The 70,583-nt window shown below is 52.7% G+C and overlaps 1 protein-coding gene across 2 annotated transcripts; it reads left to right on the top strand.

Moving 5' to 3' along the window:
• Positions 35,746 to 68,489, top strand: WISP1 (WNT1 inducible signaling pathway protein 1). 2 transcript variants are annotated; one of them, XM_005662842.3, is made up of 6 exons: positions 35,749 to 35,975; positions 36,054 to 36,136; positions 51,540 to 51,819; positions 59,204 to 59,464; positions 62,916 to 63,109; positions 65,341 to 68,489. In XM_005662842.3, exons 2-6 carry the CDS (start codon positions 36,056 to 36,058, stop codon positions 65,638 to 65,640), a joined length of 1,116 nt encoding a protein of 371 aa, XP_005662899.2. In that variant the 5' UTR covers positions 35,749 to 35,975; positions 36,054 to 36,055; the 3' UTR covers positions 65,641 to 68,489. The 2 variants fall into 2 exon arrangements, with proteins under 2 accessions (XP_020944535.1, XP_005662899.2); XM_021088876.1 differs by having other exon boundaries at positions 35,746 to 36,136; positions 62,919 to 63,109.

The raw sequence follows: 70,583 nt of genomic DNA, 5'->3' as shown, positions 1-70,583 counted from the left end.
ATCCTCCCCCCCTTTTACTGATGAGAGAGTAAGTTGGGGTTTTTTTTTTTTTTTGGTATTTTCCTATTAAAGCATAGTTGATTTACATTGTGCCAATTTCTGCTGTACAGCAAAGTGAAGCTGGGAGGATTTATGTAAGGTTCGAAAGTGTCCAGAAATGTCCAGGAGAAGCCACTGTGAGACACGAAGGCAAGATCGCCATGCGTGGCCGCAAACTGTAACCCTGACCACGGCCGAGCTCTCCTGGGGTTGCCCCGGGCCGCTCCCTAAAGTTCCTCGTTTCCTTCTCCTGTGAAGCGAGCAGTGAAAAATGCATTTCACCCAAATCCAGAGAAGTCTCAAGAAATCTGGCCCAAGGCCACGCCCTGCCAGGGATTTGGACCTGGAAGTCTGGCCTGAGGTTTTGAGCTGTGAATGTCCCTGCAAGGCTGCCTCTGTTGGATGGGAGAGGCGGGGCCTTTGCGGCTGGCTCTCTGAAGGATGGGCTGAAATTAAGCAGGCGGGGGAAGCAGGGCCTCGCTGGGCAGAGGCCCTTTCAGGAGGCAAAGTTCAGGGTGTGCCTGCGGGGATACCGGAGAGTCATCTAAGGTGACCTTGAAAATCTAAACTGACCTGGAAATCCTCTTGCCAAGTCCGGTCGACACAGCTATGACATGGGCCCTCTCAACGGTGGCAGGTGGGCTGGGAGGACTGGGGGGCTGGGTGTGGTCTGGGCATTCCAGCCCCCACAAGAGGCCAAAACGACTTCTCCAGAGCTCCGCTTCTGCAGCCCTGGAGACTGTCCAGAGGAGACGACAACCCCTGCTGGGGACAGAGAGGCCTCCAGGGGCTCCCCCTCTCCAGTGACTTCACTGGCTACAGAGCCACCCAGCCAGACAGCAGGTGACATCATAACCACAGCTGTGGGCCAGCTCGCCAGGTGACATCATAGGGCCCAAATTGCTCCTGAATAAGTTAGCAGTGGGGAGAGAGGGAGCAGGGTCACCGGGGCCTCTGCTGCCAGCTCCTGTTGGTTCTTCTGGAACCTTCTGGGGGTCTTAACCCGCTGCTGCTTAGATCCGTTGGTGCCTAACAACTCTGATTGCAGAGGTAAGGGTCATCACTAAAAGCAAACTAGCTGAAGGAGAGAAATTAACTCACCCCAAACCCCGTACCCAGAGACGGTCACGCCCATTGCTCAGAGCATTATAATCTTTCTGCTGTGTATTTACAAACATGTTCCTATGGCGTATCATCAGGTACACACTTAAACAGAAAGGGAAGCATATACAACATACGGTTTTGGAACCTACTTTAAAAAAATTATTTTATTTTTTTGCTTTTTAGGGCCACACTCGCGGCATATGGAGATTCCCAGGCTAGGGGTCGAATCAGAGTTCCAGCTTCTGGCCTACACCACAGCCACAGCTATGCCAGATCTGAGCTGCATCTGTGACCTATACCACAGCTCACAACAACACCGGATCCTTCACCCACTGAGCGGGGCCAGGGATTGAACCCACATCCTCATGGATACTAGTCAGATTCGTTTCTGCTGTGCCAAAAAGGGAATTCCAAAAAAAAAAAAAAAAAAAAGACCTTTTAAATCAAACATGGACACTTACTGTGACACTAATTATTCTTCTGAGTAATTGGTAACCATGGCATCTCACGCTAGTACTGAGTCTTGCAGTGTTGGAGGAGGTGGGGCTTGGCTACCTTGAGTAAAAATCATAGAGAGCCAGTACTGACCTTGAAAATCTCTTAAAAGTGTCCACTAGGTACAGTTATGGTATAAAGTAAGCCCTTTCATTTTATTTTTATTTATTTATTTTTAATGGCTGCGCCTGTGGCATATGGAAGTTCTTAGGCCCGGGGTCAAATCGGAGCTGCAACTGCCAGCCTAGGCCAGAGATGGCTTGCATTTATGGGCATCTGGTTCCAAAAGTTTCCATATTTTCATCGTGTTATTACTAATGACTTCGTGCCTAGAGTTGAATATTCACGAGTTACAGCAAAGGCGATGCAGTTTCAGCCTGCTCTGCAGGGCTGGGCCTCCCTCAGCCGCATCTTACCCTCTCACCAAGGACCAAGGAGAGCTGAGTGTCCCAACAGCCCCGCCACAGAGACCACATCCTAGAGCTCTGTCGCCCCAGAGACTCCCACGCCCGGCCTCTTCCATAAACTCAGCTCTCTTGGGAGGGTCCGCTGTCTAGGATGTTTATAATGCGTCTGACTCCACACCAACTCAGGCAAACAGATTGCGGAGAGAGCAGTTATCACCTGCAATTCACAGATGGGAAACTCAGGCTCAGAAAGGGCGAGTGACTTCACCACCCTCACGGAGCTGGTCCCTGGGGTCTCCTGCGGGGTGTTCCTCTGACACCAGCCCCAGAGCAGCTTTCCATCACAACGCTCCTTCTGTCACCCACTGTCACGCCGTGTTTTAGCACATGGTGGGGAAATAAGCCGCTTCTCCGGAGGGAGAGTTGGGGCAGTACCTTCAAGGAGCCGTGGCAGGATCAGGACTCAGGACTCCTACCCCAGGCCAGGGTTCGTGTGACCCTGCTCGTCCCTGGAGAGGCCCCTGTAGGCTCATAGCCTGGTGACAGACAAGAGGTGGGTTTCAGCCACTGCCCTGTGCCTGGCAGGGACTAAGTAGCCTGGTGGGGACTCAGCCGAGGCTGCTGTGCAGGATGGGGCTTCCCCTGCCAGATACAGCAAGTGTGTCTGCATCGCTCAACCAAGGTCTCTGCTGCTGACCACGGCTCTTCTTCGTCCTGGCTGGACACATATTTGTAATGTCATAAGTCAAAATTTGTCATATTTTTCCTTTTCAATTCTTTGTTCAAGGGTTTGTTTTTTTTGTTTTTTTTTTTGTCTTTTTACCTTTTTAGGGCTGCACATGTGGCATATGGACGTTCCCAGGATAGGGGTCGAATCAGAGCTGCAGCTGCCAGCCTACACCACAGCCACAGCAACATGGGATCCGAGCCGCGTCTGTGACCTACACCGCAGCTCATAGCAACACCGGATCCTTAACCCATGGAGCGAGGCCAGGGGTCTTCACCCACATCCTCATGGAGCCGGTCTGATTCGTTACCACTGAGTCACAACAGGAACTCCCTTTGTTCAGGTTTTTAAAGGGGCAGAATTTCTTCCTGCCAGGCCAGCCCCTCTCCAACTCTGCTGGGGAAATGGGCTGCTGAACACCCAAAGCTCCAAGTTTCTGGCTGAGAGGCTGGTCTTTTCTGTTGTAGAGACCAGCTCAGGGGCGAGGGAAGAAAGAACTGAATTGCAGAACCGCCCCTGCTGAGGTCCTGGAGCGGGAGGGTCAGGCGGTGTGACATCCCCCTTCGTCGTTTTCTCTGCCTTTTCCCCCCTTCTCCCTCCTCCTTCCTGTGAAGCCTCCCCGCCCCCTTGGGCACCAGGAACTCTCTGCTCCGCCCCCCAGAGAATTTCCCTCACTGCCCCGTTACCATTTAGAATGCTGGCGTGTAATCAGTAACTTGCCTCTTTGCATCTCTGGACAGTCAGCACTTCAAGGGCTGGAAATGGGTTTTACTGGTTTCTGCAGTTTAAAAGCATATGTAAATGACCTCATGTCCCAAACTCTCCAACCTTTGCTGTAGTTACTCTTTCTTTCTTTCTTTCTTTCCTTCTTTCCTTCTCTCTTTCTCTCTTTCTTTCTTGTCTTTTTGTCTTTTTAGGGCCCCCGCGGCATATGGAGGTTCCCGGGTTAGGGGTCTAATCGGAGCTGTAGCTGCTGGCCTACACCACAGCCACAGCAATGCGGGATCTGAGCCATGTCTGCAACCTATACCACAGCTCATGGCAAGGCTGGATCCTTAACCCACTAAGTGAGGCCGGGGATCGAACCCGCGTCCTCATGAATGCTAGTCAGGTTCCCTACCCGCTGAGCCACGACGGGAACTCCTGTGGTTACTTTTTCTGCTAAGGAGAACAAGTGGCCCTGACTCCCATCCCTCATTGCCCTCCTCTTGAAAAATGAGGTGGCCTAGGGACTGAATCCGAGTGGCCTGCACAGTAAGCCACTGAGGACGGGGACCCCTCCTCCTGGCCAAGAGGGCCGCACTCGAGCTGAGCTTCCCTCTAGCCCCGGTCTTGCGGCCACAGCAGCAAATGTCTGGGACATCAGCCTCCGGCGGTCCTCCAGCCCTCCCAAGTGCTGGGCAGCTGGTTTCCTAGAAAACAGCTGTAAACAGCTGGCACCAGAAAGCAGACCTCCTGGCCCCTGGGAACCTGTGCAAATCCCCACCAGCGAGGCTGACTTCTCACTAAGAGAGCCGGCTACGCTCCCCATGGGGCAGAGCCAAGCTGGCCCATTCTGCTCTGTGGGTGATGAAAGGACAGGGTTGTTGTGACACCTCCTCTTGCCATCCAGCCTTGAAGGTTTCCCTTTGGCCGGGGAAACCAGTCCTGTGTCAGTGAACTCGTGGCATTCATTCCCCACCTAGATGGCTGGCCACCTGGGATGCCCTGGCAATGGGCCAGTGTGTACAACAAGGACGCGCTCCCCCCCACACACACACGTGCTCACACTTGCTCTCCCTCCCCAGGCTGAACCCAGGGCCCCTCGCTCACCCTCTGCCCCCTGCACCTGGTGCCTGCTCCCTGAAATGCCCCCGCCCCCGCCCTGTCCCTGGGGTCTACCCACACTCTTCATTCCATGACCTTATGGCATGTGGGGCGGACTCGTATTAAAGGTCAGGGTCATGACCTCTGCACAAGATGGGGAAACAAGTCCACCTGTGACTTCTTGGCCATCACACCACTGGGCCAATCTCTTTCTCCATCCTCTCCCCAGGCCCAGGCTCCCACTTGCTCAGCCGTGGGATGCTCCCTATATTTTCCTCTTCGCTTCCGTCCACATCCTGGCCTCTCTCTGCCTGCCCATCAGAAAAGATCTGGAGGAGTTCCCTCCGTGGCTCAGCAGTTAACAAACCTGACGAGTATCCCTGAGGATGCAGGTTTGATCCCTGGCCTTGCTCAGTGGGTTAAGGGTCTGGCGTTGCTGTGAGCTATGGTGTAGGTTGCAGATGTGGCTCGGATCCCAAGTCGCTGTGGCTGCGGTGTAGACCAGCGACTGGCGTCTGCAGCTCTGATTCGACCCCTCGCCTGGGAACGTCCATGTGGCTTCATGTACAGCCAGTTGGGGTCCGTGTCCTGCAGAGAGCAGGGGAGAGATTGGCGTGTCCTAACCCCAAAGACCCTCGGATTTGGAGTCACCCACCACCCTCAGCTCCACCATCCTTTGCATCGTCGCTGCGTCTAGCTCCAGCAGGACAGTTCAGAGGTTTGCAGTTACAGGGGATGCTCAGCGTGCCCTTTTGGGGGCTCACACCCCGCCCCTGCCCAACTAGGCTGCTCAGGCAAGGCCCCAGGTCCAGTGGTGTCACTCACTGGTCATGGGTAGTGTGACTTCTTCCTTTCACGGGAGCCCAGACCGAATGAGTGGGCGAGTGTATGCATATTGCGGGTCAGAGGTCGTGTGAGCCTGGGTGCGTGCATGCGTGCACGTGTGACAGGGCTGAAGAGTGCACACGTGCACGTCCTCCCTGCTGCTGCTCCCCGAGGCGGTGTGTGTGCCCACGTGCCCACCCACACACTGGCTGGAGATGCTGCGTGGCACTTAACATGTGCCGGAGCTGGAGGTCGGGGGGCCGGGGGGCAGGGAGACATTTGTATATGATCTGAGATTTCCCAGGCCGCCTCCTGCCAAGTGGTTTCCTCTGAAGCTCAGAAGCAGCCCATATGGCCTGGGATGGAAAATACTGGTGTCAGCAGCCCGTCCCTGACTCATTCCGAAAGACTGCGGGCCCCGCTGCTGACAACCAGCCTGGAGCCTCTCTCTCAGGCCCACTGCCCGCACCCCCCCAGCCTCCAGGGGGTGGCTCTCAGGACCCCGGTTCCTTCCCCGCAGCTTGAAGGGCCGTGGAAACCCGTCACCACCTCTGTCACCTGACTCCCGCCCTCTGATGAGTTCTCTTCCCCAGAATGCAGCCGAGTCTGCCATTTGCACGAACAGCTCCCCAGCCGAAAACTTCCCAACTCGCCCCACGCGGTCCTGGGGGTCACCAAAGCCCCACAGGTCCTGGTGCCACGACTGCCCTGCTGTACCTTTCTTTCTCCACTACCAGCATGCCCTGGGGGGGGGACCTGTCCCCCCAGGGCCATGTAGACGTGACTCAGCATCACTTCTGCTGAATCAGGGCTATCGAGCCCGTATCCAACAGAGGGACCACGAAATGTCCACCCTGTCAGACCACAGCAGGCGCACCCAGGCGTCTCACCCTGTCCAAGACCCCCTCCCCTGCTCCTGACCCCGCCCCCCATCCTGTGGTAGGTTCCAGGGGCGGGGGTGGGGAGGGAGTGGGGCACATCAGTTGGCAGATGGGTAAAGCAGTGGGTACGAGGTCACAGACAGTAAGTTGTAGAAATAAGATTGATGTATATGATCCCTAAAGCCAGGCTCATAACCACCCTCCCCATTCATTCACTCACTCACTCACTCACTCACCCACTCACTCACTCACTCACTCATTCACTCATTCACACACTCACTCACTCACTCACTCATTCACTCATTCATTCACTCACTCACGCACTCACTCACTCACGCACTCACTCACACACTCACTCATTCACTCATTCACTCACTCACTCACTCACTCACTCATTCACTCACTCACACACTCACTCACTCACTCACTCATGCACTCACTCATTCACTCATTCACTCACTCACTCATTCACTCACTCACTCACTCATTCATTCACTCATTCACTCACTCACTCACTCACTCACTCATTCACTCATTCATTCACTCACTCACGCACTCACTCACTCACTCACTCATGCACTCACTCATTCACTCATTCACTCACTCACTCATTCACTCACTCACTCATTCATTCACTCATTCACTCACTCACTCACTCACTCACTCATTCACTCATTCACTCATTCACTCACTCACACACTCACTTACTCACTCACTCACGCACTCACTCATTCACTCGTTCACTCACTCACTCATTCACTCACTCACTCACCCACTCATTCACTCACTCACTCACTCACGCACTCACGTACTCACTCACTCACTCACTCACTCACTCATTCACTCACTCACTCACTCACTCACTCACTCATTCACTCACTCTGCAAGTGACGGAGTATTTCTACTCTCAGGCACTGCTCTGAAATACAATGATCAGAACAGGCAAAAGGAAATGCCCTCATAGGGTTACTACCTTTTTTGGGGGGGACAGGTGTCAGCGGGTTAAAATAGACAATAAATAAATACAAACATGATACAATATAATAAATGGCAGGAGTACTATGAAGAATAACGGAGTTCCTCTTGTGGCGCAGCGGAAGTGCAATCCGACTCGCATCCATCAGGGTGCAGGTTCGATCCCAGGCCTCACTCAGCGGGTGAAGGATCCAGCATTGCCGTGAGCTGTGGTTTGGTTTGTAGATGCAGCTTAGATCTAGTGTCGCTGTGGCGGTGGTGTAGGCCGGCAGCTGCAGCTCTGATTCGACCCCTAGCCCGGAAACTTCTGTATGCCGTGGGTGCAGCCGTAAAAAGAAAAAAAAAGGAGACTCATTTGTATCTTAGACAAAGAATGCCACCTGTCATTTTAGTAAATGAAGAATATTGCGGCCATAGAGCCATCAGCCATGGCATCTGCCCGCCCTTGAGGGGATTCAGGATGGAGAAAACCAGTAGGCTGGCCCTAGAGAGTCAAGGTGCATAGCAAAGGAATAATTTCATTACGCCTGGACGCTTTCATTTTCCCATACATGGAAAAGCCCTTAACTCTTTGAGACATCTGTTGTTTTTATTTTTTTCTTTAATTAGATTACTACCTTTTGATGTTTGACTTCTTGAATTTTTTGGCAAAATCTCCTATAAATCCTGGCTCCTCCCTCACCTTTTTGGAACAGTCCTGAAGAACTATCTGGGAGGTTTTAGCCCAGGCTTAAGTCCTCAGTAAGTTGAATAAAACATAATTCTCCATATTTAGGCTGTGCATTTTTATTCAATGGACAGTATAAAGAAAGAGACACGTGGCCTAAGGAGGAGAAGAGATGGGTCCTAGTGGCCCTTCTACGTCCATGGGCGGGGGCAGGGGAGTCCATGCATATCCAGCCCGCGTGTGTGAGACACGTGGATCTGGGCACACGTCCTGTGTGTGGGAGGGTGGGCATCCAGCTGAGAAGCTAAAAATAGGAAAGGAAAATGCAAGCAGCTCCTTATGTAAATACTGGGCAAGTGGATGGTTTTCTTGTGCCTCAAGTCATTTCGGCTTCTGAAACTTTGCTGCTCCTGCCCGTGGATGGAGGGCAGGAGTGGCGGTGGGGGGAAAATAAGGTTATTTTTGTCCTGGGGATTTCAGGGTCCCTCCCTATAGTGCCTGTCTCCCCCCTCTCCCACCCGCCCAAGCCCCTGAAGGGAAGAGCTACTGAAGAGCAGAGGTTCTTGTAAGCTTGGCAAAGCAGGTGGCACTCTGTGCCTCAGGGACAAAGACACAGGCTCATCAGAAGGCTCCCCCTGGCCATCGTGCCCCTGTGCTCCCAGCTCCAGAGAAAAGGGGTGGGCTGGCGCCGGAGATGAAACTGTTCTAGATTTGATGACAGAAACCATAGGTTGGCGATCCCCCCCCATGTGTGACCATTTTAGTTGTTCAAGTTTTCTGAGTCTAAGAAAGAGGATGAGAAAGCCAGCTGCCGAGTCCCACAGGGTGGCTCTGAGCCTCGTTTGTGCTCAGAAGGAGCTCTCATTGTGGTTCAGTGGGTTAAGGTCTGACAGTGTCTCTGCGAGGGTAGGGGTTCAGTCTTTGGCTTCAATAAGCGGGCTAAGGATCCGATGTTGCCATAAGCTGCAGCATAGGTCACAGATGCAGCTCGGATCTGGCATTGCTGCGGCTGTAACTTCCATATGCCAAAGGTGTGTCTGTGAAAAGGAAAAAAAAAGTGCTCAGGAGCCAGCGGAGAGCATCTGAAAGAACAGGTTTTAGGACCAGACAGGCATGTATGTGTTCAAATCTTGACTCTGCCGCTCCTATGACCTTGGAAAGTAAGTTAATCTTTCTGACTCTGTTTTCACCTGTGTGAACATACTATTAAATAAATGTTTAAATATGGTTGACCCTTGAACAACATGGATCTGAACTGCCTAGGTCCATTTACACACAGATTATTTCTCCCCCCAGTAAATACATTGGACATTGTTTGGAGATTTGTGACAATTAAAAAAAAAAAAAAAAATGGAGTTCCTGTCGTGGCGCAGTGGTTAACGAATCCGACTAGGAACCATGAGGTTGCGGGTTCGGTCCCTGCCCTTGCTCAGTGGGTTGACGATCTGGCGTTGCCTGAGCTGTGGTGTAGGTTGAAGACGCGGCTCGGATCCCGTGTTGCTGTGGCTCTGGCATAGGCCAGAGAATACAGCTCCAATTTGACCCCTAGCCTGGGAACCTCCATGAGCCGCTGGAGCGGCCCAAGAAATAGCAAAAAAAAAAAAAAAAAAAAAAAAAAAAAAAAAAATACTGACAAACCATGTGGCCTAGAAATAGCAAAAAAAAAAAAAAATTAGAAAAAATTAGGAATGTCATAAATACCAAAAATACATGTAGGTACCCGTCTGATCTCACATAGGCAGAAGGTAAGGGGTATAACGTTAACAACATGTCAGTTTTCTTACTGTGTTACAACTTTGCTTTCAAAGAATTACATTATTTATTGTACAGTATGCCTGTCTGATAATTGCAGAAACAGCGTTGTCAGCCTAGCATCCACCAGTGCTTTTTTGTTTTGTTTTGTTTTGTTTTGTTTTAGGGTAGCAGTGCTTCTAATACTGTCCTATGACTATGACTATAGTTCCGTATATGCCATAACATTTTATAACAATGTGTTCATTAGTGCATAGGCTGGGCTGCCGTGAAGCAATCCTATCGATGACCACAGGGGACCATAAAGCCATCACATGGCTGGCTCGTTGTTATCAATGAGTGAATCATCACACCTATAAATAAACAGGAATCTCTTTGGGGAGTCCCCACTGTGGCACAGTGGGCTGAGGACCTCACTGCGGCAGTTGGTATAGATGTATAACTGGGTCACTTTGCTGTACAGCAGAAATGACATGTTGTAAATCAACCATAATAAACACTAAAAAATATCTAAAAAATAAAAGTCAATAAAAGCATTGGAATATATGAGGTCTCAGGTGAAACAGTGAGTGAGAGACCCTTAAAAAAGTTCAAAACCCAAGCCAGTTATTTCCAAACAAAATACCCAGATCCTTGAGGATTTTTCAAATAAAGGATTTGGAAGGGTTTCCCTGGAGAAGCTTGGTTTCACAAGTCATCTTTGGCTGAGGAGTGATGTTGCGGCCCCAGTCCTTGGCTGGCCCACGCAGCGCAAAGCCAGCTTGGAAAGCACATCACCTGCAGTGAGCGCCATGCCAGGCCCTGTGACCCCACTTCCTCCCGCTCCCTTGTCTTCCACCCCACCTCTGCCCCGAGACAATGGAACTTTGGCCTTAGGCTTCTGGAAGGGGTCTAAGGATTTGACAAGCTCTTGCCTTCTGGGTTTTTTTTTGGGGGGGGGGTTGTCCCTTTTTTTTTTTTTTTTTTTTTTTTTTAGGGCTGCACTGGCAGCATATGGGCTAGGGGCCCAATCGGAGCTACAGCTGCCAGCCTACACCACAGCCACAGCAACACCAGATCTGAGCCGCATCTGTGACCTACACCACAGCTCATGGCAACACTGGATCATTTAACCCACTGAATGAGGCCAGGGATCAAACCCGCAACCTCATGGTTCCTAGTCGGGTTTGCTACCCACTGAGCCCCGACAGGAACTCCGACAAGCTCTTGACTTCTTTGTCATATACTACAACTTCAGTAAATCTTGGTCGCTCATGTCTAGAGAGGAAATGAGAAAGCTAGGTGTGGGGGTTTGGGAAAGCCTGGGATCTAGAATGAACGGGGGCCAGAGGGGGTTGGGCAGGGCAGACACAAGAAGGGAAGGCTCTGGTGTCGGGCAGGTGGAGGTCACTGCAGAGGGAGGAAGGTATCCTGAGCATCTTTTCTCAGGTAGCTCGTGGCTGCTGATGTCACTGCAGCACCTCCCCCCTCCACCTTGCCCAGTCTGCCCTCTGCACGGCATCCTGGGTCTTCCTGCTCAAGAGCGAGATGATCATGCCACCCCCATCCAGTGGGTCCTTATGGTACCTACGACTCTGCCCACGCTCTACGGCCAGCATGTGATAGGGCCCCTGCCCAACTCCCCATCCTCGTGCCCCCGTGCTCCCGCCGTTCACCGTGCTCCTCCTCGCCCACCTCCCTTTGTCTTCAGCCATCCCCTCCTCCGCCTGCTTCAGGATTTTCCATCCTCTGCTCCCTCTGCCTGGACCGCTTCTCCCCCAGATCATCACAGTCCTGCCTCTTTCTAGTCGTTCAGGTCACAACTCAAGTGTCACCAGCTTTCTGGTCTTCCCTGAACGTGGCTAAGGGATTCAGTGCCTCTGAGTCATTCTCTATCAATATTGCCTTCATTTTTTTTCTCCATCACAGCCACTTACCTGCCATTTTCTTATTTTTCTAAGTAGATTTTTTTTCTTTGTTTTTTTTAGGGCCACACCTGCAGCAAATTGAGAATCCCAGGCTAGGGGTGGAAATAGAGCTGTAGCTGCCAGCCTACAGCACAGCCACAGCAATGCGGGATCCAAGCTGTGTGTGCGAACTACACCACAGCTCACAGCAATGCCGGATCCCTAACCCACTGAGCAAGGCCAGGGATTGAAGCTGCATCCTCGTGGTTCTGAGTCGAGTTCGTTACCACTGAGCCACCATGGGACGAACCCATGTTGATAGTTATCATCTGACTTCCCTCTCAGAAGGTAGGGACTCCTTTGTCTCTGTGTCACAAGGAGTGGCTGGCTCATGTTTGGCACTTAACAAATTCTTTGTGGATTGGCCGCTCATGGTAACGATGAAAACTAACATTTAATAGCTACTCACCTTCTCCTGGGAAAGATGACATCTTTCCATGAATACACGTCCAGTTTTAGCGCATATAAACTAGGTGGATTGCCCAGCCTACTTAACCTGCTGGAGTCAACCTGTTAACAGCTGTCCTTCTGTCCAGGAGGCGAGGATGCAAGGTCGCCAGAGTTGAAAAGGTCACCTGTTTTTGAACTCTCATTTCACCTGTTCTCTCATTTCATCTTCCCAGTGGCTGCCCTGGAGTGAGTGTTTTTGTCCCACTTGACAGATGAGAAGACTGGCCCTTAGAGCGGGTCACTGGAAGTCACCCACTGGAAGCGGCAGAGCAGGATGGTGACACTCAGGCCTCCTTCACGTCACCCCGAGTTTACATTTGCGCTTTGCAAGTGGGCACCTAAGCCAGCTTTCCTCCTCGGTTTGATGTTAGCCTCTCTTGGCCTCTGTCTTCCCGTCTGGAAATAGGTGGATGGCCTAGATCCCGCCCCCCACCCCCCGCTCTCAGCTTCAGCCTGGGACCCACAGCTGAGCAGGACTCACAGGGCTGAGGCCAGTTCTCACTCCATTCCTGGAGCATCCGGTTGTTCTTCCAGGGTGACTCATGATCCAAACCCGCAGCTCAAGAACATGAGGTTCAGCGGATTGAAGTCTGAGGTTGCCTCTCATCAACCACAGATCTGCCCTGAGCCCACGGCAGGCTGGCCTTACCCAACGCTGATGGCAACTTGCATGGCTCCTGAGTGAGCTCATGGTGGGCGAGCCGTGGGGGACCACGGGGTCAGCTCAGATTACTCCGTCCAGCACGTGGTCCAGCCATGAGAGAGAACCCCTTCCAGGTCCATGGAATGGCCTGAGACCACGGGTTTGCAAAAGCCTGGAAACTGTCAGCTCTGAAGCAAGCAGCCAAACCTCAGCTCTGGCCATGGTTACGCCGAGAACTGGGAAGGAAAGAGGAGAGAAGGGGAAGGGGACGTCAGGGTGGAGGTGGAGCGGTGGTGGGAGAGGGGCTACCATGGGGGGCCGCAGCCTTCCCTCCCCCTCCCCTGAGTTCTCATCCACACCTCATCTTGCTTATCCCAACGGCTCTTTCAGACCTAGTCTGTGGACATCCGGTCTCTAACTCTAATTAGGCTGCAGACCACTCATTACGTAGCAGAATGAATGTTTCTAAAAGTATTGATAGGAGTTCCCGTCGCGGCTCAGTGGTTAATGAATCCGACTAGGAACCATGAGGTTGCGGGTTCGATCCCTGGCCTTGCTCAGTGGGTTGAGGATCTGGTGTTGCCGTGAGCTGTGGTGTAGGTCTCAGATGCGGCTCGGATCTGGCGTTGCTGTAGCTGTGATGTAGGCCAGTGGCTACAGCTCCGATTGGACCCCTAGCTGGGGAACCTCCATATGCCGCGGGAGTGGCCCAAGAAATGGTAAGAAGACAAAAAAATAAATAAAGGTATTGATAGCAGGCACCAGAGTCCCTTCAATTCATTCATTTATTTGTCCTTGCAAAAAAACTTCTGTCGAGGCCCTGAGCTGTGCCTCTTTTGGACTTTATGGCACTTTGCTGTACACCTGAAACTCATGCAACATTGTAAGTCAACTCTACTCCAATAAAATTAAATTTAAAAAACAATAAAATGACAGCACTTTGATGTTTAAAAAAACTGGTAAAGATAACGAAGTCTCTGCTCTCAAGTTTCCATTCCGACGGGGAGAGAGACTACAATAAACATGGAAACCACTCACCACTCCGTCGTTGCCGGTATATGCATGAGCGAGCCTCGGGGGACCGCAGGGCAGTGGGATTACTCTGTCCAGCACGTGGTCCAGCCCTGAGAGGGTACCAGCCCCCTCGACAAATACCGACATCTGCTGATCTCCCGTTCCTTGTACAAAAGGGCTCAGCCCTTCTTATCCATCCATCTGCATCCATGGATTCAATCAACTATCTGTGGTGACACAAAGGGCTTAAAATAAAGCTGGGGAGAGGGGTAGGGAGGAGGGTTGGTTGTTTGTGATGTGATGATCTGCGAAGTCTCCCTTGGTGACACCTCAGCGTGGATGTTTCTTTAGAAAGCGCCTTTGACCAGCAGTTGGACATTCGCATTAGAGCTCAAGGACAAAAATTGTAAGAGACAAGGACTCAAGGAGTGTTAAGAATGAAGGTGGATTCGGGCTCAAAGGATGAGGAGAAGAGAGAAGAGAGAGGCCAGACTACGGCAGAGAGGCTGGAGACCCCGTTAGGGGAGAAATGAGCATAATTTATCTTATTCGTTAGTGTGAATAAGTTTCCTTCCATGTCCTGAAAGCTTTATGGTAAGCTCTGCTATGTATGGAGGCTGTGTGTGTGTGTGTGTCTGTGTGAAGTAGAGGGCTAAGCCCCAAGTTTGCATCCGTCCCAAGACAAGCTGCAGAATAGAGAACAAAACTGCAGAGGATGTCACAAGGAGGTGACAGTGGGAGGTGTCTGTCTGGTAGCACAGCAGTCTTTCTGCACCCCTGATTTTTCCTCCCAGGCTGAGGGGGTTCAGTGAGGTACCACCCCCATGCTCTCTGCTCCTTCTCACATCTGGGCCACAGCGGGGAACAATTGGGCTGCTCAAGGCAGCTCCTGCCCTGACCTCTGGGGAGAAACTGCCTGCTGGGATCAGGCATCCTACTCTGCTCATCTAAGACCAAGTCTCCAGGCGGATCCCACAGATAATTCCGCCTCAGGAATCAAGTTGAAAGATCCACTTCTCCAAATGTTAGGGATTGTTATCGTCAGTGCTGTGGCAAGATACGGAGCAGACTCAAGCCACAAATCCAAGTCTTGAAAAATCCAGGAAGCTTCCAAAGGAGGCCCTTCAGGTATCGACTGCCACACAACAAACCACCCCAAACTCAGTGTCTTCAAATAACAGCTTTATTTGGCTCACAATTGTATGCCTTGGCCACACGGGAAAGGCTCAGCAAGCTGGTTCATCATGGGTGCAGATGGGATCAGTTGGGGCAGCTGGGGCTGGAGCCCCCACTTCCAGGATTGTTGCTTCATCCTGGCACCTTGGCAAGGGATGGCTGGAAAGCGGGGCTTGGCTGGGTACCACCTCGGCCTCTCCCTGTGGACTCAGGGCCAGGCTGGTAGACTGCAAGAGACCAAGGAAGAGGCTGCACATCCTTCTAAAAGGAAGGCTCCAAACAGTGATTTCTGCCACCTTCTGTTGGTCAAAATAGTGATGGGGCCAGTACAGAGTTAAGAGGAGTAGAGCTAGCCTCTACCTTCTGCTAGGAGATTATCAAAGAATGTCCACCTGTCTGTAATCTTCCAAAAGAAGGGATGCCTGAGCTCAAGGTCAACACTTATGTTGTGAGCCACACGGGAAGCCCTCAAGGTCAACACTTATGGGACACTGACTGTGTATCAGGCGCTGTTCTGTGCACTTCATGTGGAATAGCCCTTTAATTGTCCTCAGCCCTCTGAGATAGGTACCGTTATTAGCCCCATTTTAATCGGTGAGATGCGAAGCTCAGAGAGGTTGAGGAACTTGCCAAATACCACAAAGATTTAAAGTGGCAGGACCAATATTAAAACCCAGACTGCCTGACCCAGAGGCAGGCTCAGCCTGTCCAACGCTACTCTTAGGAGCTTGTGATAAAAGGTAAGATTGGGGGTGCATCTTCCCAGTCAAGAACACAGAATGACCAAGGTCTAAAGGGAGAGGAAATGAAGAGTCTGGAAGACTCTAGGGGTCTCGGGGTCCCCTCTTCTGAGAGGTCGGGAGAGGATACATCCCAGAGGGCTTTGGGTCCTGGCTTTAGGAGTTGATCTTACCTTGAGGACCAAAAGAAGACTTTTGTGGATTTTAAGGAAGGGAAGGTGACGGTCAGGTTTCTCTTGTAGGCCAGTCTCCATGGTAACTGGGAGGGGAGGGATTAGTGGAGGAGGCTGCACCTGTCAGGGAAGCATCTACTGCAAAGTGAGAGGCTGGATGCTCTGAGACTCTCTGCAGGAAAGCATCCACATGCAGCAGGAAGAAGGGGCTTCATCCAGGACCCATCACTATTTAGTCCTCGCATGCTTCCCAGCCCCTAGCAGTGTTTTCTTAAGTGTGGAGTAAATAGAATCAGAAACACATGGTATTGGGTTTCCCGTACTTAGGAAAAACAAAAACAGATTTACAAGAAAAATTTCTGGACTTGTACTTTGAAGTTCTGGGCCAAGCCCTGAAGGACAAACAAGAAAAAGACTTCAGCAAATACCATGCTTTTTACCCATGTTTATGTCACATCTCCCTTCACTCCACTTTTCCCTATAAATCCCTTAATTGCCTCCCCTCCCACCACACAGACCATGTGGGCAGGGGATGGGTGCAGGATCTAAAAAGGAGGCATCTGTGGCTCCTAAGTGAGATGTTGATGGTGACCAGGCTACCGGGTTTCTGGAGGGAGGCCAGGGAGGAGCAGTGGGGAGTATAAATTGGGCAGAGATGAAGTCTGAGCAACTCAGAGAGATTGGTAGGTACTGAAGCCTTAGCCCATAGGAAGGCCTTGTGGGTACTGCAATGATCCTGGGCTTTGGTCTCAGACAGACCTGGGTTCACCCCCTGAGATACACAGCCAGAGTAGTAGGAGGCTGGAAACAAGCTGGGTGTCCAACTACAGGGGATTATTCTCATAAATCACAGGGGATCCATATACACGATATACAGCTAATTCACACCAGGCTTTCCCAGGCAAGGATAAAATATTTCGCTGAAAATATCAAGTAAAATGTAAATAAATAAAAGTAGCAAGGGCATTCCCGTTATGGCACAGTGGAAACGAATCTGATTAGTATTCATGAGGATGAAGGTTCGATCCCTGGCCTTGCTAAGTGGGTTAAGGATCCAGCGTTGCCATGAACTGTAGTGTAGGTTGCAGACGCGGCTCAGATCTGGTGTTGCTGTGGCTGTGGCATAGGCTGGTGGCTACAGCTCTGATTCGACCCCTAGCCTGGGAACCTCCACATGCTGCAGGTGCAGCCCTAAAAAAACAAACAAAAAACTAGCAAGACTTCAGTTTCTAAATAAGATGTAATATATATGCATATGTACAGAAATATTACCGAGTGTCACTCAAAAAGGTAACAGTGCTTATCTTTGGGAGTGAATCTTTTGATTTCCTTCTTTAAAAAGCCTCTCTGATAAGCAAATATTATTTTTTAAATGATATAAATTATATGTAGATAAATATGTGTGTACACAGACACACATACAAATTGGTATTTAAAATATCCAGCACTGGGAGTGCCCTTGTAGCACAGTGGGTTAAGGAACCAGCAATGTCACTGCAGAGGCTGGAGTCACTCCTGTGACACGGGTTCAATCCCTGGCCTGGGAACTTCCAACTTCTGCATGCCACGGGCACAGCCAAAAGGAAAAAAAAAAAAAAAAAAGCCAGCATTGGGAGTTCCCTGGTGACCAGAAGTTAAGGACTCAACATTGTCACTGCTGTGGCTCAGGGTCAATCCCCTGGTCCTGGACACAGACCAAAAGAAAAAAAAAAAAATACCCAGCATTTCTCCATGTATCAGACACTTGACCAGACACTTTATAAAAGTTCTATTTTAATTTTCACAAAAGCCCTTTCTGGTCAATTATTTGTAATTCTCATTTATAGATGAAGCTGGAAGCTTAAGTATCTTGTTAAAGATACTCAGCAAGGGAGCAGCAAAATTAGATTTCACACCAGCTGCATCTCCCTGCAGGCCCAGGTCCCAGCCCTGAGCCCCAGGGCCTTCCCAGCACCCCAGGAGCCTGGACATTGGGGGGAGTTGTTTTTGAAAGTAGTCTGGGCTGATTTTTCTTGGAGGATCACCCTGAACTCAGTTTGTTGACAAATGCCAGGTTCCCACTGACCTGGCAGCTTTCTCCAGGGCAGAATTTGCTGAATCTCATAGAAAACAGGGGAAACGAAGAAAGTAGACAGATTATCTAACCCACATCTTGAAGAAGGAAGTCAGGCCGCACTGTGACCGGGAGAGGCGTGCAGGCTGCGGATAATGGGACCAGGTGCCCCCGGGGGCAAGGCTGCCCACGCAGAGCCAAAGATGCCCCTGGAGTCTGCAAGGCAAGTGGATCGGGTGCCATCTCAGCTGGGGCTGCAGCCATCTGGGCAAGGGCTGTCCCGATCCCCTATCCTGGGGAAGGAGCTGAGGTTTGCCAGGCAACCCAGGGAGAGGCAGAGGCGAAGTTTCGCTCAGATGGTCGTCCAACCCCTCACCTTACAGAACAGGAAACTCACACAGAGAAAAGGATCAGTGCCCTAATGCCTGAGAGCCGGCAGAAGCCCACACCCACGCCCCAGACTCAAAGGGAAGGCGCGCTCACTGCACCAGGCTGGGGTATCCATGTGATAAGCACTGTATCCGCAGTTAACAGAAAGAGAAACTGAGAGTTAGGAGATTAAGCAACTTGCTCCCAGCCCACCTAAGCAGGGGTCGCTGAGGTCGTCTCTACCGTCTTTGTACACACACAGATTCATGAGTAGTAATAGCCCTGAATTCAGAGCCGGGAGTCAGGTCTTTAGACCCAGTTCCTCCAAAGACCAGCCAAGTGGCCCTGACATTCTCGGACCACCAGACCGTAGCCCGTAGGGCTAGACCTGCCAGAGCAACGGTTTGCACATCTGTAAAAGTGATCTCCGGTTCTCCCACGTTTCCGTTCCTTTGTTCATGTATTTATCCATTTAATCACTCTATCCATCATGTCTATTCATCCATCCATCCATCCCTCTATCCACCCACCCATCCACCCATATATTCATTTTTCCCAATTCAGTCCTCTTTTTACATGTTATTTTTGCTCTCTATGCTTCTTTTGCTTTTCTTCTTTTTTCCTCTGCCCCCTCCCTTCCTCTTTCTACTCCTCTCTTCCTTCCTATAAACACACACCTGAACATGGTCAGACGCTATGAGCCTGGGGTCTAAGAGCTAAATGAAGCCATGCCTCTGACCCCAAATAGCTCACAATCTGTTGAGAGAGCTGGATGTACAGTCGAATAATTATAACACACATAGGACACATGTGTTTTTCATGTGTAACATCTGTAACTGTCATTTGAAGGGAACAGGGCAAAGCAAATGCTGTAGGAATGAGACGTGAAAGAGACCTCTGGCTGAGACCTGCAGGGACAAGAAACAACGGATGTGGGAGATGGAAAACGTTCAGAGCAGCGGGGATGGTGGAGAAAGGGTTGTCCTCTGGTCTGCAACCCTGCTGGTGACTCAATATTGAACCTCTGGGAGTTCCCGTGGTGGCGCAGTGGTTAACGAATCCGACTAGGAACCATGAGGCTGCAGGTTTGATCCCTGCCCTTGCTCAGTGGGTTAAAGATCCGGCGTTGCCGTGAGCTGTGGTGTAGGTCGCAGACGCGGCTCGGATCCCGAGTTGCTGTGGCTCTGGCGTAGGCTGGTGGCTACGGCTCCGATTAGACCCCTAGCCTGGGAACCTCCATATGCCGCAGGAGCGGCCCAAGAAATGGCAAAAAGACAAAAAAAAAAAAAAAAAATATTGAACCTCTGCCTCCATCTTTCCTCCAAGTACCATGCACTCTGTGGGCACATGGGCTGAAGTCAGCTCTCCCCAGCCATGCTTTCCTTTCCACCTCAAGCCTCTGCCTCTAGAGCATTCTCATGTTGCCTGAGCCCCAGTGATCCCTGGCACCTTGCCCTTCCAGCTTCTAGCTGGATATCCTACTTCCAACCTTCTTCACCCCCCGCCTCCGCCATGCCTTTTCCTGGTGACAGCCTCAGGGAACATTCTAGAAGATCTGACCACATCACCATAAAGTTGACATGTTTCCAGTGGCTCCCACAGCCCTCAGAGGGACACCACACTTTTTAGCAGGACCACAAGGGTTTTCAAGATCTGGCCCCTTTCAGCTTTCCCAACCATGTGCCTGGCAGGCTGGACTCCCCCGGGGCCCACAGATAGGCAGGGCCCTTTCTCCCGTGGCCCTGGGACATCTGGTCTTCTCTCTGCCTGGAAAGTGTGTTCCCCTGGTCTGCCTTACTACGTTCTCCACTCCCTCCACCCGCAAACCCCCACCCACGTCTGGCCCCACATCCCACACCTCCTCCGAGCTGAGGGTATCCCCATAATTCCTTGAGTTTGCCTCACCTGCAACCCTATTGCATCGTACTGGACTGGACTATTTCTTTGCACATTAATGCCTTGGAGGGCGGAGCTGTAACTGGCCGCCCTAACATCCCGCCTTCCAGCTCCTTCCAGTGTCTGGCACACAGTAGGTGCTCAGAGAACAGGTTACAGCAAATGGAAGCACTGCCATCAGGCCTGTAGAGAGCTAGACTGGAAGTGTGTTAAGGAGACGGACTTGGAGCCAAGCCTTGTGGGTTCGAATCCCATCTCTACCACTTACGAGCCATGAAATTTGGAGCATGTGGTTTAATTTATCTGCAAATATAAAATGGAGATAAAAGGACAGCTGTGTTTTGTTATGCGGTGAAGATTATTGAGTGAATAGATTTACAAGGAGATCCTGCTGAATAGCATTGAAAACTTTGTCTAGATACTCATGTTGCAACAGAAGAAAGGGTGGGGGAAAAATGTAATTGTAATGCATACATGTAAGGATAACCTGACCCCCTTGCTGTACAGTGGGAAAATAAAAAAAAAAAAATATTAAAACTGAAAAAAAAAAAAGATTATTGAGTGAACATGTGTAAAGTGCTTTAAAGACGCCTGGTACAAAGAGCTCAGTAAAGGCAAAGTTACAGTGTGAATCTCTGCACTCTTTCTTCCACCTGGAATTCGACTCTCCATCCCCTACCTAGTGACCCAACTCTTATTCATCCTTACGTGCCCTTTGTGTCCTGCCCATGGCCTTCTCAGGTTTGCTGTCCTTGATCCATGCACAGATGACCCCCATCTGCCATGCGGGGAACCTGCTTGTGGACCCGCTATGATCCCCCAGGTGCCTGTAGTGACCAGGACCTCAGCTTGTGCCCCTGTTCATCTTGGGGGGGGGGTCACCTCTGCGAGTGTGGGCCTGGCTCACAGTTAGGTCTGCAGACACTGCTGAGTTAAATTGACTCACCTTATCCAAAGCTAGTGGGAGAATGTCTGAGTTAGTACAGAGCAAAGGGCGAGGGTTAGAAGGCTGTCGTGTTGTTCCCCATAGCGACATCTAAGCCTCCATCTGTGTCACAGAAGCTGGACGCAGAACTGGGCGGGGGTGGGCAGGGGCGGGGCGACGAGGTTTGAGACCATCTGCCCATGATGCCCAGGGAGTACATCACTCATCAGAAGCACCGGGAAGAAATCCCAGCTGTCTCCAAAAGTCCCAGACGGGCTTGGCAGGAAAAGACTCCAGACCGGGGATGCGGTCTGACTTCTACAACCTCCCACGCATTCGGAGCTCGAGGGACTCGAGTGGGTCTCTCGCCCACTGGCCCTGGTGTTGAAGCAAACTGAGGGCCATGTCCAGGGGAGAGAGACCTTCCAGAACTGCTGCAAACTGGCTGTTCATCCCCTGGAACAAGCTCTGCAGAGGGAGCGCAAACCCAAAACCTCAGCCCACACTCTGCTAGGCTGAGTCGAGGGCAGCTGGCCTCGGCCTGGCCGCTCACGGCGCCCACTTGCCTGTGCCTGGAGAACTGGCCCTGCTGATTGACTCAAGGGAATTTGGCACAGACACAGGCGGAGAGCCAGGGCCCACCCGCTCACTCAGACGCTGTCAAAACAGGCTCAGGAGGGTGTCAGAGTGAGCAGAGCAGCAGGCTGTGTGTGCTTTAGGCCCAGGTCATCTGTGGGTGGGGAAAGGGCGGGACCACCCCAAAGGCTGGGTTCAAGTTCATTTCTGTTGCTGAGCAGCCCTGTGTTAGGGGCTGAGTGGTAGCCCTCCCTAAAATTGAGGTGCCAAGTCCTCACCCCCAGACCTGAGAATGTGACTGTATTCACAACGGGGTCTTCAGAGGTGTGGTCAAGTTCAAAAGAGATGGCTGGGGGGCGGGGCCTGGCCCAGCATGACTGGTGTCACTCTAAGAGGACATTGGGGAGCAGACCCCGCAGGGGGAACACCGCGTGACCACACAGGGAGGGGATGTGACCCACAAGCCAAGGCCAGAGGCCTCAAAGAAACCAACCCTGCTGGCACCTGGATCTTGGACTTCCAGCTTCCAGAAATGGGAGAAAATTAATTTCTGTGATTTAAGCCATGCAGGCCCTGGCAGACCGAGGAGACAACACACTGTGTGATCTCCAGAGCCTCCGTTTCCTTGGCTGGAAAATGGGCAGCACAATACCTGGTGTGATAGGTTTGGGTAAAAATAGGATGCGTCGTGAACTGAAAAGTGCCTGGAACATGGGACATTCCCCCCAAATTCGATTTCTCCTTTTCCTCTCTGTGACCAATTTCTTTTTTTAAAATCATTATTTATTTTTGATTAAAGTATAGTTGATTTACAATGTCGTGCCAATTTCTTCTGTACAGCAAAGTGATCCACTCATAACATATATATATATATATATATATATATATACATTCTTTTTTAAATAGTATCTTCCATCATGATCTATCCCAGGAGATTTGATGTAGTTTCCTGTGTTGTACAGTAGGCCCTCATTGCTTATCCATTCTCAACATAGGCGTTTGCATCTTCTAGCCCCAAATTCCCTGTCCAGCCCACTCCCTCCCTGCTTCCCCTTGGCAACCACAAGTCTGTTCTCCGCGTCTGTGAGTCCGTTTCTGTTTTGTGGACAGGTTCCTTTGTGCCACATCTTAGATTCCACATAGAAGTGATATCATATGGTCTTTGTCTTTCTCTTTCTGACTGACTTCACTTAGGATGAGACGCTCTAGTTGCATCTGTGTTACTGCAAATGTCATTGTGTCATTCTTCTCGGGGGCTGAGTAGTAAGGATTCCATTTACAGATGTACCCTCGCGTCTTAATTCATTCTTCTGTTGATGGACATTTAAGTGCTTTCTCCATCTCAACTATTGTGAATAGGGTTGCTATGAATGTAGGGGGGCATGTGTGTTTTTGAATTATAGTTTTGTCCAGATGTGTGCCCAGGAGTGGGGTCGCTGGGTCATAGGGTAGCTCCATATTGAGTTTTCAGAGGAACCTCCACACCGTTTTCCATAGTGGTTGCACCAGTTTACATTCCCACCGATAGTGCAGGAGGGTTCCCTTTTCTCCACACCCTCTCCGGCATCTGTTCTTTGCAGTGACCAATGTCTAATGTGTTCTTTTTTACTGCTGAATAGCATTCCATGACTGCAGTTAAACCTTCGCTCGTGGAAGGGCGTTCTGGTTGTTTCCGGCGTGGGTGACTCACAAAGGACGCAGCCAGGAGCCGTCGGCGCAGCGTTCTGGGCCATCGTACCCACTTTCTTTTCCTCCCCGTCCCCACCTCCTCCTCTTCTCTATCTCCCTCTCCCACCCGCCTGCTCCTTTTCCCCGTCTTCCTCTTCGATATAGTTCTCTTCCTCCGTCTTTTTTTTCTCTCTCTCTTACATGTGGTTGCTGGCGCTGCAGTGCAGACAGGAAGGTTAACTCTTTTCCAGTCTGGGCTCCCCCTCAGCAATGCTTTCAAAACTCTTCCATTGGTTGGTTGGATTCCTCTTCTTCCTCGTCTCCTCTCCTCCCGAGGCACAGGCAGGGTTTCTACGTGTGTCCCTGAATTTATACAGGTCCTCGCAGAGCGTGGGGTTGTGTGGATCTGAGTTGAGGTCGCATCAGCGATGCTGGCCGGAGGCCTCCCTCCTTTCCCATTTAAGTCTCTCATTCGCCTCTGGGTTGGACGCTCTCTCCTGCTGCTCTGGGCACATGTGTATGTTGCTCCTCCGTGGTTTGCCTGGTCCACTATTTACTTGCCCGTCCTCCCAGGAGGACGCCAGGCTGCCCCCAGCTCCTCATCTCCACAAGCAAAACCTGGACAGACATCTTCCCAAGTAACGCTTTATAGTCTTTGGGAAACGGCACAGGGGCCTTTACCCAGGAGGGAGCTGCTGGGTCACAGGCCGCATGCCTGCTTTCTTTTACCAATTTTATTAAACAATATACCAAATTGCTCTGCAGAGCGGCTGCCCCAACCCACGCTGGGAGCCGGCCTGGCCATGCAAACTTCATCTTTAGCAGATCATCGCCAGGAAGCATGCAGGGGGGGCAAGGGGGGGAGTGGGTGGATGTGGCCTTAAGGGGGCAATGACTCCCAGCCCTTGGTCCCAAGCATCCAGCAGTTGACAGAGGGGACCACCCAAGTAGAAACTCACAGTCCTCATCCAGAGCTTGGGAGAACTGAGGATCTGGCAGAATGTCATGCATCTAGAATGTTTTTCTCCCTCGAACAAGGATGGAAACCAGTAGGAAGGTGCATGCGTGTGTGTGTGTGTGTGTGCACTCTTGCAGTGGTCCTGAAATCCTTGTCTTTTGTAGCCACAAGGAGGAGATTTCTGAGAGCCAAATCTGACACCAAATCCTGGGGTGGCTGGATTCTAGTGCAAATTCAATTGTCAGCCTTGCAGGGATGCGTGGACTGGGACTCTGGGTATCAGAATGACAGCACATGGGAAGATTCCAAGGAATCTAAGGACCGTGGACTCCCTAATCCTATAAGCCTCCTTTCCAAGTAGAAACAACCCTTCTTCCCATCTGCAAGGACCATCTTCCCTGTGTCTAGAACCTAGGAAGAAAGGGCTGGGGCGGCGGCGCCTGCAGGGGAGCGCCAGTCCTCCGAGGTCCATGTCCACCACCTCACGGGGCTCCTAGATTTAAAGCCAGAGGCATTTTTCAACAGCACTAGTGGATATACTCTATCACCCGTGAAATGTTGCTAATTTATATCAACAGGCACTTGGGTCATATCATAAGTGGTTCATAAGGATGTCGGATCAGGGTGAAAGGAGCATGATGTTGGAGCTCTTTTAGTTTTCTTTCTGGCCACGCCCACAGCATGCGGAAGTTCCAGGGCAAGGGATCGAACCTGTCCCACAGCAGTGACAACGCTCTCTCCTTAACCCGCTGCATCACCCGGGAACTCCCAGCAGGTTCTATTTGTGGCCATGAACTCACTAACTAGAGACTCTGGATGCAGTCTGCCAGCTTAAGCAGCTCTGAGCAGTTCTTAGAGTTTATTGGGCAAATTCACTGAAACCTGGACCTATACATGGCCAAGATGGAATGAAGTTGAAATACCAGAATTTCCTTGGTCGTCCATGATGGACTCAGGGAGATTGGCTTACTGGAATGTTTTTTTCTTCTTTTTTTGGCCACGCCTGCAGCATATAGAAATCCCCTTGCCAGGGATGGAATCTGAGCCTCAGCAGTGACAACACCAGATCCTTAACCTGCTGAGTCACAAAGGAAATCCTGGAATTTTTTTATTTAATACAATCTTCTCACCCAGTTATTTTCCCTGGGTGGGTCCATAGGACACTATCCTCCAAGCCTGTGGGATACACCGCGGTATGGCAGCTCCAGCGCGCTTGAACGCCTCTGATGGGACATTCTGTGCAGGGCGGTGCTGACCATGGGAGATGCTCCCATCCACTGGGCACCCTGAGTTCATCAGGGATACCGAGTCCCAGAGTGGACCCACTGGGCATTGGTGTCAAATGGGCAGCAAGGTCAAGGTCAAAGTCTGGTGGACCGATTAGGGACTATTCTCTGACTGCCCTCTCCCCATTCCTCCCAAATCATCACTGGTCCAGCTCCATGCTCCCTTGTGTAAGTGCTAACGCCAAAATTCCCGTATGGAATAAAGTCTATGAGTAAATTCCCACGTGCAACACACAGGATCTGTTATTCCCATCAGGCTTGTAGCAATTCATTTTGTTTTATTGAATCGCGAGTGATACAGAAGCTTGCTGGGGGACATAAAGCCTGAGCAGAACCTTGAAGGATGAGTAAGGGTTTGCAGCAAGAAGGCTGCTGAATGGATTAAGAAGACATGGTACATATACACATTGGACTATTACTCAGCCATAAAAAAGAAAGACATAATGGCATTTGTAACAACATGGATGCAACTAGAGATTCTCATACGAAATGAGGTAGGTCAGAAAGAGAAAGGCAAATACCATATTCTATGTGGAATCTAAAATATGGCACAAATGATTCTATCTACAAAACAGAAATAGACTCACAGACACAGACAAGAGATTTATGGTTGCCAAGGGGGAGGAGGGAGAGTGGGATGGACTGGATTTGGGCTTAGTAGATGCAAGTATCTATCATATTTAGAATGGATAAGCAATGAGCTCCTACTGTACAGCACAGGGGACTATATCCAGTCTCTTGGGATAGAAGGTAATAGAAGATAGTATGAGAAAGATGTGTTATATATGTATATATGACTGGTTTGCCGTGCTGTACAGCAGTAAACAGACTATACCTTAATTAAAAAAAAAAAAATTTTAGGTGTTCCTGTCATGGCGCAGTGGCAATGAATCTGACCAGGAACCATGTAGGTCGCAGACGTGGCTCAGATCCTGTGTTGCTGTGGCTGTGGTGTAGATTGATTTAACCCCTAGCCTGTAAAATTCCATATGCCGCAGGTACAGCCCTAAAAAGCAAAAAAAAAAAAAAAAAAGAAAAGAAAAAAGTTTTAAAGAGCTGCTGAGAGGCTGTGTGAGAGGAACAGGGTCCAGGGTGTGGCCTGGCCCTGCGGGAGCTCCAGCCCAGCCTGAGCTCCAGGGAGGGCAGGTGTGCAGTGAGAGATGAAGCTGGGGGTCGTCGGGGGCACGGGTGGGCATAAGCTTAAGGAAACTGGTGTCTTGTGTCCAAAAAACCCCACTTTCTACCAGATCCCTTGCTAATCTTCCTCTGAACCAATGGTGCCTGCGCAGTGGAGAGAAGTCACTCAAACAAAGAGTCCTGGGGAGCTCCCGCTGTGGCTCAGCAGCTTATGAACCCGACTAGTATGCGTGAGGATGTGGGTTTGATCCCTGGCCTCGCTCAGGGGGTTAAGGATCTGGCATTGCTGTGGCTGTGGTGTAGGCTGGCAGCTGCAGCTCTGATTCAACCCTTAGGCTGGGAGCTTCCATGTGCCATGGGTCCGACAAACATAGAGTCCCAGGCTGCAGAGGAAAGCCCTCCTCTTCATCACAGGGATGGGAAGCTGAGGCCCAGACTGGGGCACTGATCTGCTCAACACCCCTCAGGGAATATTGGGTAGCTGGGCTGTTTCTTGATGCCTCGGCTCCCCAGGGAGGGCCAGCCAGGTCCACCCCCGTGTCTGGTGAGGCCCCAATTTCCACCATGGCCATTGCCTGCACCTGCGGGTCCAGCCTCACCTGCGTACCCAGCCATCAGAGTCGCCCCCGGCTTGTCTCCAGACAGCCACTCTCCTGAGCCTGACGTTGTCCCTGGTGAGCCCAGGTCACGGGACTTGCCTGGTGGCAGTGGGGTTGGTAAGAAATGGCCAGATCGTACATTAATTTTTTTCTTTTTTTCTTTTTTTTTTCATTTTTTAATGTTTCATTGAAGTATAGTTGATTTACAATGTTGTGCTAATTTCCGCTGTACAACCACGTGAGTCAGTGACACATACACACACCCCTTCCTCTTCAAAAGAATCCTCCAGATTCTTTTCCCACGTAGGTTATCACAGAATATTGGGTGGCGTTCCCTATGCTGTGCAGCAGGTCCCCATTGGCCAGTCATTCCATATACCACAGTTGTACATTCAGTTTGAGGGTGGAAAGAACAGGATTTACCAGCAGAGAAGCAAGAAAGGGTGCGAGTAGGAGAATACTATTTATTGACCCCCTCTGCGGCCCCGAGCAGTGTACACAGAGTGTTCACGTGTAGCAGCTTGAATGCTAACTGCCAAAAAAGATATGCCCACGTCCTAACCTTCAGAACCCGTGAAGGTGACCTCATTTTGGAAAAGGCTGTTTATACATGTAGCCAAGCATCTCAAGATGACATCATCCTGGATGACTTGGGCGGACCCCAGATCTCATGACAAGTGTCCTTATAAGAGACACACAGAGGACAGACGCACAAAGAGGAGAGGCCACGTGAGGACCAGCGGGGACTGGAGTGATACGGCCACAAGCCCAGGAGCACCGGGGGCCTCCAGGAGCTGGAAAAGCCCGGGATAGTGTCTCCCCTTGAATCTTGGGAGAAAGTAGAGCCTGCAAACCCCTCGCATACTGATTTCTTTCTTTCTTTCTTTCTTTTTTTTTTTTTTTTTTTTGTCTTTTTGTCTTTTGTTGTTGTAGTTGCTATTTCTTGGGCTGCTCCCGCAGCATATGGAGGTTCCCAGGCTAGGGGTTGAATCAGAGCTGTAGCCACCGGCCTACACCATAGCCACAGCAACGCGGGATCCGAGCCGCGTCTGCAACCTACCCCACAGCTCACGGCAACGCCGGATCTTTAACCCACTGAGCAAGGGCAGGGACCGAACCCGCAACCTCATGGTTCCTAGTCGGATTCGTTAACCACTGCACCACGACGGGAACTCCCATACTGATTTCTGACCCGCAGAACTACGAGAGAATATATTACTGTTGCTTTATGTACCAAGTTTATGGCAAGCTGTTACAGCCAAACTGGAAAATGACACCTGAATTGCTTCGCCTCATGCTCAGAACCCCAGGGGAACCTTTCTTAACTCCCCGTTTTACAGATGCGTAATCAGAGGCTCTGAGAATGTCAACAGCGCTTCCAGGACGAAACACTGGCAGGACCTGGGACCGGGTCCAGGACGGCTTGCATCACAGCACAGGCCTGTTTACTCTGTCCTGTTTTTCAAAGCAGGCTCCAAGGAAGCATTTCTTCAGACTCACCAGGAAGCGGTTGTTTAAAAGCAGAATTACAGACCGTCCCAGACACACTGACTCACAACTTGTGAGTTGCAGTCCTGGGAATCTGTACCTTTTTAAAGCTTCCAGGTGAATCCCATGCACAGTTACTTTCGAGAAGGTCCATCAACACCACGCTGCATCTGAGGCTGGTCAGGCGCCCAGAGGCTCAAGAATGAGGAGCCACGGGCTCCCCCAGCGTGGCTCCGCTGCTCGGGTGTCTCCTGGCACCGGTGGGCGTGGGACCTGCTTCTCTGACTTTCCTTCCACGAGTGCTTTGGAGAGCCTCGGTGCCAAGGACAAGTGTAACTTGATGCTTCTTTCCACAGCAGGGCAGCTCACGGCTTCCCAGCCTGGAAGCCGGCTTCCTGCCTGCTGCCAACCCAAACCCAGCACAGCTTCTACAACCCAGCGTGCACACAGCTTTTCCACCAAAGCTGCCCGGGACTGCACACCAGGCTCTTCCTCCTCTGAGCACACGAGAGCCCTGGGGCCCCAAGTGCGCCTCCTCCCTCAGGCTCTGAGCTTCTGGGGTCCACACCCCAGCCCCACCCCTCATGTGACTTTCGCTCATAACTTCTGTGAACCCAAGGTCCTGCCTCAGTCAAAAGGGGATAAATACTATATGCCCAGCACAGGGCCGGCTCTCAGGGGGCAGAGAGGTGACAAGGGTGTCCGGGACCCTGCCACCACCCATGGCAGCGTGGCCAGGAATCCTTGTGTGTGGAGCCCAGGTCCTGGGCACTGGGAGTGAAAGCTGGATGCAGTGTCCCAGCTGGGTCCCCCACGGCAGAGGCAGAGGAAAGGGCAGGTCTCAAAGCTGGGGTCTGGGGCCTCGCCACCCCAAAACAGGAAAGCGGGAACTCACAGAACTCCACAGCCCTGCAGACCTGACAGCCCCCGTGCCAGTCGGTGACTGCAGTGACTTCCACAGACAGAGCTGAGCCCAGGGAACGGCAGGCAGAGAGTCGGACAAGGACGCTTCCACGTGTGGAGCCCCAGAAAGACAAGTGAGTCAACAGAGACAGAGGGACCGCTGTGACTTCTGGACGAGTGTCTGGGTGCTCGCCAGAAGGTGCTGGGCCAGGAGGCAGCCTTCCTACCTTGTTCTGGGCGAGGGGGGCCCGGTGTGCTGCAAACTCATTGCAAAACTGACTCATCGGCACGCTTCAGATTTGTGGGGGTTCCTCTAACTTCTACTTTAATAAATAGCTTTTCAAGGAAGAAGGAGGGCGTGAAGATACTTTTCTGAAAGCGGTGGATGATTATAATAAAGCAGATGGGAGAGAAAGTACTTCTGAGGGAAAAGAAGATCTAAAAAATAGGGAGTTCCCATTGCGGCTCAGCGGTTAATGAACCTGACTGGCATCCGTGAGGACACATGTTCGGTCCCTAGTCTTGCTCAGTGGGTTAAGGATCCGTCGTTGCCATGAACTGTGGTGTAGGTCGCAGATGCTGCTCGGATCCCGCGTGGCTGTGGCTGTGGTGTAGGCCAGTGAGCACAGCTCTGATTAGACCTCCACATACCATGGGTGCAGCCCTAAAAAGATAAATAGACAAAAATATATATTTTAAAAATAAAAAATGAAAAGAAGGAGCATAACCAGCTGTCTCTCTCAGGGACGGCCCGTGGGGCAGGCAGAGGCCTGGTCTGAAGCCGGGAGATGCTCAGATGCTCCAAAGCCAAGAGCCCACAGAGACCCTGCAGGTTCTTTTTTTAGTTTGTTTGTTCTTTATTGTTTGTTTGTTTTTAGGGCCACATGTTTGGCATATGGACACTTCTGGGCTAGGGGTCAAATCGAAGCTGCCAGCCTGTACCACAGCCAGAGCAATGCCAGACCTGAGCCCCATCTACAACCTACACCGCAGCTCACGGCCACACCGGACCCTTAACCCACTGAGCGCAGCCAGGGATCAAACCCACATCCTTATGGATACTAGTCAGCTTCTTAGCCTGCTGAGCCACAATGGGAACTCTCTCATTTGCATTTGGTTCTGAGGGTCTTCAGTGAGCAGACCCCACCTCCCTTGAGGGCAGGAGCCCCAGGATGCTGTGGGGCCTGCGGGGAGCCAGCCCAACCAGGGTTGCGAGGCTGCCTCTGTCTCACGGTTTCCTTTCTGTTTCCTCATATGCACACCCCCCATCAGTTTCATCAAAGAGACCTGACGGCTGGGGAGACTGGGAGATTTTACTAGAGGAGAGGGGACAGAGAAGAACAAGGGACACTGGGTCTCAACTTCAGCCCTGCCGAGGAGGGGAGGCCTGTAGCAGGAGGGGAGGAATCAAGGTGACCGGGCAGGAATCGTGGGCAGTGTCTGTGATGCCCAGCAGAGAGGAATGTTTGCAATGACCACTTGTTCACCTGTCACAGTGGCGCACTGACTCTGTCTCCATCACAACCCTAGGAGGTGGCTATTCACAGCACCCCCATTTTACAGGTAGGAAAACTGAGGCTCAAAGAGACAAAGTGGCTTCCCCCAACCACCCCCCCATAGCTTGTATGTAACAAATCAAGAGTTTGTGACCCCGCCTGACCCCAAAGCCCTTGCTCTTCTCTTCCCACCTTCCCAGGTGAGAAGCAGGGAGCCCTGGGGGCCCCCACCTGCAGCCCAGGCTGGCGCTAAAGGTGGGCCTCTGCCCAAGTCAGTCACAGCTCAAGAAATGAGCCAGCCAGGGGCTGCCCAGTGACTCTCCCAGAGCCGACCGAGCTCTTTAGGCTGGGGCGTGATGGACGGTTACCTTGACCTGCCGACCTCTAGGCAGACCTGGAACTCAGGGTCACCCAACATCGGTGTCTCCTTTCTTGCTTTGGCCCCAGAAACATAGGCAGAGCCGCACCTGCAGCACGGAGTCAGCACAACAGGAGGCCGGAGACAGAAAGGACCAGCCCCACCTCCTCCGCTTTCTGAAGCAGCCGGCTTGGTTTCGAAGTGGCTCTGCCATCCCGGCCGGGGTGTGTGATGTGCCTCCGAGCAGCCCTGGGAACTGGCATCCTGCCGCCAGACTGTGTGGGCTCCGTGCACATTTGTGGGACACAGATCAGGGACAATCAAATAGGCTGTGAGCAGATCCGGGGCCCCTGGCTGTCTGGTTCAGAGTCTCTGGAATCCTCTGAGTATCTGGCTCCAGTCAGGAAGGCCTCACTGTTTGGTGTAGGAATGTCTCTGCTGGCTGCTGTTCTTGAACCCCCTCCACCAGCCCCTCTTTGGAATTTAGTTACAGCTGCTCTGGGAGGTCTGTCGGAGAAACTGCTTAGAGGCTGTGCAGGGAGAATTGCAAACCACTGGATCGGGGTCCCCCGGGCCGGGAGGGGGGATGTGGGAGACCCACGGCCTCACGCTGCCCCCACTGCAGCCTCCCGCTCCTTCCCCACACACGTCCGAGCTGCCTGCTGTGTGCCAGGTCGGGATGCAGGGCCTGGAAATGCCCTGCCCTTGAAACCTCCTGGCACAGAGTCCAAGTAAGAATATTCTTCAGGGGAGTTCCCACAGGGGCTCAGCAGAAATGAATTTGACTAGTATCCATGAAGACATGGGTTTGATCCCTGGCATTGCTCAGTGGGTCAGGGATCCAGTGTTGCTGTGAGCTGTGGTGCAGGTCTCGGAGGCGACTCAGATCTGATGTTGCTGTGGCTGCAGCATAGGCCAGCAGCTGCAGCTCCAATTGGACCCCGGGCCTGGGAACCTCCATATGCCAGTTAATAAAAAACATTAAAAAATAAAGGAACATTCATCAGAGCAAGGGGGTTTATTGAGCATTTACTCTGAGCTCAGATTGTCTAATACGTCCCTCCCCGCATGTCCCTGTGCCAGGGGCAGTTCAAAGTGAGCAGGGTCTCTGTCATCCCTCTTTTAGGGACATGAGCCCCTTCCTGGGAGGTTTTCAGAGCGGAGCTCAGCACAACGTAAGTGCTTTATGTGCAGTTATTAAATTGACAACTGCTCCATATTCTATAGGGATACGTACCTATGCCTGCTCAAAGGATGCGCAGGAATAAGTGGGAGTGAGCAGGTAAATGCTAGGCCCAGAGGGGCTCTGTGCGCCCTTGGCAGTGAGCCCTCTGCCTGCAGCTAGAAATGGACCACAGACAATGGAGATAAGAAATCCTTTGCAGGGGCCCCAGGTCCCATGCCTGGGAGATGCAGTCAGCCATCCAGGCCCACCCACACATTCTTGCTGTCAGCCAGACCCGCCCGACACAGCTCAGCCCCGTCTTTCCTTTACTCCCGAGCTTCCTCTTCCCACAAATGGATCCCAAAGCCCTACTATGGGCTAAGCCTTCTTCCAGGGACTTGGAGGAGCGGAGTTTGGCCTGAGAGTTGTATGGATCGTCTCCTCCAGGCCTGCCTGCCTGCCTGCTTTCCCTCCCTCCATTCCTCCATCCTTCCCGCCCCCACCTCATCCGTGTCTGCCTCCTTCCTTCACCGCCCTTCACCTGAAGTCTGTCTCCAACCCGTGCTGTACCCGGCTTCTCCACTCACCAGCGCAGGGCTGCACCTAACTGTCTCCCCCAGGCCTCCTGGCGACCCCACAGGGTAGACGCTAATCTGATCCCATTTCTTCAAGCAAAGAAAACTGAGACACAGAGCGACAGTTGGTTGTCCCAGGCCCACTGATGAATGGCAGAGCCACAGTGGCACTCCAGCTATTTGTCCTCCTAAACCCACTGCCCAGCACGGTCACCAGGTCACCTCACTCCAGAGTTCCTCAGTCATGCAGAATGGCAGCTGCCAGTGGAGACAGGGGAGCCAGCTAAGGCTTCACCAGCAGGCACAAGGACCAGCAACTCCATCACGATTTGGGGTATTTGTTCCAAATGCTCATCGCAGTCAGATTTCCTAAAAGCAGCCCTGGCATCCTCTGGGTTCAGCTTGCTCTCATCATAGAACTTTGAAGGACTTTCGCAGGTCAAGCCGGCTTGGATGGGTTCAGGCTTTGAACAAAAGTTCAAAGACTTTGGTTCCAGCCCCAGCCTGCCACCAATCTAGTGCACATCTTAACATCACCTGGCATCTCTAGGTTCCTGTGCCCCTCCCCCAGGAGGTGTGGAATAATACCATCGACCCTGTGGTCACTGCGACATCTGACACAGCAACACCAGGTCCTTAACCCACTGTGCCACAGAGGAAACTCTGTCCTTGGGTGATTCCTAAAGGACACTTTTCTGCAGGGCTTATCTTATGGGATCCGTTTTAAGAGCATCAAGTAAGTGCTCTTAAATGAGGACTGCTTTTTATGAGGCAGTTTCTATGTAACAAATATTTCTGTGGCCGCTTTACGCAAGCTCCAGAAATTCCTTATATTCATTAGGAGGCACTTGGCTCCAAGGAACAAATTACTCTTAACCCACAGTTTAGGCATAAATCATTGAATTAGTTCATGCAACGGGAAGTATGTGTGTGTGTGTCTTTTTGCCTTTTCTAGGGCCGCTCCCACGGCATATGGAGGTTCCCAGACTAGGGGTCGAATCGGAACTGTAGCCGCCGGCCTACGCCACAGCCACAGCAATGCAGGATCCAAGCTGCGTCTGCGACCTACACCACAGCCACAGCAACACCAGATCCTCAACCAATTGGGCAAGACCAGCGATCGAACCCACAACCTCATGGTTCCTAGTGGGATTCGTTAACCACTGAGCCATGGCGGAAACTCCATGCATGTCTGAAGGCCCAGGTTCAATTGGAGTAACACTTTAGGGTCCAAGGACCCAGGCTCTTGCCCTTCTTCTGCACTACCATCTCATCATGCTGGCTTTTCATTCTCCAGTTTGTGCCTTAAATGCTCAAAATGACTGCTGCTGCTCCAGCCATCAAGGCAAAAAGAGAATGGGTAGAGAAGTCTTTTTTTTTTTTTTTTCTCCTCCCAAGGAATGGAATTCTTTCCAGGCGCTTCCAGCAGATTTCTCATTCTGTCTCATTGTCTGGAATTGGGTGAGAGGCTCATCCCTATGTCAAAGAATGGAAAGGTCATCAAAGTCACCTCTCGTGGGGTCACTCTTACAATCATACGCCCCCTCCAAGCAGCCGTGCAGGCTTCAGCATCCCCTTGTCCATGTTACAGGAAAAGGGAAGAGAAGGAGTAACTGTTATAAAAACCACAGGGGAGTGAGTTCCCGCTTAGGTCCAGAGATGGCAAGTTGCTGGGGTGTAAGGGAAACAGCAAGGAGGCCGCTGAGGCCAAGGCTGGTGCAGGAGAAGACTGGTGGAAAGAGAAGAGGCAGCTGGCCTCGGAGGCCATGCCAGGACTGGGGATTCCGGGCAACGTCAAAGTGTGGGCTTTGGGAGGCTGGAGCCAGGAGAGGGCCACGATCTTAGCTCCATTTGCCAAGGATGGGGCCCTGGTGGCTCTGAGACGTGTGCACAGTAAGGGCAGGAGGCTGTGGCTGAGGGTCCCGTGGGCATGGGGAGGCTGGATGAGGGCAGACCAGACCCCAGAGGAGACCCTTTCATCAGAGGGGCAAACGTCCATCAGGGGGTGAAGGCCAGGCACCCCAAACCTGGCAGTGATAAGAAACGCACCCAGATTCAGGAAGACAGGTCCAGGACCAAAGGGCATCAGGCTAAAAAGCAGGGGAGGGAACTCTTGCAAATCGGAAACCAGAACAATAATTTGTCCAGGAGGTGATGATGGCAACCGGAGCCCCAGCCCTGAGCTCATGTGTGAATTTCTGCCATTTCGAGATCAGAGGACTAAAAGCCGTCCTCATCCTTGTTTGCTGGCAGTCTGGGAGAAATGGCAACTGCAAACCAGAAGTAGGAGAAACCCCCGGGGGACAGGGAGGGAGTTGATTTTCTCTGCTGGGAGCGCTTTCAAAGCCCCCGCCCTTGTAACTGTACCTCCACCTCCGCCTGCACCCTCCCACCCCCTCCCACTCCTCACTCTTGCGAAATGCCCAGGCAGCCTGACCCCAGCTCCTTCTGTGAGAATTTACCCCCGGTGTGAAATCTTAGCCTTGTAACTTTCCCTTTAAGAGCTGTCAGAGCCCGGGGCTGGCCAAGCCTGGGCTGGAGGTGGGGACAGAGGGAAGAAAGAAAAAAGAGAGAGAGAGGCAGGAAAAGTTTTTTTCAGAGGCAAATGCAGGGTTTGTCCTTAACCCTGACGTCAGATCTTGCTTTAATAAAACCCCCCAAGGGCTGCGGGAAGAGGCGTATCTGGCGCCCCTGATGGGACAGGTCAGTCTCGCCCAGCTCCCCTGAGAGGTGGCCGGATCCTCGGGCTGCTCCTTAGATGCCGTTGCCCCTGACTTCCAGGCATGAGGTGGTTCCTGCCCTGGACGCTGGCGGCAGTGACAGCAGCAGCAGCAGCAGCAGCATCAGGCAGCGCCCTGGCCACGGTGAGTCTTGCACAGAGAGGGGACCCAGCTCCCTTCTCCATCAGTCCTGCTGCGGTGGGGGGGCAGGATGAGAAAGGCTGGAATGTCTCGGGCGGGTGGGGGGGGCCGGGGGGGCCCACTGAGGGGCGAGGGTGAGCAAACAAAACAAACAGGACTTTCACGCCCTCCTTCCCACCTGAAATGCAGCAGAAAGGGGCTCGCTCGGAGGAGGATCTGAGAGCCAGGGGGCTTTGACGCCACACCTAGATCTGCCCAGACTGGCTGTGTGACCTTGGGCTAGTCACTCACCCTCTCTGAGCAGCATAAAGTGAAGAAGACTGTTGCTAGATTTCTAGAGTCTCTGAGTTGGGAAAACAAGTCCCCATGCGTCGGAGAGGCTACAAGGAAGGGAGATGGAGAGGCCAAAAAAAGCTGGAAGGGGAAGTGCCAGCTTTCAACAAAAGCATTCCCTTGAACAAACAGTGGTTATGATGGTTCTCTAATCCTGACTGCCTCTGCCTTGGGCTGGCACAGCCCTCTACAGTTTGTGAAGCGGGCACATTCAGGTCCTGCTCAGGAAGCCCTCTGTTTCGGGGGACTCTGAGGGTTGTCTCTCCCCCACCTCCATCCCCAGGCTCACGGAGGGGAAGGGAGAAAAGCCTGCACCCCCAAGAAGCCAGGGAGCAAGACACGTGGCAGCACAGAGCCCGCCTGCTGGCTCGGGGCGTGGAGCAGGCACAGGCCGGGCAGGAGGTGGGCAGCTGCGAAGAGCTTCTGGATCCAAGATCCCACAGCCGGGGCCGGGGCCGGCTGCCAGGAGTAAGGCTGAGAGACAGACGGAGGGAGGATGGCAAGAGGCAGATTATCACCACTCCCTGGGACCGACCGCTTTCTTTGGGATCAAAGTGCCCGTTCCTGAATGAGGAAACTGAGGCTTGGGGGGAGGTACCTGCTCGTGGACTCAGAGATGCTGGCTCTGATTCAACCAAATCTGAGGCTGCGAGCCTACGGCCAAGCCCAGGGCGGCTGCTCGCAGGAACTGAGTGATGGATGAACCTCCACGCACTGGGGGGCCAGGGGGTGTGATGAGAGCAGGGGGGGCGCCTGGGCAACGCGCTGTTAAATCCTCCATACTTTGCAGGACTCCCGCCCTTAACAGCAGTTTCCCAAAGAAAGGATGTGAATTCCATTTCACAAGCGAAAGAAATGGAGACAGGGTCTCATAAGAATCGGTGCGAGGGCTCAGACTTAATCTTTCCCTCCAAAACCCACTCTCTCTTCCAGAGCTTTCTGACCAACTGGAGCAACTAGAAGGCCCCAAATCAGGCTTTGTTTCAGGGTTCCGGTGTCTGGGAGGACCAGGGGTGGATGGAGCAGAGGTGAGGGGGTGGAAGAGCGAGGTCTCAGCAAGGAGGAGAAGGGAGGTATGCGGGGGTCCCAGGGCACAGAACCCTCTGTTATGGCCTCAGAGCAACTGGAGCTGGGGAAGAGGGAGTGCAGGTCTGGGGAAGTGGGGGTGCAGGTCCCCAGGCTCGGTCAGGGCACGCGCAGCACAGGAGCTGGGAGTCCGGGCCACCCAGACAGCAGGATGGAGGAAGGGCTTCTGGGAGGAGATCTCTACTGGGCCACCCCGGCCCCAGGCGCCTTCTCTGGGGACACCCACTGCACCCCCACCCCCTTGTCTGATTCAGGAACTGCCAGGACAGAGCCTGAACGCCCCGAGTGAGGGCCGAGAGGCAAATGGCAACCCACGTTTTGCTGTGGCGCCAAATCCCATCCAGGGCCACCCTCCCCAAACACATATGCAAGGGCAACGCGAGTCTGTTGAGGGTCCCGGTGGGGCTTTAATGGAAAAAATGATGATGTGTGTTCACGTGAAAGAAAAAGTGTGTGAGAATTGCCAAGAAAGCTTCCAGGAAGCAGAGTTGTGGGGGAGGACCCGCCCTATCAGATAGTAAACCTTTATCGAAGGGTCCCGCAATTGAAGGAGGAAGAGGCCAGCCCAGGAAGAGATAAATCAGTGTGCTCAGGAATGCAGCCCCAGGATAAAGGTTCGCTACAGGCAGCCCTTGTTTTCGCATCTCATTATGCTTTTCTTTCTTAGACCTGTATTGAATACCGACCAGGTAAAAAGCCTACGTTTGGGAGTGCCGCCAAGCCCCGTACCAAAAGCTATAAATTTATATATTGAAGACCTTCCTCCATTCATCCAAATGACATTTATTAACATTTACTAAGCCTCTCCTAAGTTCTCAGAGCAATACTATTAAGTAAATGTAATCCTCCCCCTTTGCAGATGCAAAAACTGAAGCTCAGAGAGGTTAAGTAACTTGCCCAGGGTCACACAGCTAGCAACCAGTGGAGCAGACATTCAAACCCGGGTCAGCTCTCAGCAATACAGCCCCCGCCCCCCGCCCCCGCCTCCCTGGTCCATGGGCTGTGCCATGAGAAGTCCAGGGTCTGGGCCCCTCCTGAGCTTACAGGCTGGTGAGGTAGGTGATAGACAGGACCGAATGAGAAGGGACAGGAGGGAGAGGCCGGGTGCAGATGTTGTCACCGGCTGGGTCAGCACCAGCAAGTCCCTGAACCACTTGGACTTCCCTGTTGTTTGGGGCTCCCTGTGGGCCATGAACCCAGGACTGCTTGAGAGAAGCCTCTGGGGAGTTATGACCAGGCCCACAAATGCTGTGCTAATAAATTCCTGGGGACACAATAGGTCTCTAGTAGCCAGTGTGCAGCTGAGACCTGCTCCCTGCTCCCGCAGGAACATGTGTGCATGTGCACAGGTGGATAAGCGTGTGTGAGTGTGAGTGTGTGTGTGTGTGTGTGTGTGAGATCATGGCTTGTCTGGTGTATAAATCCCCATGATGTGTACACAAGCATACGTGTGCATGAGGATGCATGGGCTGGGTGTGAAATGCAAACTCACTCTCAGCTCCTTGTACCAACTGCAGAATAATGTGGCCCCGGATAAGTGGCACGTCCATTTTTAAAGACAACAGGGCCATAAATGATATGCCTTCTTTATACCTCCTGTTCTTAGTGGGGATCTGAACTTGCCTTTCAGACCCCACCCCCACCAGCCCGCTGCTCAGAGCCTCTTCTGGCAACTTGGATGCTCCCCTCCCAGCTCTGGGCCCCTCCTGCCCACGCTTGTCCAGGATGCTGGTGAGAGTGCCCTTGTGAGGACTTGCCTTCTGGAATGGGCACAGAGCAGTGTTTCCCGGGAGACCAGATCCTGACCTCGGGCTGTGGGCGATGCCTCCAGGACATCAGCAGACCCGCCACCCCAGGTTTAAGGAAAGGCCCCTGCCCCAGCCTGCAAGGCAGCCAAACACCAGGAGGCTGTCTTTGTACAAACAGAAACCCTGGAATTCCTCCCAGGAACCTTTGCCATCTCTCTGAGCGGCGGGGAGGGGCTGCCATACATGTTGTAGGTTCCATATGGGACCGGGGAGGCGGGCCAGCCGTGGTCCAGGGTGAGATCCCCGGAGGAGCTGGGAAGGAAGCAAAGCAGGGTGGGAAGGCTCAGGGGAGAACCTTACGATTCAGCGGATGTCTAGGGGCGGGGCTTGGCGTGGAGGATGTCTGGGGGCGGGGCTTCAGGGCACCGTTCATTCATTCAGCACCTCCTATGTCCCAAGAACATGGATGATGATGAGGGCTGACACGGAGCCGGCACTCACTGTGTTCTGGGCACCGCATCCTAAGCACCTACGTACCTCAACTCACCCGAAAACCACACACCTACAAGGCAGGCAATGTGGTTATAGTCCAGACCAGCAGCGTCCGATCAGGAGCCACGGGCTCGTGACCACCTCTGCACCTGAAACTCGAGTCTTCCCAGTTGAGCTGAAAAAGTCAAGTCCACACCGGATTTTGGGACCTTAGTGCGAATACAAGAACTCAGAATTCCCATGATGATTATTCTACTGGTTCCATCTTGAAATCATAATACTTTTCATAAAATGGGGTAAACCACATATATTATGAAAATGAAGTTCGACCTTATGTTTTAGGGTGGCTACTTAGACGATATAAAATTCCATACGAATCTCCCCTTATGTTTTACTAGACAGCATTGGCCTGGAAAGACACAAATGTACCCAGAAAGATTACAATAGGTGGGGAGGGGAAAGCACTGAGCTTCCTAATCCTAGCTCCTCCTCTTCCAAGCTGTGCGCTCTTGGACAAGTAACCCAGCCTCTCTGAGCCAGTTTCTTTCATCCATAAAAAGGCATAATAGGAGAGTTCCCACGAGGTGCAGTGGGTTTAGAATCCAACTAGCAGCATAGGTCGCACCTGTGGCTCAGATTCGGTTCCTGGTCCCAGGCACTTCCGGATGCTGCAGGTGCTGTCATAAATTTTTTTGTAAAAAGGCACAATGTTCGTCCTTGAGTCTCGGATGCTAATCCCCTGGGCAGGAGTAAAGAATGAGAGGGAGACGGAGCACACAAAGTCCGGACACGCCCATGGGAAATAGGAATGGATCTTCCTCATTCTACACCGCAGGGGTGGGGCACCCCAGCTTGAGGGGAAACCCTGGCTGCCGACAAGGGCCAGGTTCCAGCAAGGGAGCAGGCGTTTATAGAGACCCTGGGCTCTGTACCAGCTGGGAAAGAGGAGGGGCAGAGCAATTGGTGGGCTGTGCCGGGCTGAGGACCGAGTCGGTCTTCTGAAGATCTAGACGTTGCCACATCTTGGCCAGCTTCCCAACACATTTAGAAGGAATCAGTGAATGCCTTTGGATTATCATGTAGGAGAAACAAATGCCGATGGTGCTGGTGGCGGTGGTGCTGGTGGCGGCGGTGAAGTTGATGGTGGTGGGGATGGAGCTTATGGTGATAACGGTGATGCTGATTGTGACAGGGATGGTGCTGCTGCTGCTGCTGCTGCTGATGGTGGTGGTGATGACAATGTTACCTGAAGGGGAGACTGTGTCTTCCAACTCCGAGTCAGGGTCCCTTGTCAATGACTGTGGTTTTCATTGTCCACCCCCTTACTTGTTCCATGGATGCTAACAGCCCTGCTATGTGCCCGACCTTTTCCTATTTCTAGAGCTGTGGTCATACATAGCCCATCAGCTCCATCCTAACTGTCAAGGGTGCCTCACATGTTGGAGACACTGGATTTTTTTCGGGGGGGGGGGTCTTTTGTCATTTTTAGGGCTGTACCCGCGGCATAAAGAGTTTCCCAGGCTAGGGGTCGAATCAGAGCGGTAGCTGACGGCCTATGCCACAGCCACAGCAATGCCAGATCCTTAATCCACTGAGCTAGGCCAGGGATGGAACCTGAAACCTCATGGTTCCTAGTCAGATTTGTTTCCGCTGCACCACGACAGGAACTCCAGACACTAGATTTTTGACACTAGCGTGGAGGAGTGTGTTGAAAATCCGAGCAAGAAGCTCAGAGGGCTGCAGAAGAAACATCCCAATTTTGGGACTCTGAGCCTGAATTCCTGGGGAGACCCCCCCAACCCCAAGCACCGGTACTTTAACTAGCGCCTTGATTTTCAAAACCTTTGAGTTAGGGAGACTGGTCTCTCCTCCAGCCTTGATACCCTGATAATGTGTCAGCTCCCCTCCTCCCCCATCGGCTCCCGTAACAGGAGGGGGAGGGGAGACAGAATTGGCGAAGGAACCGGGCCCCTCGAATGTGAGTGATGGACATTCCAGGGGATGTGAGGGACTCTGTGCCTGCTCATCCCCTCCCCTTGATCTGGAGGCAAGTCCAGGCCTGGGGCAGGGACTGGGGGTCTGCTCACCTTGGTGGGGGGGGGCGGGGGAGGGAGAGGGAATGAGAGCCCAGGCTCCAAGGAGAGGAAGGGAGGGCCACCCCATCGCCTCCTGGAATCCTGCCCTGAGCTTGCCTGCCCCCAGCTGGATGCGGGAGGAGGAAGGGGGTCTAAGGGTTAGGAAGATTCTGAGACTAGTCATTGCTGTGGCTTTAGACAAGCCGCTCGCCTTCCTCGCTGTGCTCATTTGCGAATCCTGAAAACGAGGAGGTTGGATGGGTCCCCAGACTTGCTTCCAGCTGGAGCCACATATGGGTCCTAGGGGCCATGTCCCCACCACGCACGCAGTCCCTGGGCAGGCCAGCGCAGGGCTCCACTGCAAAAGGGACCTGAAAGCCCCTCTCCTAGAGCCCTAGTGACAGAGGCAGGAGGCAGCGTGGGCAGTAAGTGTGAGTCGAGGAGCTTGGAGTCAGCAAGGAGCTTATCCCTCGGGGTGCTTCGCAGGGGGTGGCGGGGGGCGGGGAGCTTCTGGGTTCTTCTGAGTGTTCCCGGATGGCAGAAGCTGGTGGTCAGGTGCTGCGTGGACTGGGGGCTGCAGGCGTCTGTCTGTCTTCCTGCTGCTGCCCTTGGGGTTCAGATCTGCCCCTCCCACCCACCCCCACACACCCCCCAGTCAGCTTTCTCAGCAGCTGTTTCTGACCTTGTGCTCAAAGCAGCCGTGTCCTGACACTTGCAGGCATCACGTCTTAAAGGATTGAAAGCGCTGTGCGTGGAGGACCACAAGGTCTCGCACGTGTCTCTCTGAGTGTCACAGGGAGCCCTGTGTGGCAGGAGCCTGCGTCACCCCCACTGTACAGGGCTGGAAACTGTGGCACACAGCTACTGGCCCCCCTGCCATCCACGCTTCAAGATCACCCCCGAGCTCCCCAGGCAGGGCTGGCGAGGCCGTCCCCAGGGGGTCCCGTGTGCCAGCCCCTTGTCTGGGTTCCTGCCCTCGTCGGGGACCCTCCCAGGAGGCAACGGAGGTGCGGTCAAGCTCTGGGCCACAGAGGGAGGGGGGCCTTATCTGAGGCCCGGCTCAGTGAGCCCAGGGTCCGAGCTGGACTGCACCAGAGGGACCGCCTCACCCCGACCTGCTCTGTCCCGGCCGCAAGCGGCTCGTCCAGCGGGGGCTGGAGCCCAGGGCCTCACACCTCCAAGACCTGAGGGTGGCTCCCTCTGTTCTACCGGATGGCTGCCCCCTCCTCCCTCGGACGCAGAACAGGCCTGAGCTCCACAGAAGCAAGTCCTTCCTCCCGCGTCTGTACTGGCTGTTGCTCCAGGGCCAGTCCCCATCCTGGGCAGCCCATGGCCATGGCCAAGGCCAGGCCTGGGACGTGAAAGGCTCCCTGTTCCTTTTAGGGGATTGAGAGAACTAGAAATTGGACAAGAACAGGGTCCCTTGGAGGTCACTGGAATACGAGACCCAGACTCAGAACTGAGAGTGTCATTGGTTTGCTGTGTCTCGTAACTTCTCTGAGCCTCAGTTTCCCCATCTGTCAAATGGAGACCAACGCCCTCACAGCATTGTTCCGATCATCATCTGGTACAATGGGGTGGCTGGAAAAGACCCCCATCTGGCCCAGAAGGCACACATGTCCCAGGCATGGCCCTCAGGTCCTGTGGCCATGGTCCCTGCCTACCATCTCCCTGTCCTTTAAGCCCCGGCAACAGTGGTCACAGGTCATTCCTGCATCATGCCGTCTCAGGCTGTTCCTCGGCAGCGTGGACCTTCTCTCTGCCTTTCTGGTCCATTCTCACTCATCCTTTAAGAAGTAGAGCAAATGCCTCCTCCTCCAGGAAGCCCTCCCAGCTCCCACAGCCCCCCTTCCCTTCTCATCTTGTTCCCCTAGCCCCCTCCTACACTCTGCTGAGACACCCCGCAGAGTGGCCCTTGGGTGTGATGCCTTAAGAATCTGATAGGTTCAGCTCCCAACGCTGCCATTTACAAGTGGCCTTGGCCAAATGGTCTGCACTTTCTGCGGCTCAATTTACTCATCTGCAAATTACTCATCTGCAGACTGAGGGCGACGATCATGAAAGCAGCCTGCCTCTTATCACAAGGATCAGATGACTTAGAGTGGAAACTAATAAAAGAGGCGTAGAAGACAAGAGGTAGACCTCACTGTGATCTTGATTCAAAGAAATCACGATTTTTTTTTTTTTAAGCTTTGAGATCATCAGTGAACTTTGAATAGGAACTCAGGAGTAGCCACAGGAAAAATTGCAAAAGTGTAACCAATTTTACCGGTGTGGAAAAAAAAATTTTTTTTTAATTCTCCACGCTTGAGAGACACTTTCTGGAGCATTTCAGGCAAAATCACATGATATCAGATTTGCTTTGAAATCCTCAAGATTAAAACGTGTACATGTAGGTGGAAATAAGATTGACAGCAGGTTGATAATTATTGAAGTCCAGGGGGATAGGTATGTGATATTATTCTCTCAAAGGTGTGACTATTTGAAGACATTTCTAAAAAGAATGAACACATTTTTAATTTGATCAAATACAGCCCTGATAGAAATGCCTACCACTCAGAGTTCCCTTCGTGGCTCAGTGGTTAACGAATCCGACTAGGAACCATGAGGTTGTGGGTTCGATCCCTGGCCTTGCTAAGTGGGTTAAGGATCCGGCGTTGCCGTGAGCTGTGGTATAGGTCGCAGACATGGCTTGGATCCCGAGTTGCTGTGGCTGTGGCATAGACTGGTGACTACAGCTCTGATTCGACCCCTAGCCTGGGAACCTCCATATGCCGCAGGAGCGGCCCAAGAAAATGGCAAAAAAGACAAAAAAAAAAAAAAAAAAGAAAAGAAAAGGAAGAAATGCCTGCCCCTTGTGAGCGCTCTGTAAGCGTTAGTTCTTATTAACAGCACTGTCACTCTCTAACCTACATTAGTGATCTCCTTTCCTAGAAAAGACCAGAGAGTAAATATGGCAAGCTTTGTGGATTCTCGGCTCTCCGTGGAATACCCTTCTTGTTTTTTGCTGTTTTTTACAACCTTTTAAAAGCTTAGAAGCCATTCTTATTCCTTACAAAAAATGGGGGGGGGAGGGCAGGACGTGCCCCTGGGCTGGTTTCTGGTCTTTGCTCTATTCTGTGGTTGTCTTTTTTTATCCTCCTGTCTCCTGCGGAGGCTGAATGCTCCCTGAGGCTTTGTACTGGGGACCGTCACAGATGCTTCATGTGCTTGTGATGAACCAACGAATGCAGGAGGGCTCAGGATTTGGAAAGAAATCCCGCTTCCCGCCCCTTCTACTTCCTCTATGTCAGCTTTCCCAGTCAGAAGCCCACAAGGCAGTATGTTTATAAAACCAACTAGCAGGAGTTCCCATTGTGGCTTAGCGGGTTATGAACCCGACGAGTGTCCATAAGGATGTGGGTTCAATCAATGGCCTCATTCAGTGGGTTAAGGAGCCAGTGTTGCCGGAAGCTTCAGCATAGGTCGAAAATGCAGCTTGGATCCTGCATTGCGGTGGCTGTGGTGTAGGCCAGTAGCTGCAGCTCAAATCTGACCCATAGCCTGGGAACTTCCATGTACTATGGGTGTGCCCCTAAAAAAGCAAAAAAAACAAAAAACAAAAACAAAAACAAAACAAAAAAACCAAAACAAAACATTTAGCAGAACCAGCACTGGGTCAGCTGCCTGGCCTTGAGGTGCCTGGAGGCCCTGCCATCCAAGCCAGAGTGGGCATCCTCCCAACACTCAGGCCAGGTGACGGGGGTTGGGGGTTGGAGCTAGGAGCTTTCCAAGACGGGGTCGGGTCGTCCCCATTGGGCCCCAAGTACAGCATCCCAGGGACACACTCCTCAGAGGAGGTGCTCAGAAATGTGTCCCCCGCCTCACACGGTGGCGGTGGCATCCTGTTAGTTACACCAGGAATGTAAGCACCACGCACTGCAGAGGGCAGGCCACCGGGCATCCCCAGCTCCTGGCCCAGGCCTGGGTCTGCGTTCTCTCGCTGCCCCCGGGGCCTTTCTTTACAGCAAAGGAGGGAACAGAAACTCCTTCCAGGTAGGGCAGCCCTTTCCTAAACACCCCCGCGCCCCCAAGTCCCGCACCCCCCTGGCTGGCTCAGGCTATTTCTGTCTCAACCCTGCCCCCTGGTGGAGCATCTGGGTGTGGCTACCCAGACGTGGGCAAACCTAGCCCTGGGACCATTTTTTTCTGTTCATGGGGTGCTTGCCCAGGGCCTGCCAGGCGCAGTGCTGGGCACCCAGGAGTCGAGAAAGGGCAACCTGTCCCTGACAAGCCCACGAGGCTCCTGTCTCCTCCTCCAGGGGCCCTTGGCAGCTTGGGCTCCACTCCATTACAATTCTCACCACCCTTCCTCATGTGGAGGACAGGGCTGGGGGCTCTCTGGGGTCTCCTTTATAAGACACTAATCCCATCCATGAAGCTCCATCCTCAGAACCTAATCACCCCCAAAGGCCCCCCATCATCTTTAAAGGTTAGGATGTCAACATATGAATTTGGGGGAACACAAATTTCAGTCCCTGGCAGACACGCTCAGGGGGTCTTTGTCATGGGGAGCAGCTCTTTTTCGATTTTTTGCTCTTTCTTCAGTCTTTCTCACAACACATTCAGAGCAAAGGACATCCTTTTCAATTAACCGCAGGGGGCCTGCTTACCGAGCCACGTGTCACCCCATGAAATCACAGAATGACATACATTCTGCAGGTCAGCCTGGACCATTTCGTGGAAGGCTGTACACAGTACTGGTGAGTTAGGCTTGTAAGTGCTGTTCAAGAAAATTACGCATTAAGAAAGAAAGATGGGAGTTCCCGTTGTGGCTCAGCAGTAAAGAAGCTGAGTATGATCCATGAGGACGCAGGTTCGATCCCTGGCCTTGCTCAGTGGGTTAAAGATCCAGCGCTGCCATGAGCTGGGGTTTAGGTTGCAGATGCAGGTCGGATCCTGCGTGGCTGTGGCTGTGGTGTAGGCCAATGGCTACAGCTCTGATTTAACCCCTAGCCTGGGAACTTCCATATGCTGCAGGTGTGGTCCCAAAAAGCACAAAAGAAAAAAGAAAGGAAGATGGCCTAGAATGCCCTCACCTGCCCTCCCCTGACCCAGTTCTCTAAGACACGATTCCCATTCAACCCCCAGGAGTGCAGGTCAAAATACAGATTCTGGGCACAGCATAAAAGAGCTGCCGCTGAATAGTCCAAGTGGGCTCCAGGCATTTGTATTTTAACAAGGTCCTTTGGCCAATGGTTCTCAACCTCGGCTGCATTCAGAACCACGTGGATAAACCCAGCGCCCAGCCACCGGCCCAGACCACTTGGGTCAGGCTGTCTGGGGACAGGGGCTGGGCAGTAGCATTTATTAAAGCTTCTGGAGGTTTCTAACATGCAGCAAAGTTTGGGAGCCACCGCGGGAAGTGACTGAGGTGCCACCTGGGGTTCACTGAGGAGCGAGGAGGCAGGTGATTGGTGAGGCCCAGGAGCTGAGGGGCTGAGGGGGCAGAACTGGGCAACAGCCTGAGCCCTGGGCACCCCCGGAAGCATCAGGGCGAGACCCCCACTCCCTGTCTTCCCCCCATAGTCACAGCAGTGTCTGCGGGGAGTCTACATCCAAAGCCGCCTCTTTTTCTCTTTTCTTTGTTTCTTTTTACAGCCACACCATAGTATATGCAGGGTCCCAGGCTAGGGGTCAAATCAGAGCTGCAGCTGCTGGGCTACACCACAGCCACAGCAACGCGGGATCCAAGCCGAGTTTCCGACCTACACCACGGCTCACGGCAACACCGATCCTTGACCCCCTGAGTGAGGCCAGGGATCGAACCCGCATCCTCATGGAGACTAGTCAGGTTCCTAACCCACTGAGCCACAACCAAAGAGAACTCCATAAGAGACTTTTATGGGAACAACCACAATTTGGAAGTGACCAAGGCTGGATGCTCGAGGGCCTTCCCCAGACAACATTCTCCTGTCTCCTTTCCTCCCCTTTCTTCACCCTTAGCCTCTGCTGTTAGAAAAAATGATGCAGGCGCCATAGGGCAGGGAGTTTGTCATGGTCCAAGTATCCAGACCAAGGGCAGGCGGACCTGCCACCACGCCGTCTTGCGCATTCACGGTGCCTGATATAAAGAGTGTGTGTGTGTGTGTGTGCCCGCGCAATCACTTCCCCTGGGGTGTGGATGCAGGACAAAGCAGTCGGGATTGAGAGGGTGGTGCACCAACCCCAGGAGGCCCTGGGATCCAAAGGGCCTCCCAAGGCCACAGCTCTCATCAAGGATCTTCTCTCCACCCGGGGCTGGGAGGTTTCCAACCACTAGATGGCGCCAACATCAAGGGCTTGGTTCAGAGGACCCAGAGCCTGTCCTTCCACTGCCCTGTGGGTACCATCTCCTGCTTCCGCAGGGCAAGGGGCCCCTCTCCTGAGCTTCCTTTGAGGAGCTGTGTGCCCTGGGGCTCCCTGCATGCCCTTGGAAAGGAGATTTCCTTCTGGGGAGCTTGAACTTGCTAATGGTCAGGAAGCTTACCCAAGGCCACCCACAGAGAATCCATAGCTGTCCTGGGTTCCCTGCTATTTTCTTGACAATCAAACTTAATCAGAGGAGTTCCTGCTGTGGTGCAGCAGTAATAAACCTGACTAGTAACCATGAGGACACGGATTCGACCCCTGGCCTTGCTCAGTGGGTTAAGGATCTGGCGTTGCCATGAGCTGTGGTGTAGGTGGCAGACATGGCTTGTATCTGGCGTTGCTGTGGCTGTGGGGCAGGCCAGCAGCTGCAGCTCCAATTCGACCCCTAACCTGGAAACTTCCACATGCTGTGGGTGCGGCCCTAAAAAAAGAAGTCTTAACCAGGGTGGAGAGGAGAGTTCCCGGAGGGTGGGTCTTGACTGTCTAAGAGACACCCAGGCCCCTTAGAGTGAAAAATGCCCCATCCATCCATTCCACCAGGCGACACTTACAAAACCCTGCCCTGTGCCATGGGCTGTGTTTCAGGCCCACAGAGAGAAGGAAGGCACAGACCCCACTTTTATAAGCTCACATTCTAGTGGGGAAGGTAGCACCCCTAACATAGCCTGGGAAAGGCAAGGTGGGCTTCCTGGAGGAGAGGGCTTTTTGATATCCTCTCCCAAAAGTAGGTCCTGAGGGACCATCATAGATAGTCCCAGGATTCCTAAAGCTCTGGGCCACCACTGTCACAGACTGACGAGGAAAAACCTCATGGAGTCAGAGAGAGGAGGGTTCGTGTGTGTGTGTGTGTGTGTGTTTGGTTGGTTCATTGATTTGGGGCTTTGGGAGTTTGTTGTGTCATGTTGTATTTTTCGAGGAAAAGCAAACAAGGGCAGGCAAACTAAATGCTTCCCAGATGAACACAGAGCAGCCCCGCCAAGCTCCAGAGCAATCGGCTCCCATCCCACAAACCTGTCTGAAACCAAGCCTCGCGGTAACAAAGCCTCAAATCTAGGTTTGCATTTTTGACTTCCAAAGGCGCTTTATTTGCCAAATCAATATTTACTGAACTTACGATGTGCCAAGCCCAGAACCAAGAGCCCAACTAATCCAGCAATTCAACCTGGACCACCTCTCCCGGCCTCTGGTCCTCACAGCCCAGCATGCAAGCATGCACCCCACTCCCAGCAGCAGAGAGCTTCCTGTTCTGGTGCTCAGAGAGCTACTGGCTGCTCTCCCCCCAACCCCTGCCAGATGCTCAGCAGTCTGTTCGTAGCTCATATCGTAATAACTCAACTCTGAGGTCTGCCTCTCCTATAAGCTGTGGCCTCACAAGCACAGGAAGTTTTAAACTCCATCTTCAAATGCCTAAAACTTAAGAGAAGAGCGACCATGAGCCAACACAGCAAACGTTTGTTGAGTGACTAAAAGAGCCCAGAGCAGGCAGAGGTAAAGAGTGCAGAAAGGAAAGATCAGAGAGTCATTTGCATCAGGGCCCCAATGTGGGACATGTCATCCTGGTCCTGTCCCTCTGCCTCTTTGGGTCTGGACTTCCTCCTCGGGAAAAGGGAGAAGAATCTGCATAGCTCAGCATGTGTTGTTCAGAGAATGAGGTGCCGGTCTATCACTTCCACAGAGAAGGGCTCCTCTGGTTCAAGATAGAGGAGACAGCCTGTGTGACCCCCCACATAAGCCCTGGCCCCCACCTCTGCCAACCAGCAGGGACCACCAGCCTCGGGGAGGGAAAATGCCTGGGAGCACAGCCCGACCCCTCCCTCTGCAGGCAGTTCCCTTCCTCCCTGTAAAGAGGGAGGGGCCAGGATGGCGGTCTGGGGAGGCAGCAGAGGGGGCAGGCAGGTGAGTGGATCCCTGACACTCAGGCAGCTTGAAGGTCCTGACCCTGGTCCCCACCCCAGGGAGCCTCCTGTTCTACCTGCCTGATCTTCGGCACAGGGACGGCTCATCTCATTGCCCTTCCCCCATTGGCCTGTTGTCCTGTCCGTCACATTTGCCAGTATGAAGATGAGCCTATGGGCAGGGGGATGGGAATGGGGCCCTGGGGAGAAGGGCAGGTGGGGGAGTGGAGCGGGCAGCCCTCACCCTTATCACAAAAGAAAAGGACCCCTGGCTGCTGGGCTTTCACTGGCAGCTGGACCATCGCTCCCCTCGCCTCGGGGGCAGGGCGAGCCAGCTTCAGGTGCCTTGAGGCTGGACACCTGTGACCGACCGGCTGGACCCCACTGCAGCCCTTTCCCTTGGCTTAGAGGGGAGAATAATAATAATAATAATAATAATAATAATAGGATAATAGGTCAGCTGGCTGAAATCTCCTTTTAAATGAGTCAAGTGGCTCTTAAGGACCCTTAGTGGAATAGAGAGGATGGATCTTTAGGACGGAGAGAAGGATGATGGGGTGAAGGGTGATGGGGTCTGGGACGCGCCTCGCGGCGTTTTGGGGAGGGTGAGAATAACACACCACTAGGTATAAAAGAGATGGTTAACCAGAGTCTATTGTACAGCACAGGCACATCTACTCATTCGTTGGCAGTAACTTGCATGGGGAAAAAGAATGGATGTATTTCTATGTAGGACTGATTCTCTCTGCTGTGCACCTGAAACGAATACAACTCTCTAAGTCAATTCTACTCCAATAAAATTAAATGTTTTTTAAAAAGAAGAAAGTTCCCATCACAGCATAGCAGGAACAGCGGCGTCTCTGCAGCTTCAGGACGCAGGTTTGATCCCCGGCCCAGCAGAGTGGGTTCAAAAATCTGGCGTTGCCACAGCTGCGACATAGGTTGCAACTGTGGCTCAGATCTGATCCCTGGCTTGGGGACGCCACATGCTGCAGGGCGGCCAAAACAGAGAAAAAGAGGAAGAAGGTGTTTACGTAAAGCCTCAGCTCCCTCGACTATAAAACAAGGTGCCTCACGGACCTTCCTGGTTTCGAGGTGATGGGCAAGAAAGGAAAACATGCGAGGGATTCAGAGAATTTCCCCCCTCTCCCCACCTACCAGCAGGGGATTTAGACACTGGCTTAAGATCTCTGAGCTCCTGGCTCCTCTGTCCTTTCTGTTTCATTTGGGAGAAAGAAGATGCCTGGCCATCAAAAGCCCTGGAGGAAAAGAGAATTTGGTGTAAACCTTTGAGCGCCGTGAAAACTGGACGGTGATGGCAGGTCTGGGGCTTTGACACCCCGGCCTGGCAGCCCCCTTTATGTCTGCCCTTCGCCCTCCCCCACAGGCCTTCTCTCCAGCCCCCACGGCCATGGCCTTCACCCCGGCACCTCTGGAGGACACTTCTGCACGCCCCCAGTTCTGCAAGTGGCCATGCGAGTGCCCGCCGTCCCCACCCCGCTGCCCGCTGGGGGTCAGCCTCATCACTGACGGCTGCGAATGCTGTAAGATGTGCGCTCAGCAGCTCGGGGACAACTGCACTGAGGCCGCCACCTGTGACCCCCACCGGGGCCTCTACTGCGACTATAGTGGGGACCGCCCGAGGTACGCAGTAGGAGTGTGTGCACGTAAGTGACACCCCCCCACCTTCCAGCCAGCACCCAGCACCCCCAGCTCTGCCCCCCCCATTCCCCCTCCTCTGGCCGGCTCCAGTTCTGCAGGAGGCACCCCCCAGTTCAGTCCCTGATTAGGGACCAGAGGCTGCACCCCATTTCCTGCGTTCCTCTTGCATACAGATCCTGACTCCCTTCCCTCTTCTCCATCCTGGAGGCATATCCATGGCTGACTCCAGGGGAGAAGGAGCCCCCAGCAAAGACCTAAGCCTGGTTTGGTTCTCTTAGGGGTAGGACTTTTTGCAGGATGCCTGTGACCTTCCAGGGGCACCAGCACCCTGTGGAGATTCAGATATTTTAGTATTGTTGTAAATTAAAATAATACGGTTTAAAAATATCTAGTAGGGAGTTCCCGTTGTGGCTCAGTGGTTAAGAAATCTGACCAGGAACCATGAGGTTGCAGATTCGACCCCTGGCCTTGCTCAGTGGGTTAATGATCCGCTGTTGCCATGAGCTGTGGTGTAGGTCACAGACGTGGCTCGGATCTGGCATTGCTATGGCTCTGGCGTAGGACAGCAGCTACAGCTCCGATTAGACCCCTAGCCTGGGAACCTCCATATGCCGCAGGAGAGGCCCTAGAAAAGGCAAAAAGACAAAAAGACAAAAAAAAAAAGAAAAAAAGGACCCAAATAAATAAATAAATAAATTAAATAATTAAAAACATCTAGTAGCCTTGAAAGAATAAAATCCAGCAGCCTGTATCCACCATGTCCTACCACCACCCCATTCCTCTAGTGACTGCCGTCACTTCTTTTTAGCCCTATTCAGTACATGTCTTCCGATATATGTCGACTGACGGAAAATATCAATTGTGGATAATTTAGTAATGACTCTATAGGATAGCTGATGACTTAGCACCTTAATACCACCTGTACCTCCTCCATCTTCCAATATCAGAACCATATTTTTGGTTGTAAACCACAACTTAACCACAATTTACAATATTATGACTATGTAAGTTTCACTGCAGCATGAGATAGTATATGCGTTTGAATTTCCTTTATTATCAAGTCTTTTGTTTTTCCTGGGGTTTCTATTTGCTTTCGCTTTTGCTTTCTCCATGGTCTTTATAGGAGCCCACACTGCATGAGAGTTTTTGTTGTTGTCTGTTTGCTCTTCAAGGGAAATCTTTGTTGTTCCCAGAGCTCTCCTTTCTGGGACTTTCTGGTCTCTTGTTACTACCTGGACTGGGATTTGCTTCGCTTGAATCATGTAGGCATTTATTCAAGATACATGACCCAGCTTGATGAAGAGAGGTAACTAGGCATCAGACGCAGTAGCCTAACTTCTGAAAAGTTACACAAAGCCTCATAAACCCAAGAATGCCTTTCCTCCCTTGATGCTGACTCAAGCTTTCCCCATAACCTCCTTGCCTATTCTCGCACAGCAGCCTCTCATCCTCAGCGGGCCCATTACATTTCCTGAAGTGGGGTGTTGACAAGTGCTTTCTTATGTGCACTTTCTGCTCTTTTGACATCCGCTCATGCTGCCGCTTTCATCCTAAGTCGTCTGTCTTTGGCTTTCCATGTAACCACCTTTGAGGCTCCCATCTTTCCATTTTTCCCTCTTTTACTAAGACTCGTTATTAGCCCCACAAAACACTGTGTTCAGAGAGAACCTGTAGCACCATCTGCACAGAAACATTTGACACAATTAAAACTATTTTCCCTGGAATTCCTCTTGTGGCTCAACAGAAACGAATCCAGTGAGCATCAGTGAGGACGCAGGTTCCATCCCTGGCCTCACTCAGTGGGTTAAGGATCTGGCTTTGCTGTAAGCTGTGGTGTAGGTTCAGATGTGGCTTGAATCTGGTGTTGCTGTGGCTGTGGAGTAGGCTGGCAGGTGCAGCTCCGATTTGACACCTAGCCTGGGAACCTCCATATGCCGCAGGTGAGGTCCTAAAAAAAAAAAAAAAAAAGACCAAAAAAAGAAAAAGCAAAACAAAACACTATTGTTCTTGAGGAGCTCTCTTATGGCACCGCAGGTTAAGGGTCCAGTGTTGTCACTGCAGTGGCTCCAGTCACTGCTGTGCCACAGGTTCGATCCCTCGCCCAGGAACTTCCATATGCCATGGGCGTGGCCAAAAAAACAAAAACAAAAAAACCTGTTATTCCCGAGTCCTACTCTAGACTTACTGATTCAAATCCCTTGGCAGTGCGGATGGGAATCTACGCCATTAACCAGCTCCTTGGGTGAGTCTCATGCTCAGATTTGAGAGTGACGGCTAATACACACAGTCACCCATATACCTCTCCCCGTGCCCAGGTACGGAAACCAGGCTGAGGCTTCCTGCACTAGAACCCCCTCCGGTTCTGTGAGACGGTCTCATCATTCTTTCCCCCTTTTACAGAGGTCCTTCAAGGTCATTAAAAAGGAAACTCATTGTGACTCTACTCATCCCTAAAGTTGCACTTCCATCTCATCACGTGCCAGGTGCCACAGCTTTACAGACCTCCTCTCATGGACCCATGGACTGTTCAGACCCCAGGCCCGCTTCTCTTGCTGGTTTTTACCACCAGGGGCCTGGAAACCACCTTCCCAATTCCGATCCAGCCCCACCTCCTCCCTCTTGGTATATCAGGACCTGCCTTCGTTCAATAGAGCCTCTCACCTCCCCCCTCATCATCAGTCTCTGTGTGTTTCCTTTCCTTGTATTTGGAAAGAAGAATGTGGCTTTCAGGAGACTGCAAAAAGTATTACACTCGCCAAGGGTTCTCTGGTCATCTAGGTTTACAGACATTGGAATCATCAAGTTCAAGGGAAACAGAAACTTTCAGAGGTTTTCAATGTGCACGTCCATTGTCAAATTCCACAAGGGGAGCTATCGCGAGACAACTTTTCTCTTCCAACTTACTGGTACCGTGAACTCTGCTGTCCAAGCAGATTTTCTCCCAGTCTCCACCCCCCCCACCCCCGCCACCACCACGTGGCATGCATACATGTGCACACACACACACACACACAATTCGCTAGTATTCTACTGAATGTCTTCCCAGAAATGCTGCCACGGCGTCTGAATTCACGAGACCCTAACGCAAGAAAGCAGGAAGTGCAGGGTTTCTGAAGGCGATGGAGAGGAAGATGCTTTGGGATGAGAGGGGAAGAGAAAGAAGAGTTCCTCTAAACAGACACAGCAAATGGTGAACAACCAATCCACAATCCACAGGCCCACAGGACATGCTAAATCTGTCCTTAGAGGTGGGAGTGTCATTAGGCCAGGACAAGGTAATAAAAATAAGCAGTTGCAAAACAGGCATGGATAATAACTCAGAGAGGATGGCATGGACAATGGTAACCTAGCGAATGCAAGCTTTGGCTGTCAGAGGTCAAGCGTCCTGGGTCCCAGCCATGGAGGCCAGGCAGAAAAGTGAGCTTGGTCTGGTGCCGGCTGCTCAGTTCTCAGGAGAATCCAAAAATCCAGATTTGTAAGTGTTGGCAACACATTCAAAAATTTTTTGAAAAACACTCTGTGGGCCAAACTAAATACATCTGTGGGCAGAGAGTGACCTCTGAATTGGACTGTTTGGCTATTTTGGTTGTACAAACAGGATTCTGCATTCAGTGCAGAGGGGTCAGGCTGGAAGGCAGTGTGGTTTGCTGGAAGGACTGTGAAATGTACAGGCAGATGGACTTGGGTTTGGAACCCTGGCTCTGCCCCTCGCTGGTTACGTGACCTTGGGCACGTCACGTAAGGAGCTTGATCTAACCAGCCTTGCGTGGTGGTTGGACTTAAACAAAAGATTTCAGTAGGGCCTAAAATGTGACTGGCTGCTCGTGGTGACTGCCTCGTTTGCCTCAATTGTCCTCTGTAGAGGTCACCTTAGCCCAGTCCCCATCATCCGCACAATTTGGGAGCAGGTTCTGCTTCTAAGCTCAGACTCCCCAGTCGGATGGAGTAGACAATTCATGCATGTTGTTGGGAGCTAGACAACCTGAGCTGGAACCCCAGTGTCATCACTAACTAGCACAATGGTTTTAGGAAGGCTGCTTAACCTTTTTAAGTGTCAGCTTCCTCATCAAGGAAAATGCAACAAATAATGCCTACCTCCTTGGGTGTGTGGGAAGCTGAGTGCCTGATACAGAGCAGAGGCCCAGTGCAGGGTAGGACTCACCCTACCATCCGTCCATCCATCCATCCATCCATTCCCTCCATGAACACAGGTTCGTGATAATACAAGACGGGGTGACAGTAAGGCATGGCCCGCTGTCCCTCCTCTCATGCAGCAGACAGACCCCCAGGAGGGTGGGTGAGGGCTGTGAATGTCCAGAGGACACAGCAAGGTGACTTGAATTCCTGGAAGTTCCTCAATCAGAGGAAGGCTCAGCAACGCGTGCCTGGACTTGCCAGTCAGGATGGTGAAGGAAACTGGCGAGAAGCTGGTCCTTCAATCAGTGAGAGAGCAGGCGAATGAGGAAGGGGAACCAGAGTCTGCTGATGAGACCATCCGCAGCTGTCATACGGATTCATCCATCCCTTACCCGCACCCCAAGCTTTTCAGATGCAGAGGTTCCCAGTTCTGCCGAGAGGCTGGATTCACCAGGACAGTTACCAAGGGCACACAAATAAAAACACCACAGCCCAGCTCTGCCCCCTTATACCCATATACCGGGACATGATGCGGGCATCAAAATGTTAAAGAGCTTCTCTGGCCGTGCCATGGGGCGGCCCATGATGAGAACCACGGTGCTGAGGGCTCCCAGGCACCCAGCACTCCTTCTCCACACACAGAGGCAGAGATGGGCTCCGGCACAGTCCCTTCCCTCCCGCCACCAACACACATGCGCGCGCGTGCGCACACACACACACACACACACCCGCTTGCACCCGCTCCCTGGAGCCAGAGGGCGCCACCGGGAGTGACTCATGAAGCAAAGATGAGTGATTCACCCAGCACTTCCTCCGCTTTGTTTTCCTATATCCCCTCCCCCACTGGTGTCTGGTGGAAGGAAACGGACCCTGGAGTCAGCTCCCCCGGGCCTGGGGTGCAGCTTCATCGGTCGCCAGCTGGGTGACCTTGAGCTGATGAATCACTATCCCCCCTGAGCTCACTGTCCCCCAAAGGAAGAAAACAAAGCTTCCCCGCTACGGTCACTGCCAGGAGCACACGAGATGATGTATCAGGTGGTGCCTGGCATGAGGTCAGATGGGCAGTGCCACCCCCTTTCCTGTCTGCACCTCCTCTGGCAAAATCACCTCCCAGGAAAACCAGCGGTCACCCCCAACATTCCCATAGGCTGTGATCCTGCCCCTGCTGCTCTGCTGAGTCGAGCTCTGTCGCCTTGGGCACGTGACTCGGCCTCGGTGACACTGGGGTTGCTTTAGGTGAGAATGAAGGTGATGACGTGTGCATGCGAAGGCTTTCTTATATGACGAAGTCAGCAACGCCAGGAAACTTAAGATAAAGTGGGTTGGGTGACCAAGAACCTTCACTCCTGTTAGAAGGATTTTTTTCTTTCTTCTTTTTTTTTTTTTTTTTTTTGTCTTTTTAGGGCCACACCCACAGCACATCAAAGTTCCCAGGTTAGGGGTCAAAGCAGAGCTGCAGCTGCCGACCTACACCACAGCCACAGCAACACCAGATCCGAGCTGCATCTGCAACCTGCACCACAGCTCAAGGCAACACTGGACCTTTAACCCAGCGAGTGAGGCCAGGGATCAAACCCACATCTTCATGGATACTATAGTGTGTTTGTAACTGGCTGAGCCACCACGGGAACTTCTGGGATTTTTTTGTTTGTTTGTTTGTTTTTAATGGCTGCATCTGTGGCCTATGGAGGTCCCCGGCCAGGGACTGAACCCCAGCCATAGCTGTGGCCTATGCTGCAGCTATGGCAACACCAGATCCTTTAACCCACTGCACCAGGCTGGGGATCAAACTCATGCCTCTGCAATGACCTGAGTCGCTGCAGTCAGTGTCATAACCCACTGCACCACATCGGGAACTCCAGCGATTATTATTATTATTATTATTATTATTAACCACCTTCAGGCGAAGCCAGGAGATAAGCTTCAACTCCTGGCGGACTGCAGATGCCAAACTAACTCTCCTCGGGTGGACGCTCTTGCTGCCCTAGGCGCTCTGCCTCCGCTTCCAGACACTGTCCTCAGGGCCCACCTGACATCAAGAAAGGGACTGTGGCCGGGGGCCCGGCAGCCCGGATCTCTCCTGGATCCGCAGGCTTGCAGATCCAACTCCGCACGGCCACTCTGATGTCAACCAGGCATCTTGTGTCTAGTGAAGAACTTGAGTCCACCCCTGCCCCCTCGCAACCCTGCTCCTTCCAAGGCTCGGGTCTCAGAACTAGGGGTCCTTAAGGGCGCTCCTCTCATCCTTGACCCCATCTGTCAGAGTCCTTCCAAGTCACTCAGAACCTGAGCGCCCCCACCCCCGCCCGCCCCGGCTCTCTGGCCCTCCCTGGTCCAAGCACCACCACCTCTTACCTGGCTTCCTGGCCTGGTCTGTACCCCCATCAGTCTGTTCTCAGCTCAGCATCATGAGTGTTCTCGTGAAGCATCATTTATAGCCTTGGCCCGGCAGTTACTCATTGAGCACCTACTGTGCGCCAGCCTTGGGCCCGGGCTCCAAGAGTGTCACATGCTCCTCTGAGCCTCCAGGGAAGCCCTCGCTCACCTCCTCTCCTTCCTCCTGCCCTTCTCTCTCCCTCTCCTGCCTGTTCCCACATCCCAGGTTCTCCCACCTGGGCTTCTCCACCTGTAGTCCCCTCCCAGCCAGAAGGCTCCTCCCCCAACACCAGGGCCCCTCTTCACCCCTTTCCCACCTTTGCTGAAGCATCACCATCCCAAGGAGGCCCTGCCTGCCTTGTTTAAATCTGCAAAGCAGCCCCCCCCCCTTCCTTCACTACTAAATTCCCAGCAGGTGAAACACTCCATAAATATGCATTGAATGAAGGGAGTCTTTGTTCCATCTGGGATTGGTTTTATATGACGCCTGCCTCCCTCAGAACCAGGACCCTAAAGGCTAAGAGGACCAAGACTGTGCCACTCGCTGGGATAGGACCAGGGGCGGGCCTCAGGGGTCCCCGACCCGCCCATGTGATTGCCCCCCTCCCCCCCCCCGCCCCCCCGTCCAGCCCTCCAGACTGGCCCCGCGTGTTACCGATTGGGGAGCAGTTGAAGCTATCAACGAACTGTCTCTCCCTTTGCTCAAGGCCAAGAAACTCCCAGAGGCGGATGCGCCCAGCTGCTTCACCCCGCTTTGCCTTTGCCCTTGGCCGGGGACCCTCCTCCCCGGCGGTGGGAGCAAGGGGGAGGGGGCGGACTTGGGGGGCGGTCCAGCAGCTGGCGGGCTGCCCTGACCCACGGCGCCTGTGTCCGCAGAGGTGGTCGGCGTGGGCTGCGTGCTGGACGGCGTGCGCTACAACAACGGCCAGTCCTTCCAGCCCAACTGCAAGTACAACTGCACGTGCGTGGACGGCGCGGTGGGCTGCACGCCTCTGTGCCTCCGTGTGCGGCCCCCGCGCCTCTGGTGCCGCCAGCCCCGGCGGGTGAGTGTGCCCGGGCGCTGCTGTGAGCAGTGGGTATGCGACGACGACGCCAGGAGGCCACGCAAGACTGCGCCACGCCACACAGGCGCCTTCGGTGGGTGCTGGGCGCGGGGCGCCGGGGTGCACGGGCCCTGGGGGCGGGCTGCAGACCCTCCTAGGGCTCTCACTGCCTGTGATTGATGTGAGCCCCTGAGTCTCAGTCCCCAGTCCACGCTCAGGAGCAGTGTGACTTTGGGAAAGTCACATACCCTCTGGGACTCTATTTCTCCATCAGTAAAATGATAACCTGTCCTGGGGGATCCTCCACGCAGAAAATGAAGAAATGCTTTGTAAAGAAGGAAGCCAGACACTTTATTATCCTACTTAAGAGATTAAGTGGGGAGGGGTGGAGGTGGAGGAAGTGGGTGTGGGGGAGGGTACCTGGGAGGGGAGGCTTGAGCAGCAGGTGCTAGGGCGAGAGAGAGAGAGAGAGAGAGAGAGAGAGAGAGAGAGAGAGAGAGAGTAGATGCCTTACCCCCTCTGTGGGGGATGGGTGGACAGGGGAGGCTTCGGCCAGGTGAGCCAGGCCAGAGGAAGCCCAGGAGAAGGAGGACAGGGCCTGATTCACCCACAGTTTGCAGAGCCTAGCCAATGCCAGACACTTAGCAGGTACCAAATCAACGTTTGTCACATGGATGGGGGATGGATGAATGGATGCCTGGAGGGAGGGGTAGGCTCAGGAGACCTGAACCCAGCAGTGGGAGCAGATCTATCAAGGAAGGGACAGATGCAAGAGGCCCTGCAGGAGTGTGACAGAAGGTCTTGGCGTCAGTACAGGGCGTAGGGTGGAGGAGAGAGGCGTCGTGGGTGACTCCCCCGGTGCGTCATTACCTCGGACAGAATATAAGGCGTATGTTTGGGGAGGTGATCTCCAAGTTGGGGATGGGCTGAGATTGAGGCTGGTCACCCCCGCCCATGGGTTCACGCAGAGGAGCGTCCTATGGGGGCAGCATTGGAGGAGGGAGAGAGAGCTCCAGAAATCTGCCTGGAGCTGCTGACCGCCTGGGGTAACTTGCAGAGTGAGGGAGGGGGCGGGGCGGAGGGCTAGAGGGGGCTGATGTTCGCGGGTGGACAGAAGTGGAGGCCAAGGAGGAACCGGAGGAGGACAGCCAGGGACGTGAGAGGAAAACCAGGAGCGTCTGAGGACACGGAGGACAGCAGATGAGGACACTTGTAGAAGGCAGGTGTCCACCAGGCCGGTGGACAGGAAGGAGCGAGGGAATGGCAAAGGAGCTCCGGCGTCCTGAGGGCACAGGTGCATGAGACTCTGCTCCGGGAGCCTGCGGGGAGCAGAGTTTTTCAACCTTGGTTGTGACATCAGCACTAGGACGGAATCCCTCTTAGTGGAGGAGCTGGTCCCGGGCTCTGAAGGAGCTTTAGCTGCATCCCTGGCCTCCATCCAAAAATAGCTCCAGAGGAGTTCTCCTTGTGGCTCAGCGGAAAGTAATCTCACTAGTATCTATGTGGACGCAGGTTCAATCCCTGGCCTCACTCAGTGGGTTAAGGATCCGGTGTTTCTGTGAGCTGTGATGTAGATCGCAGATATGGCTCAGATCCCACATTGCTATGGCTGTGGCGTAGGCCAGGGCTGCAGCTCCAATTCGACTCCTAGCTTGGGAACCTCCATATGCTGCGGGTGTGGCCTTAAAAAGACAAAAACAAAACAAAACAAAACAAAATAGCTCCAGACATTGGCAGTTGTGACCTGGGGGGCAAAGTTGCCGTCATAGAGAATCAGTGATTGGCCCCAACACACCACCACGTAAGGTGGGAAAGAGAATGAAGCAGAGAAAGACAAATCCAGAGGCAGGACAAAGGCAGGAAGCAAAGGTTTTCAGAAGCCAAGCGAGGAAGAGTTTCAAAGAATAAACTGGACAGGGAGGGGTGGGGGAGGGAAGGAGAGCAAAAAGGGGAGGGCGTAAAGGCCAGACGATTGAGACCTGTCCCCAGGTTGCCACCCACAGTGGTCTGACGGGACCAGGAAGGAGGTTGGTCCCCCGTCTGCCCTGGCAGTTCAGGGATGCACAGCCGCTCTGCATGGGGCTTGGGGTGCCCCACCCGGGCTGAGCAGCTCCTAAAGCAGCAGCCTCCGGTCCGTGGAAGAGGAGGCAGGGGAAACTATGTCCCCTGAAGTCCCTCCAAGACTCCCTTGGCTGAGCCACAGGAGGGTCATGGCATGGGGGTGGAGCCGTGGCTGTCTTCCCATCTCGTGTCATTGTGTGTGGCCCAGTGACCCCCTTCTAACCAAGCACAAGCAGAGCCCCTGCCTAGCGGGTGACCCAGAAACCAAAGCCCTTTCATCCTCCAAAGCAAATCCCTCCCCACCGCCTCCCTCCCTCCCCGCCTGCAGCCCCAGCTCAGTGCAGCTCAGCCCCTCCTCTCCTCCATCCTCAGAAGCTGCTCTAGTCTTTCTTCGGTCTTTCGAGCATCCTCTTCTCTCACTTCTTCATTTCTGCATCCGTTCATCCACATCCCCTGCACACCCGCTGTCTCTGCCTGTTCCTCTCTGGCTCCCGTGCACCTGTGTGGCAGGTTGGACTGGCTTCCTCTTGGGGTCTTTCTCCTGGGTTCCTTATTCCATCCTTCTGTGGGATCGCTCCTTTGTCTCACTGGCTTTTTACCTGCCTCCATCTCTAGCTCACTCCAGTTTCCATTTCTCCAATGATTATAGAGCCCTCCCCTGGTTCTAGATGCCAGGATACACGCACTAATAGAACCAGCCAAGCGTTGGTGTTCAGTTGGTCAACAGTCAAGTAGCCACGCAAGCTCACATTTACTGAGGGCTTGCTGGGGGCCAGGGGCAGCTTGAGCACTGTCGCGTGTGTGAACCCCTCCTTTCTGTCCACAGCCAGGGACAAGAGGGAGGGAGGTGCGTTGTCAACCCCATTCACAGGTTGAGCGTGGGTCACGGAGGTGGGAGCTAGCTTGTTGGAAGCAATCCAGCTACTAAGTGGCTGCGCTCAGAGTTGAACCCAGGCAACTAGCCTCTGAAACCTGTGTGACTCCAACCTCGATGCCCTCAGCATCACCCAGATGAAATCCTAGCCTACGGTGGGTGCAGGCCCTCCCCTTTGACTCCCCAGATAAACGTTAATCTCTGCAGGGGCAGGAACAGTGTCCTTGAACCTTCCAGCTGCCTGATGTGCACTCAGTCAATATCCGGGCCCTTTTATTGCCATGCCAGCTGCACAAGGCAGATGGTATTGTCACAATAGGGAGCCTGAGATGATGTAGCATCACACAGCCTGTAGGTGGTCGAGCAGGGATTGAATGCAGGTCCGCCTATCCCTAAAGATGGTCCTCCCTCTGGAGAGGCATAGGATGCTCAGAACAAGTCCTCCTCTTCCTGGAAATCCGTGCTGGTTCGAAGTTACCTTGCCCTCCTGTGCAGAGGGACCGCCCGTCTCTCTCCTCTCTGAGGTTCAGGGTCCCTTAGGGTGGGGACAGTGGGGATAGGGGGCTAATGGAGACTGGAAACTCACTGGACATCTGGTCCCCACCCGTAGCAGCCACAGACGAGGTAGAGCCATGGCACAGGAACTGCATAGCCTACACCAGCCCCTGGAGCCCCTGTTCCACCAGCTGCGGCCTGGGGGTCTCCACCCGCATCTCCAGTGTCAACCCCCGGTGCTGGCCGGAGCAGGAGAGCCGCCTCTGCAACCTGCGGCCCTGTGACGTGGACCTCCGGCCGCGCATCAAGGTGGGTCCGCCTCCCAGGGTGGGGCAGGTGTCGCGGAAGTAACAGACAATCCTGGCTTTGAGCTTGGCTCCTGGGCTTCCCCATGGTGGCCGTTTGTAAAATGGGAATAATAAAACCCATGTCATCCCAGCTATTTGGGATAACGTGTGTCCCCGGGGTTGGTGGGCTGTGAATTACACTCAGTGCAAGTGGTGACCACATTATTAGAACCAAGGTCGCTCTGGAGGGAACACAGGGCTCTCCCATGAGAGTTCCTGTTGTGGCTCAGTGGGTGAAGAATCCCACTAGTATCTATGAGGCTGCAGGTTTGATCCCTGGCCTCGCTCAGTGGGTAAAAGGATCCGGCGTTCTCACAAGCCGTGGTGTAGATCTCAGATGTGGCCCAGATCTGGCCTTGCTCTGGCTGTGGTGTAGGCCGGCAGCTGCAGCTCCAATTCAACCCCTAGCCTGGGAACCTCCATATGCCACAGGTGTGGCCCTAAAAAGAAAAAGAAGCGCTCTTTTGTGATGATTCTGAGGGCCCCTCGCTGATCACCCATTGTCCCTCTGCTCCTGGCTGGCCCACGCCTGTGTGCAAGGGCCTGGCAGCCACCCTGGGTGATAGGGGACAGGGGGCTCAGGACAGCTGGAGTCCATCTGCTGCTGGCTGCCTGTGGCTGTGGCCGTCCTCTCTGCATCTCTGAGCCCAGTGCCCTCCTTGAAGAGATGCCGGAATGGATCTTAGATGTCCCTTCCAGCTCTGAGAGTCAAAAATGATTCAGAGAAAGGGTGAAGGATGGACTGGCCCCAGTAGACGAAGACCCCCAGTCCTCAGAGTTAGCAATGGATCTGATTTGCTTAACTCAGGGCCCTCGTGCCTTAGGACTGGTCATCTGTCTTGGTGTCACATGAAAAATAAAGAAAAACTCAGCACTGATACCATTTGGGGATCACTGAGTGTTTCTTGGGGATGCTGAAGAAAGGGTTGTCCAGTATACAAGAGAGCCCAGCTTCCTTGACAGCTTAGCTGCAAGTCCTCCTGCAGTATCAGACATTGGACACCTGCCCCAGTCGACTCCGTGACGGCCACCTGGGTCCTTCCACCTCTTCCTCCTTCTCCTCCTCTCTTCTTCCTCTCTGATTACTTCCCTGCCACGCTAGCTAGTGTGTGTGCGTGTGTGTGTGTGTGTATTTTTTGCCACCCTGTGGCATATGGAGTTCCCAGGCCAGGGAAACTATGCCACAATAGCGGCAGCATAGGACCCTTTAACCCGCTGTGCGGGGCCAGGGATCGAACCTGCGTTCTGGTGCTGCAGAGATGCCGCTGATCCCGTTGCACCACAGTGGGAACTCCTAGCCACTGTATTCTTAATACTTGGTGCCCAGGAGGTATCCAGCAGATGTTTCTTAACTGAAAGCATGAAAGGGAAAGTCACCAGCAAGAGGAAAAACAAGAGTAGGGTCCTAAGCTGGGTGAACGCACGGTGCCTTCCCACAAAGCTAATGCTTATCCCTTGCTGTTGGCTCGTGATTTCCACCCACGTTCATTTGCATAATGATGTGCCCGAGATAGCGCTCGGGTTGTGTAATTCTTGGGCCCCACTAGCCATTTCTGGCACAGGGCCTCTACATAGTAGACCCCAGCAAGCCTTGGTTTGGTGAGTTTGGTAAGTGCCTACTAGGTGCCAGGCACAGAATTAAACTGAGGGGACACAGAAAAGAGCCCCGTTTTCCAGTGGGTCACTGCCCAGTGGAGAGACGAAGGTCCCTTTAAATAATGCTGATCTAACTGAATATGTTGCATGGTAAGTGTAAGTGTGTGCGTGAGAGTCTGGGGGAGGCAGAGGAGGAGGTTAGGGTGAAATGCATCCCCCAATCATGGAGGTCACGATGCCTCTGCCACTAACCCTCTGGGGACGCTCAGTTGGCTGAAAGAGCGACAGAGGCAGCCCGTGCTGGCGAAACTGTCACGGGACTGCGCATTGGCCAGGCGGAAATGCAGGATGGAAGGGGAGTTTCGGGTTGAGAGGTACCACGGCAGCAAGGCAGTCAGTCCCCTTCTGTCCTGCTTCCTCCTGCCTAATGCAGCTGGGTCTTGCCGTCTTTGGAACAGTCCTTCCTGGTTTGAAGATGCTGCCAACTCGGAAAGTCAGGAGGAGGTTCGTGGCGAGTGACACGGGGAGAACTGCGGGCTTGGAGGGAGGAACGTGTGGCACCTCTGAGCGTCTCCACTGACACCTCCTTTCCTGCAGGAAGGGAAGACGTGTCTGGCCGTGTACCAGCCAGAGGCGCCTGTGAACTTTACGCTCGCCGGCTGCACCAGCACGCGCTCCTACCGGCCCAAGTACTGCGGGGTCTGCACGGACGGCAGGTGCTGCATCCCCTACAAGTCCAAGACCATTGACGTCTCCTTCCGGTGTCCCGACGGGCCTGGCTTCTCCCGCCGGGCCCTGTGGATCAACGCCTGTTTCTGCAATCTGAGCTGTCGGAATCCCAATGATATTTTTGCCGACTTGGACTCCTACCCTGAATTCTCAGAAATGGCCAACTAGGCAGGCACGAAACACCGGCTTGAGGCCTGGCCTCATGCTTGTAAAGCAGCCAGCCTTCCAAGGCCCACACTGCGCCTTTTTTTTTTTTTTTTTTCAGTCCACTTTCCACTTGTTTCTAATGACCCCAGTCCAGACCCGTGGCCCCCTTTCCTGTCTCAGACCACCCAAAGCACCCATGAGGGTGCCACTCAGGCCCAGACAGTGGGTCCTCTTCTGAGTAGCATTCCACATACACTCCAAAGAAAGTGCCTGTCTCCAGCTGTTCTGGACAGCAGTCAAGCCTGACCCGGCCTGTCTAGGTCACCGGAAGTCCTGCTGGATCTTGCCCAAGTCCCAAGGAACAGAATCAGCTAGGCATTCACCATCACTGCGTCTACCTCATTAGACGCAAAAACAAGAGTCTCTTTGGGTCCATTCGGAAGGATGGATGGGATTTAGGACAGCGGACTGGTCCCATTATTTGGACCTGGCCAAGCAGGACCCTAATTGACCGTGTCAACCATGGCACACCAAACTCTCTCTCATTCCATAGATGTGTGTATCCCAAGGCCCCCAAACATTTGCCAAGTGAGGTGAATGGTTATTTGGTTTTGTTTGTCAGTGGACAAAGGTATCCATTAATCTGGGCATAGTTAAGTTTCTTTTCAACCCTGCACCATGAAGGGTGTAGCTTGGGTTCGTCCCGCTCAGAAATGCCTTTTGATAAACATCCTTCTTGTTCCTGGGGGTAGTAACCAGTCAGTACTCCAGGGTCAAAGCCAGGTCAGCCCACTTCCAGAAAGAGCAACTGACCCCAGCACCAAATCTGCTGCTCATGGACAGGACATTGGGCTCGTCCTCGCAGCGAGACCCTCTCCCTGCTGGAGGGCTCGAGGGAGCTGGTAGAGTCTCACGGGGTGTGTCCTGTGACATTCCTCTGCTCTTATGGAGACTTGGGTCCAGGTTGAGTGTGAGTCAAATCAGGAAGTGGGTCCACCCACCAGGAAGTGGGTCCAGTCTGCCGAAGCCTGGGTGGCAAGGGTCCAGAGCCCAGAACGTGTCTCTCTCTGCCTCAGTGACCCACTTGGCAGACCGTGGGTCTGTGATGCACACAACCCAGCTCTGGGGTGAAAATAGAGGTTTACCAGTTGTTTCAAAACGGAAACCTTTTTAACAGGGATGAAAAGCCAAAAGGGTTTGAAGCTAAAAGAGAAAGGTGTTATTAATGGAAATAAGGCTGTTATTTATTTTGTGAGTAAAATATAAATATTTACTGCTTTAAATCTTTTATTTCGTACCCTCTACAGGTCAAACATTGTTCTCAGTGCTTTACAGACTCCATTCTGCTAGCTCATGGACACTTCCAGGTCGCTTTGAAAAGCACCTGTTATCATTTCTGTTCTGGCAAACGTGAAAGCTCACAAAGATAAGAGAGCTTGGCCAGAGTTACCCAGCTGGTCAGTTGTGTGTGTGGGGGGGAAGGTCAGAATGCACATCCAAGTTGACTCAACCCTATAACCCCCTCCCCTCCCCCCACCCCTACTTCAGAGCTTCTGAATGTGCCAAATCAGGAAATTGCATCAGGATGCACAATGCCTCATTGTTGTTCTGGGTTCTTATTATTTACTGTCTCTCTAACTTCTTTCCCAAGAGGAGAGAGTGTCTGACGTTCAGGTTATTTAGGTACCTGAGCATCCAACCAAAGGTGAGATAAACAAAACCCCGTGAATCCCTTACAGATCACTCCCTCCTTCAGATCAGAACCAGCCTGCAGTCGTGTATTTCAAGAGGATTCTTTGTACACGATGCTGCAGGTGGAAGGACGTTGCAGTTATTCCTGGGGGATTCTGGGGGGTGTGCAGAGGAATCCCTAGAGGGAAGAAGGAGGAGAGTGTCCCCTCCTGACTGTGACTTCCTGAATGTGCTGTCAGGCTTACCGCGTGCTTAGGATGTATTTGATGGATAAAAGAAGGTCTCTTCTTCCAAAGTGCCTGGCGGTCTGATTCTTATCAGCCAAATCTTAAATGCCATAGAAAAAGAGAAATTTAATATTGAAAGAAATGCACATTTTTATTGAGAAAAAGAGTTCCCAGGTGGCTCAGTGGGTTAAGGATGCGGTGTTGTCTCTGCTATGGCATGAGTTTGATCTCTGGTTCTGGAACTTACACATGCCACAGGCGTGGCCAAAAAATTAAACCAAAAAAACCCCAAGAATTCTGGAGTTCCTGTCGTGGCACAGCGGAACCGAATCTGACTAGGAACCATGAGGTTGCAGGTTCAATCCCTGGCCTTGCTCAGTGGGTTAAGGATCCGGTGTTGCTGTGAGACCCCCCCCCCCGGGGGGTTTTGCATATGCTGAAGATGCGGCCCTAAAAAGGCAAAAAAAAAAAAAAAAAAACCCAGGAATTCTATGTGAAGAGAATTTATCCCATGAAGAAACTCTTCTCTAAGTCTATGTGGGTGGTGTTGGATTTTCATAGAATGAAGCCACCTACCACCTATGAATGACAAGGACTAGATGAGAACTGATCCCCTGTGAAATTCAGCAGACACCCAAGAGCTGGGTTCGTACTGAATTTGCCTCCCAATTTGGGAAAACGATTGTCACCACCAAGACCACAGGCAGCCTGGCTGCAGGCATTGGGGGTTATCCTAGGAATGGGTGGGATGGGGTGGCCACAGTGGCCCAGTTTGTGAAACAGATCTGTCCTGTGCAGGCCCCCAGGGAAAGTCTTGGCTCCGTGTTTTGAAGTCATGGGGGAGGCCATGTGGGGCCCTGTAAGGAAACTCTTTGCAGCAGTCAGAATTACCCAGCTGTGGCATGACCTGCTTCAATAAAAGTAACAAATAATGGAAAAAAAGAATGAAAATAAAAAAGTGTCTCTCTCGAGTGCTTGCTTGGTGCCAAGTACTCGGCTGAGTTTTGAATTATGTTACTAATTATCACAGCAATTTTGAGTAAGCATTTTATAGAAACTCTGAGGCTCAGCAAGTCTGAGAAATCAACCAAAGAAAAGTTGAAACGCAAATCCCAGCTTATGCCACTCTGCCTTGCTCTTGGACCGGCTCCAGGCAGAGCCTGAATGAGCCCAACTCTAGTGTCACGTTGGCGGGAAGGATCAAAAAGAAGGAAAGGGTTCCCATCATGGCTCCGTGGTAAACGAACCCAACTAGGATCCATGAGGACGTGGGTTCGATCCCTGGCTTCACTCAGTGGGTTAAGGATCCTGAGTTGCTGTGGTGTAGGCCTGCAGCTGCCACTCCCATTGGACCCCTAGCCTGGGAAGGTCCATGTGCCATGGGGGCGGCCCTAAAAAAAAAAAAAGAGACCAGGAAGATGACCTCTCTGGTCCCTTGTAACCCTGTGCTCTGAGAGAGGGGAAGGTCACTCAAGATTTGCCCTCCTTTGCGGAGGACAGCTGCCCGCGTGCTCCAGTGGATGTCTCTGGGAAGCGGTGTCAGTGTGGCAGAAAAGGGAGATCATGAATTTACAAACCGCTACGGCTCGCCAAACCTTGCCATCGCTTTTGGTGAGCTCTTAGCTACCAGGCCTTACCCTAGGTGCTGAGCCAGAGCTGATTTGCTCCTCGGAGCCAGCCTCTGAGACAGGGCGTCACGTCCATGTCCCCCGTTTGGAGCTAAGATAGCTGACGCTCCTAGAGGGGACGTTATCTGCTCAACGTCTTCTCAGCTAATGAACAGCAATGCAGGCCAGGATTGCAAACCAAGCTTAGTCTGACACTGAGCCGTCTTCCTTTCTTTTGAGGGCTGCACCCATGACATATGGAAATTCCCAGGCTAGGGGTCTAATCAGAGCCACAACTGCCGACTGACACCACAACCACAGCAATCCGGGATCCGAGATGTGCCTATGACCTACACCACAGCTCACGGCCGTGCCAAATCCTTAACCCACTGAACAAGGCCAGGGATCAAACCCACCACCTCATGGTCCCAGTCAGATTCGTTTCTGCTGCGCCATGACTGGAACTCCTGAGCCATCTTTCTTGATGCTAAGCCCAGTTAGCCTGCTCCCCCCCACCACCACCTCAAGTCCAAAGGGACAAAACACACTTTACTGACGTTAGCCAGTCCTTTTTTTTTTTTTTTTTTTGGTCTTTTCAGGGCCATCCTCAGTATATGGAAGTTCCCAGGCTAAGGGTTGTGTTGAGCTATAGCTGCTGGCCTACGCCACAGACACAGCAACGGCAGATCCAAGCCACGTCTTGCAACCTACACCACAGCTCATGGCTACGCTGAATCAATTAACCCACTGTGCGAGGCTAGGGATACTTGTCCGGTTCATTACCACTGAGCCATGATGGGAACTCTAGCTAGGTATTTTAACTTTGATTCAGACAGTGATCAAAGTTGAATCAAATGCTGTGATTACCCGCAATCTCATTAACATTGTAAGTACTGTGTATGCCTAGAGATTCGTGTAGGGACCCATGACTGTTACATTGAATTAGGTCACTCTTTGTTTTGTTTGGGATTTTTTTTTTTGGTTTTTTTTTTTTTTTTTGCTTTTTTAGGGCCACACTTGTGGCATGTGGAAGTTCCCAGGCTAGAAGTTGAATCAGAGCCAGAGCCACAGAAACACTGGATCCAAGCCATGTCTTCGACCTACACCACAGCTTGCGGCAATGCCAGATCCTTAATCCACTGAGTGAGGCCCGGAATCGAACCAGCATCTTCATGGATACTAGTTGGACTCATAGCCCACTGAGCCACAATGAGAACTCCCAGGTCACCGATTTTTAAAGACTTATCTTGCTCCAAAATATCTACAATGATGACCCTGCACAGCGGAAAATCGGGGATGGCTGAATGGTCAGATGTGAATACAGTGTGTGTGTGTGTGTGTGTGTGTGTGTGTGTGTGTGTGTGTGTGTGTGTGTGTGTGTGTGTGTGTGTCTATTTTCAAACTATGACCTCATATTTAAGTATTCCAACTGCCACTT

This window comes from Sus scrofa, chromosome 4, assembly GCF_000003025.6.
Source record: "Sus scrofa isolate TJ Tabasco breed Duroc chromosome 4, Sscrofa11.1, whole genome shotgun sequence".
NCBI classification, from domain to species: Eukaryota; Metazoa; Chordata; class Mammalia; order Artiodactyla; family Suidae; genus Sus; species Sus scrofa.
The sequence above is the reverse complement of the archived record's forward strand: the minus strand, read 5'-3'. Positions and strand labels throughout refer to the sequence as shown.

Coding starts and splice junctions, on each gene's coding strand:
- WISP1 (XM_005662842.3), top strand. CDS start 36,056: ATGAGGTGGTTCCTGCCCTGGACGCTGGCGGCAGTGACAGCAGCAGCA. Junction 36,137..51,539: donor CAGGCAGCGCCCTGGCCACG/GTGAGTCTTGCA, acceptor CCTCCCCCACAG/GCCTTCTCTCCAGCCCCCAC. Junction 63,110..65,340: donor ACCTCCGGCCGCGCATCAAG/GTGGGTCCGCCT, acceptor CCTTTCCTGCAG/GAAGGGAAGACGTGTCTGGC.